General features: G+C 41.8%; 1 protein-coding gene and 1 pseudogene across 1 annotated transcript; one reads left to right on the forward strand and one right to left on the reverse strand.

The window, feature by feature from the left end:
* The first annotated feature begins 3,947 nt into the window (after window positions 1-3,947).
* On the forward strand, window positions 3,948-7,153 carry LOC146250801 (sterile alpha motif domain-containing protein 3-like). Its single transcript, XM_084680710.1, has 4 exons — window positions 3,948-5,534; window positions 5,717-5,872; window positions 6,091-6,183; window positions 6,372-7,153. The coding sequence occupies exons 1-4, from the start codon at window positions 4,512-4,514 to the stop codon at window positions 6,666-6,668; spliced, it is 1,569 nt and encodes a 522-aa protein (XP_084536836.1). The 5' UTR covers window positions 3,948-4,511; the 3' UTR covers window positions 6,669-7,153.
* A 13,974-nt stretch (window positions 7,154-21,127) lies between these two features.
* LOC146250802 (receptor tyrosine-protein kinase erbB-4-like) lies at window positions 21,128-34,514 on the reverse strand (annotated as a pseudogene).
* Between the last annotated feature and the right edge of the window lie 37,575 nt (window positions 34,515-72,089).

Raw genomic sequence — 72,089 nt, forward strand, 5'->3', positions numbered from 1 at the left:
TCCCCGCATAGTTGGAGTGTGTCAGATTTTATAGCCCCAAGATATGGGGGGGCATTTCGGCAGGTATAAAAAACAGTGTTGCCAAAATCCTACTCCCCTTCTAGCTTTTACATTTATGCCACTAGTGTCAAAAGCTTTTTATGGCACACTCTACAGGGCATGAGGAGCCACCAAAATAATTTTGGGGTGTGTCAAATATTATAATCCCAAGATATAAGGGGGGGAGGATTTTGGCAGGTATGAAAAACTGTGTTGCCAAAATCCTACTCCCCTTCTAACGTTTACATTTATGCCACTAGTATCAAAAGCTTTTTATGGCACACTCTACAGGGCATAAGGAGCCACCAAAATAATTTTGGGGTGTGTCAGATATTATACTCCCAAGATATGGGGGGGAAGGATTTCGGCAGGTAGGATGTTATCCACCATCATTCCTTTGCCCAAAAAGCCAAGACCAACAGGACATAATGACTACAGACCCGTCGCCCTTACCTCTGTGGTAATGAAGTATTTTGAGTGCCTGGTGCTGGCACACCTTAAATCCACCACAGACCCCCTCCTGGACCCCCTGCAGTTTGCCTACAGAGCCAACAGGTCTGTGGACGACGCAGGTAACATGGCCCTCCACTTCACCCTACAGCACCTGGACTCCCCAGCATCCTATGCCGGGATCCTGTTTGTGGACTTCAGCTCTGCCTTCAACACTATCATCCCCACCCTGCTTCAGGACAAGCTCTCCCAGCTGAACGTGCCTGATTTCACCCACAGGTGGATCACAGACTTCCTGTCTGACAGGAAGCAGTGTGTTAAACTGGGAGCACACGTCTCTGACTCCCGGTCCATCAGCACCAGATCTCCTCAGGGCTGCATCCTTTCTCCTCTGCTCTTCTCCCTGTACGCCAACAGCAGTAAAATATTGTAGCCTATTTACACAAGGTGACTCAAAGGCAATATTTATTTAACCCTATTGCAAACCTGTAGGCTGAGCTGAAGATGAGTGTACAAGAGAGTAGGACCCTGGCGTATCTGGAGAGATTCGGTAAAGAGGATTGCTCTCTGATTCCTGACAAACCCTATTTGACTGTAAATCATGTAATATTAGTTTTTTCTATTCACTATCAACACCGTCCTATTCTCAGAGACTTTGTTTTAAGTCTTTGTGTTATTTAAAGATTCTCTCTAATCTGCAGATTGATAATAATCTGCAGATTGATAATAGGCATCTTATAAAACCCACAACTCACCTTAATTTTGTAACTCTGTTTGTGAAATGACAAACATTTTCTCCATTAAGAAGTTAACAGTTTACCCTGTAGCAGAACAGCAATCAGATGTTTTTCAATCCGCAGACATTATCCTACGTAATCAGTTGTGAAACCTTGCATTTGCACTACAATGCATTTCACAATGGATTTTAGAAACAGTATAATAAAACTGATTTCCCTGAAATATTCAAATAGAGCTGTGTTTATCTATGTTTAATACAACTAAATGCCCCATTATTTTCACCTTGTATGCATTGCAGTAGGCTACTGTGTATGAGTTCTCTTTACATCACACGCTACCTCACCAATTTAACAATCCTAAAAACCAACTGCTACTTGAATCAACTATTTAATGAGGCAGCAATTCAGTATTTCTTTTTAACTTACTGGGGGAGTAGGATTTTGACAACACTGTTCATCATACCTGCCAAAATCCCCCCCCCCCCCCTTATCTTGGGACTATAAGATCTGAAACCCCCCAAATTATTTTGGTGGCTCCTCATGCCCTATAGAATGTGCCATAAAAAGGTTTTGATACTAGTTGTAAAAATGTAAACGTTAGAAGGGGAGTAGGATTTTGGCAAAACAGTTTTTCATACCTACCGAAATCCTCCCCCCCCCCCCCATATCTTGGGGCTATAAAATCTGACACACTCCAACTATGCGGGGATGTGGACAATCTGGATGGCGACACTAACTGGGTAATAGCTTGTCAACTGGTATTGAATACAATACTTTTTTCACTACTAGACACATTTATGATAGGGCTGTGAAATTATTAAAAAATTGTATCAAATTAATCACAGGTTTCTGTGGATTAATCATGATTAATTACATATTACCGATTTTCCGAATTTTTGTCATTAGTGTGCGTCTTTGATTTTGCGGTACCTTGATGCTCGAGTCACCCGTTGCCAGGGACATGCACAGGAATTTTGAAGGGCAGTTGCTCTGGCCTGAAAAAAGCCTCCCCCCCCCAAAAAAAGAAAAAAATAGCCTGCCTGCTAATGATAATAATTTGTGTAATGCATTACTTCCATCATTTATTCTTCTTGTTAAAACAAAATTTTATAAACTAACCATCAGCAGACATGTAGCTTGGTTTTCCTACCCAAAAATTAGCATGTGATAACTGGCTGGTTGTCTGGTAGGCAAGATAGCCATCTGATTATTTAGGCTAAACGAGGCAAACTGAGCCTGGAATTATGAAGATTTTAATTGATTTCATAAAACTTGATGATGATTGTTCGTTTTTTATACATTTCTAAAACTTAAAACTCACCTTTTCTGACAACGTCAAAGCAGTTTTTATTGACACAGAATAAAACAACCGGGGTGCCAATCCAGAGAGTCATGCATCGGGTGATACAACACCGGCCCATAAGTGAAGCGGCCACCGGGAACTCTCCCGATTACCCACCCCGGGCCTGCATGACACTACAGCTTTACATTCCCGTAGTTATCACTGACATTCTTTAGTTTAGGGAAGAGCCGGACCCACTGGAGCTTAGGTGTCCCACATTAGGGCAATCTACCCTAGACCTATAACAGCAAGTACAACGTAATCAATAATCAGAAGTGAATAGTTCTTCTAAAAGTGATTCGTACAAATGAATACAAAGGATGCTCGCTTTTACCAGACAGTGACATAACAGCAACATAATTCACATATTGCCCTCATTCCGATAATAGGACAGTGTAGCACAACATCGACATCAACATCGTTTTTTAAGTGCAGCTCCAAAGTACGTCTATTTCCTTGAGAAAATCATTCGGACTTTACGAGTAGTTCCTGTTTTGGAAAAATCATAAAGGGCACTGTATTTTCTGTGATTGCCGATAACCTTGGTGCCCACTCAGTCGGGGGGTTTGTTGAAAGTTTCAGTGGGTCATACAATTGCAGATTTTGTGTCGGACAGCGGTCCCAGTTTCAGGAACTTGAAGTCAGGACAGGAGCATTCCTTGGTAGAACAAAACAGCAACACCAGTTGGACGTTGAAGCAGCATTGGCTAGTAATACCCATTGCCATGGAGATAAAAGGCATTGTGCAATTACTCAGAGGTTAAAGCATTTTCATGTGACAACAGGTTACCCACCGGATGTATTGCATGATTTACTTGAGGGTATTGTACCTGTAGAATTGGCATTGTGTTTAGATATCTTGATCAAAAAAAAATATTTCTCTCTTGAAGAGCTCAATAGTATCATCAAGAAGTTCCCATATAAGTGGAAAGACAGGACAAATTGTCCGATACGTATACCACCAACCTTTTCCTCTCGTAAGACGATTGGTGGTAATGCACATGTAAATTGGTGCTTACTGAGGTTGCTTCCACTTATGATTGGCTCTAAAGTACAGGAAGAGGAACAGACATGGCAGTTGTTGATGACACTCAAAGATGTTGTTGAGTTGGTTATGTCACCTACCCACACAGATGAAAGCATTGGTCACCTAGATAGCCTTATTGCTGATCATCGACGTAGATTTAGCAGTGTTTTTCCACAAAGAAAATTGATTCCAAAACACCATTTTGTAGAGCATTACCCGCAGCTCATTAAACCATTCGGCCCATTAGTGTCCTTATGGACGATGAGGTTCGAAGCCAAACACCGCTTCTTTAAGAAGATAGTGAGACAGACTAGCTGTTTCCGTAACATTTTAAAGTCTATGGCAAAAAAACACCAGTCCATGATCGCATACCATCTCCATGGTTCAAATGTCAATAAATCTGCTGTCTCTGTATCAAAGATGTCAAGGGTTCCATTAGAGATTGTAAATGAGAACATACAAGAATTTCTATCACAGAAATTTCCTGAAGAGACAGTTGTTCATTTGACAAACAAGGTAGAATCTCAGGGCATCAGTTACAGTGTTGGCATGATGTTGGTCTATGGCAACACTGGTGGGTTACCAGACTTTGCTGAAATACTACAAATCATGATAGTTTGTAACAGTGTCGTGTTTATAGTGAAAATGCAAAGTACATGGTACACTGAGCATTTTAGATGTTTCAAGGTGGAGTCCACAAGCATTGTGAAATTAATTCATCAATCACAACTCACTGACATGTACCCACTAGCTACATATACAATCAAAGGCTGTCGAATGGTTTCTTTGAAACACTACATCTGCTTGTCAAACTAGGTAAAGTTTCACTATAAACAAAAACATTTATGAATACTGCAATCATATGCTCTAACCATGTCTGTTTTTCCGCTTGCAGTTTTGCTTTCCCAAGGCTGTGATGTCTAGTCCCAGTCAACTACGTGTCATTATTGAAGAGCCTGAAATTCACAAATTAATCCTACCAGATGGAATTCCTAGTACCTTAGACGAACTTTTGGCAGCTGCGAAGCATAATTTTGATCTTGAAGGGAGTTTTGCAGTAATGCATATGGACAAAGATTTTGATAACCAATTCTTAACTTTAACATCTACAGATGTGGTCAACGACAAAGACACTATAAAACTAGTGAAAACAGATCCTTCTATTATTCTCACATTGAGTCCCATCAATGAGCCTGCTGCTTCTTCTTCTCCAGTGCCACTTTCTTTCCAGGATGACAGTTCCTCAGTTAGTTCATCTGATACCATGATGTTACCACTGTCCCCAGACTACAGATCAGAACCATGGCCAACTACTTTTGTGATACCCACTTTTTCATATAATGTCGAAATCCCCCTTCAAGCAGGAAATAAGGCTTATGGAAGTGATGGCTCACTCCTTCAAAATCCAAGCATGAACTCTGACGTACTTGAGAAACTTGCTGAAACTATATTCCAGTACACTGCCTATCCCACTGGACGTCAAATACAGGCAGTTGTAGAAGCCCTGTTGGCAAAGCATCCATGCCTAAGGGAGCCTGGAACCTCATTTTCAGGCATGTACGGGTGGCAGCAGCGTCTTAAATACAAGATGGCAAATTTCCGTTCTAAACTGCGAAGGCGTGAAGTACATTGTCCTGAACTTGACATCAACTCATTGAAAAGGAAATCTCCTGGGGAGAAAAATCCAGCCAAAAACTGTAAGAGACCAAAGAGAGCAGAGGTAAACTACCTTCCTCCACATCCAAGTGGAGAAACTAGCAACACTCTGGAGATGGAGAGACTGCAGCTTCTTAATGAGGTAAAGAAGAAAAACAACACTAAGGTGATTGCAGAAAAAATGGCCAAAACATTCTCCTATCGAAGGCTTGAGGTTGTGAGTGGTAGTCCAGCCGCCGATGACTTCCAAGAGAGATGGCCAGCTTTGTTTTGTGATGCAGAGGTAGGTGAACATACAAACCCCTTTATTTACCCCTTTTAAAATCAAACTTGAAACACTTTTCAATGTTAAGATTGGAAGCCAAATTAGTGTTCCTCTTTAAGTGCAGAATTTCCTCGTCCTCTTGCATGAGACTGTTTGGCCTGATTCCTGATGTTGTACTTGTGAATCTTTTATCCATTCAGATCAAAGAGGAATTCAGGAGAATTACTACAATTTCCCTGGAGCAGAGATTCATGCACAAACTGGATCACTACACACCAAAACTTATTTCCCTGATGAAGGCCAAGGGAGGTGTCGTGGGGACCAAGCTGAGGCCGTTCCTGGACAAACTGAGTCAGGTGTGCTTGTTCACTTTTTTAGCAGGGAAGACTCACACATACACAAGCACTTTGCTGAATGCGTACGCATAGCACAAATCCTCACTATAGATTTAATGCCCCTATATGCTCTATCCACACATGGCTCTTACTCTGTGAGCTTAAATCTCTGCTTGTGTTCTAACTCCAAAAACCTACATCCTGTGATTCAGACTAACACAACATGAATCCATTCACAGCACCAAAGCATTGACATGAAACGTGAAGCTGTTATCCGCAGCCTTATACTGTACCTTGCCAAGAAAGAAGAGAACATTTTTGAAGATTGCCAAGTAAAGCCTGATTTTCTAAATATATATTTTATGACATGGTTTGAAATTGGAATGTTTTTTCATTTTAATTGCAAGGTTACCCTAAAGTAAAAGATGTAAGCCAATTAAAGGAATCAAGATATTCCGCTCTGCTCAATGTAAAATACTCTTAACAGAATTGTCTGAATTTTTTGTGTGAATGTATGCAGGAGGACAGCCGCAGTGATGCCACTCAACACATCCTGAAGATCCTGGTGGTTCATGGTGCGGATGGAGAGGATCCAGTGGATGTGTCCATCCTTCTTGAAGGGAAGGAGATGTTGCCAGGATGTGCAAGTTCTGTTAAAGCTTGCGCGCTTCTCATGGGGCTGATTTATGCCCTCAACCTGGCATACCCCCCAACACTGCGTTACACATTTGAAGTGTTTCAAAAACTTTTCTTCGAACTGGATGGGATCAAGCTGTCCCCGAAAATACAAGCTTTCAAATGTAAAGTGCTGTCTTAAAATGCTACTACCGTGGCAGGTGCTGTCAATCTTGTTAGAGCTTATGATAGTTTAGTTCACATTTTATACTCTACCAAAGTTAAGAATTAACAGTTTGAAATCCAATATGTCACTTACACACAGACATGATTAAGAAAAAAAAATTATCTACTTTTCTTTTTTTCTTTTACCATGCACTGTCATGAGACACTTTATTTTTTATAAACACATGCAGCTTTAGAGTTCATCAGGACATGTGTTGGCTTTTTGATGAGGTAACAATCTGTTGAACCACTCCTTACTGTTTGGATGCATTCACAAAGCCTGTTGGGAGAATTCATTACTTGCATTTTCTTTAGTCATGTAAGCCTTACAGTTGTTAAAATGGTCATGCTACACCTGAGTGTTTCACAGACTTCTGATTTAAGAGTTTTGGCTTGTACCTTGTGAATTGATAGAGCAGTGATTTGGTCATATTTATAAAAAATAAATTTGGACAAAATAAACTGATTGTATTTATTGTGTGTGATTTGTGATGCAAGTATATTGGATGCATAGAGGTAATGATAACATTAATTTGGTAATATTTATCAAAAGATAATTTGATGAAAATGTCCTTGTCAATAATATAACTTTATTACTGACTTATTTACAAATGAAAATATAATAACATCCACTTAATTATTTCATAACAGTAAATATTACTGTCATAAGATTGACTTATTTCGTTGAGCACAGCAGATTTCCTGTCAGAATTTTTTTATTGACTTTACTTAATTGGTTTAAATAAATATAAATCATGCAATAAATATAATTAAGTAAGATTTACTGTATCCTTGTAGGATGTAGACTTGGCACTCTCTTTCCAGGCTGTCACATTCTGCACTGTCTTCCGGTCCAAGGGGTGCTTGTGACAACGCGTCAGCTGGCACCAGCTGTTTTCCTGGCACATGAATGATCTTGTACGTGAATCTCATCATTCTCAATCTGAATCTGAGAATACGTGGAGGTAAATCATCCAGCGGACGGGTGCCTAGCAATGAGATGAGAGGCTTGTGGTCTGTACGTACGGTAAAGTCTGATCCCAGGAGGTAGGCACTCAGTTGCTCACACGCCCAGGTCAGAGCAAGGGCCTCTTTCTCAATTTGTGCATATCGAGTTTCAGTGAGAGTAAGACTTCTGGATATGTACACCACTGGTCTGAACTCTCCATCTGACTGTCTCTGCATTAACACTCCTCCCAGGCCATAAGACGATGCATCGGCTGAGACAAGTGTTTCTCGCTTTGAACTGTATTGAGCTAGGACAGTTGGTGAACTCAGCTCTTCCTTAACTGCTTCAAAAGCAGTCTTTTGTTGGATGTCCCACGGCCACGTGCAGTCATTCTTAAGTAAGTCTCTCAGGGGTTTTGTGAGAGTGGGCAGATGAGGTGAAAACTTGCCGACATAATTCACCATACCCATGAAGCGCCTCACGCTTTCAACATTTTGTAGTTCGGGCATGTTCAGAATTGTTTTAATTTTGTCTGGATCAGCCTCTATCCCCTGAGCATTGATTTTATGTCCCAGGAATTTCACTTGCTTCACCCCAAACTCACATTTTTCATTTAGGGTCATACCCGCGCTCTCAAACTTCCTGAGTACCTCACCCAGCCTGTCGTCATGTTCAGCTTCATCCTTGCCGAACACTAATACGTCATCGGCATGGCACAGTGTTCCTGGTGTGCCTGCAACGATCTGGGAGATTCTCAGCTGGAAATGTTCCGGAGCTGAAGAGATTCCGAATGGGAGTCTCCTGAAACAATACCTCCCAAAAGGAGTGATGAATGTTGTTAAGGCCTCAGAGTCTATGTGCAAGGGTATTTGCCAAAACCCTGAAGTGGCATCCAGTTTTGAGAAAACTACGGCTCCCTCAACCGTTGCTAGAGTTTCATCCACAGCTGGCAGTATGTGTCTCTCGCGACGCACACTTTCATTGAATCTTGTTAGATCTACACAGATCCTGATGTTTCCGTTAGGCTTCGGGACAACCACTATCCCTGCACACCACTCGGTCGGCTCTTGGATTTCTCGGATGACGCCCATAGTTTCCATTCTCTGGAGCTCTGATTTCACTTTATCCATGAGGGGTAATGCTACACGTCTAGGAGCTGATAGGGCATATGGCATTGCACCTTCTGCTAACTCAATCTTATAGCTACCTTGTAGCTTCCCTAAGCCTAAGAAAACCTTCGGGAACATTGCCTTATATTTGTTTCCCATGGCTTGGACTGCTGCCACCTGCTGCAGCAGCGGTAGACTCTGAATAGCAGGGAGACCTAGCAGTGGCATCACTAGATCCTGGACTACAAAAATTTCTTGCTCTGTTGTCTGTTTGCCCTTTTTAAGACACGCATTGAAGGTGCCCAGTACCGTCAATGGTTGGTTATTGGGGCCACATATCAGTCGTTGTGCTTTTTGCAGTTCACCATCTCTGGCTCTGGAGTACACAGATTCTGGTATGGCGGTGACTGCTGCTCCTGTATCTATCTTGAAATTAACAAGTCCTCCATTCATTTGAATGTCCTGTTTCCATAAGTCTTGTTTCTGACACTGAATCTTTCCCATGAACGCACCTTATGCCGTTTTCTGACGTCTTCAATAGCCTCCACTCGTTGCCCTGATCGACACACCACCGCAAAATGGCCTTTCCTATTGCATCTTCTACAGTCTGCCTCTCTAGCTGGACATTGTTTCCATGAGTGCTGAGGACTTTTCCCGCATCTTTTACAATTTTCTGTGTGATATTTCTGTGTTGGCGCCGCCATCTGAAATTTCCCTGGTTTTCATGTAGATATTGCATCCACATTTGCTTCCTTAATTTCAGTCCTATCTTATCATTTCTTCCAGCAGAACGCCATATTGACAGTGCTCCGCGAGCTTGTGAACATCTGTGATAAAGCTTTCCACTGTTTCACCTGGCTGTTGATATCTGCTATAAAATTTGGCTCTCTCATAAATGACATTGTGTTTGCCAATGAAATACTCACTCAGGGCTCTGCACACATCTTCATATTTCTTTCTCTGAGCTTCACTTAATGTCAGCGTGTACAAAACGTTGTCACTCTTCTCCCCCATAATGTAAAGTAGCGAGTTGACTTGGTACTCCTCAGTCTTTTCTGCTAGTCCTGAAGCTATCCTAAATCGCTCGAAGCGCCGTAGCCATTGCGTCCAACTGTTTGGCTCATCAAAATTGAAGCTTGCCAGGGGCGGTATCGAAAATATTTGGTCCATTCTGACCTAGACTCTGACGTTATCCCTCCTTTTCTTATCTAGGACAAGTCAACAAGCTAACAGCTAGCTAGCTCTCTTGCTTAGTGGCGTGCTAAATGCAGGCAATTCCGAACATCTTCTTGACATTTCCATTTGCACTTTCGTGTTACTTACATTCTTATCACCATCTTCTGACACCATGTACAATTGTATGATCTTAACTAGCTGTGTTATACCCATAGGTTATACCAGACAGTAACGACGACGTGTATTCTTCATTAGCACATGTCACTTTATTAACCATCTCCCGCCTCGTACATCATTCCTTACTCAAAGGTCAAGCGCCCCCTATTGGCCTGACGTTCCACTACAATAGCGTCTTCTTAAATTGTTTCGTTTCATTCGTTTGTGTTAAGATTTTATTTCATGTTCATTGGTCCCTGCCTTGTTGCTTCAGACTGCGTTCTGCCGATTCGAGTTTGCATAGGTTAATCGTGAAGGTGGGGCTCTGGTGGGGCTAGCCCCTCTCTCACAATGCAATGTACATTGGACGTGGGAAAGTATTAATACGCATGCTCAGAATATATTGTAATGTAAAGTAGATCACACAAATTTGATGCTAGTGGGGATGAGAGCCAGTTGCCCCACCACAGCGTCATTTCGTATTTCAGACCTGATTGGCTATCTGTCTTTCTGGCGCCAACATTAGTCGGCAAAAAGGAGAGTGCGGTGGGGCTAGCTCCTCTCTCACAATGCAATGTACATTGGAGGTGGGAAAGTATTAATACGCATTATCACAATGTAATGTAATGTGGATCACACACATTTTATGCCAAGTGGGGCTGAGAGCCGGTTGCCCCAATACAGCGTAATTTTGTATTTCAGCCCTGATTGGCTGCTTGTCGCCAACATTAGTCGGCAAGAAGAGCGAGGAGATGTAGCTAGATTGTCTTAGCTAGCTTGTTAGCTTCACAAACGCCAGATAACTTGAGAAAATGAATAAAGTGTTTTTCATACTTGAGCACCGGTTATATACCCTATATTTGGAGGAGAAAGTTGAAGTAAAGCAGCTTAAGTGGTGCCCATCAGCCATGATATTGTCATCGCTCAAACTGCTGGTAAAAGTAACCGCAGGTTGAACGTGGAGTGGTTTTTGAAGAAAAAGAAAAACGGTTAGTCTAATTGGCATGCAAAAGAAGGCACCTTTCTCTCCAAGTGAGCTCTCAGCCTTGGTGAGTGAAAGCATATTTTATCATCCTGCCTTTGTGGTGCTGGTCCGTGCATTGGTCATATTATGGGGCTGGATCGATAGATAAAAATGGTGACGTGTCAGTGTGTCCATGCTTATCTGGTTGTTGTCATAGAATGGATCTGTATCCCTAAAAAGTTGTATTTCTGCTTTGTTGTGGCCTTCCTGTTGTGTTGAGCTCATTGCTGTTTGCGCATGGCCCTGTAGGCACATTGGTTCTGAGCTTGGTTGCATTCCTAATTTAGGTTTGTAAATATGACAGTGGTAATTTTACATGTGTGTGAGAGACAAGGAGAGCAATTACACAAGAAGGTCTCTCTCTCCAGTTTGTACAGTTTGTAGTTTCTACAACACGCCCAGGTAGAAGCAAGCCGCTCTGTCGTTAAAAGTGTTGTGTGGAGCCACGCTGTTTGTTGACGTGTTAAATAAACACATCAGTAGCAAGAGGGACTTTTGTAGCTTACTGGTATCCTATATTTTGAAATGTTTTTTGCCCCACCAAGTTTTTACATATAAAAACGCCACTGTTGGCATGGACTCACTAATTTTTACAGATGCACTATAGAGAGCATTCTGACTGGTTGCATCACAGTGTGGTATGGGAGCTGCACATATATTGAGCTAGAAAGCTGATAAAAGTGTCTGAATTTGAATATGAAAGATCAGAAATATTTGTATGTTGAATTTTATCAAACTGAAATATTTTGCTGTTGACTATATCATATTTGAACTAGAGAGGGTACAATTTCTGGGGAAATTGTAGGGTGTGCTTGCTTGCTTCAGTTGCAGGTGGGTCTGTTTTCCCTTCTAGTGATATTTTCAAGCATTTAGCCTACTCATATTGCATAATTCATTAAGAACATCCTTTGAAACAAGGAACCCCCTTTGAAACAAGCTACTGTAACAACGTTGTCACTGGCAGTATTTCAGATGGAATTGGGATTCAAATAGTACCGTCTGCTAACTGAAAATAAGCCCCCCAAAACGTAAATCAGTTCGATATTAATTTAGGGGGACATGGCTAATTCAAAAGCAGTTCGCTAGAGGCAAGATAGCTGCCGTTGCTATCCACACTCCAAACTGATTGTTTGAAAGCGCAGGAAATTAGAATGTTTCTTTTGTAAGGAATAATGTATAGTAGACCCGACAGCGCTTTTAATTTGCCCCGAAGGGGCTTAATTCCCCGATAATGACCGACGTTCTATACATTATCCTGCTTATTACACGGCTACTTGCCAACAAAAATTACTTAACACAGTGTGTCTTTTTACAATGTATTTGTTATCATTTGTATTGTTGATCAGCAGAGAAATAGTTCGCCTATAAGACGTTGAACTTCATAGACTTTGAACATTATTTAGGCTTCAAATCAGCTGACGTCGCTAAGCAACAGAGTACGCTGGGGTTGAAAAGTTACCGGACTACTTGCGGAGTGCTACGAAAGACGTGAATCCGAGGCAAAAAGTCCACTTCCCTTGACAGCGGTCAAATATGCATAGCAATGGTCAAATATGAGAAAATTGTTCACAGCAGAACGTTGGGAAGCCCCATTCAAGTGAATGGAGCATTCTACAGCATTAAGAACAGCCGTGTAAAAGAAATAATTAAGTTTAGCCATAGCTGTGACATTAAGGACAGTACTGTAGCCTACTACTACACACTGCCAGTTGGCGAGCCGAGTCTGTGACTCTGAGGCTAACGTCAAAACAAGACGCGGTCTCACTCAAATTCGTGTTAAAGTTTTTTCAAAAATATGCTGACCCGCTGGCTGTCTTTGCAATTGCCATATCTTTAAAACACGTCTGTCCATTTGGATGTAGAATTGACCCTGGTACGAAATTAAGAAAATACTCACCACACGCAGATCGACAACACTTGTCGACGATTATTGCTGCCGCAAAATTTGAGCACTCGCTCAAATTTCAAAGACTTTCACGACCTAAATCAAATCTGAGATTGCAGTTCCACTCGAAATTGCTTTCTCTACAAAGCCAAATGGTTGTGATTTTTTGGGGGGATTTTTTTTCCACTCGTAATCCAAGCTCCAATTTGCGAGCTAGAAAGTCTCTATCACGTTGTATACATGCGTCGTTGCTAACGTGTGTTGACGTGGTGACGTAGATAGCACAGATTACCCTTCGTCGACAAAAGGCACTTTGTCGCCACAAAAATGTTGTAACCTCCTAAACTGTGTAACGGAACTTAAATCCCAATACAAGCAACGCAATCGAGACCAAGACAAACATTTTGATACAGCCGTTGTCAGTGTAGTCCAAATATTGACTGAGCCTTAGGGGGCAAAAATAAAAAATATATAAATATAGTATATATGTGAGCTAACAATGGTTTGTGCACGCCGAAGGCAAGCACACCCCAATACAAACTGAATTATTTTGATCCAGAAACACACATTTCTGAAATTCAGATTGCGGGAATTCAGATGATTGATGTTCAGATTGCTAAAATTCAGACTGCGGAAATTCAGATTTTGTCTGAACAAGGCCAAAGGTGAAACAGCTTGCTTTCACAGGGAAAAGTAGACGATTTCAGAACAACCAAACTTTACCCCAGAACAAAAAAGTTGTTGCTCGCAGCTCCCAGCCCTACAGGACACCTACCCCACACGATGACTCAGGAAAGCAGGCAGGATCCTAACAGACTGTTACCACCCATCCTTCAGTCTCTTTATCCCGTTGCCTTCTGGTAGGCGCTACCGTAGCATTCGGTCTCAAACTAGCAGACTGGCAAATAGTTTCTATCCAAGGGTCATCAGGCTTCTGAATGGACACTGATATGGACATTGATACATTTCTCACTGGTCACTTTACACGGATACATTTCTCACTAGTCACTTTACACACTGTCACTTTCAGTTCATTATTGCACTCTTACCCCACTTGTCTTAGGTTAGTGTAGGTCTTGTCTTAGGTAGGTTAAGTCTATAAGGTTAGTATAGGTCATTATGTGTATTAGAGGTCTTGTATATTGTATATTGCATTAGGGCTGCAACTAACGATTATTTTAATAATCGATTAATCTATCGGTTCTTTTTTCGATTAATCGATGAATCGGATAAAAAAAATAAACAACTAGAGAGGGTACAATTTCTGGGGAAATTGTAGGGTGTGCTTGGTTGCAGGGGTCCGTATTTAAATTACATTTTACAACTGATATTTCTGTATATTTTATATATAAATGCATATCCTACTTATTTATAAAGATTACATATATTTAAAAGCATATTTTTTTCTGCTCATTTACAACTCAAAATACTAAGAGTGAATAGTAGAATGAAATAGTTGTCTTCTCATTTCCCCTGCAAGAGGGAATGGTGATCAGCAACCTCATAGTTGAATCAAAACTAATACATTTGGCAGACCGGTGTATAAATTGACCTAATCTTTATGACTTAAACGTCATTGTAAGTTTTTCCCTTCTCGTGATATTTTCAGGCATTTAGCCTACTCATATGGTATTTATTCATTAATAAATAAAAACTTTTGAAGCTTATTTTAACAACAACGTTACCAGAAGTAGCTATCTCAGATGGAATCGTGATTCAAATAGTACTAGGCTAACTGACAATATGCCCCCAAAAACGTAAATAAGATGGACATTTATTTAGGGGAAAATCACTCATTAATAAACATGTCAGTGGTAGCGATCATTGTCAGTAACAAGGCAAAATGCGATATAGCCCTGCTGTGTGGAGAAGGTGCCCCGGTAACTAGACTTTCTTGGTAGCGATTGCGTTGGTTGGTCAGTGACTGTGGCTAGCAAGTTAGCCACCGTTAGCTTCACTTTTCACCACAAAAACTTAATTTCTACTTAAACCGCGGAATGTAAATCCCAATACAAGCAACTCAATCGCTACCAAGACGAAACATTTGACACCTAGGTTATCTATGTAGTCCAAATATTAACAAACATTTAGGGGGGCAAAAAGAATAATAATATCTTGAAAAGGCTGTTCCTGCGAAACATCAGTGAGAATGCTGAAAACCTGAATGGGGATAGCTGACCATGCTAAAAAAGCTGAAAATTGTAAAAAGAAATTGTAAAAAAAAAAAAAAAGTATAGGGGCTGGAGCTGGACGAAGGCATAAAACTACAGAAAAGAGAAGAAAAATGCTAAACAAAGTGAAAAAAAAATCAGAAAGAAGAGAAACAATGCATAAAATGTGAACATTTAGCAAAAAAATATTTGCTGGAGTTTCAAAAGGCCTGAAATGTATGTTTGAAAGGACCTGCAGCAAGATGAAGGCAGAAAAGTACAGAAAAAGAGGGAGAAAAATGCAAAAGTACTGGTAGTTGGAAGATACTGCTGTGAAAGGTATTTTTGAAAGGACCTGGAGCAAGATGAAGGCAGAAAACAGAAGTAAAGAAGAAGAAAAATGCAAAACAAAAAGGGGAACATTTCAGAAAGATGAGCTGCTGAAAATGTGAAAATTGAGCAGAAGGTAAGAGGACAACACTGGAATGACTGGAACTTGCCGGAAAAACGTAGCAACTGCTGGTCATTGGCAACAGACTGGCAACATTTCTACCCTAGAATCTCAAAACGGAGGAGAAACTAATCAGGAGAAACTAATCATGCGTGCCTGCACACCCAGTCCTGTTCAGACACTTTAAGATTACATCAAAATAATTATTCATAGTGCAGGGATGCCGATGTTGTCGTTGTCCCTGGTGAGTTTTTTATACGTAAATAACAAGATCATGCTACATCTAACCAGCGGATCATTTCTTGCAAGTGTCGTAAATGATTTTTGCAAGTTCCCGTGTATAGTGAAAATAAATCAGAGTGTCGAAGTGAAGAAAATCCTAAGTCCGTACAAGTCAAAAATAAACTAAGTCCAAACGATGAAAATTATTCTAAGTGTTGACCCGTCAAAAATCAGGCTAAGTCCCAACATTGAAAATTATTCTAAGTCCAAACCAGTCAAAAATCAGGCTAAGTCCAAACAGATGCACTGAAACTCAGAGTATTGATGCAAAAGTTTATTCCAACACAGGGTAAAAAAGGTATCCTAGTGAGTAAGCTCCCAAGAGCAGACTGGCAAGTTCTCTCCAAACATCCTCTTATATACTGTATTTTCTGCCTATTATTTGTGTCATTTTTTGCTATTGGTACAATACTGTTGGTCACAGATACATTATGCATCCTCACATTATTGGTACCTTTCTGTTGATGACCATTTCTACGCTTTGTCACCCAATTGGCCCCTATACTAGGGTTTCTGATTACAGAAGCTGGGTCACGTTGGCATCTCTGTCCTTACATAAATCTGACCATGTCCAGGCTCGTGTTGGGTGCACACACATCTTAGGCTGTTTTCTAGTTGGTATGGGATGCTCGTGCTTTATAAACATAGGAAACCCCTAGACACAGACCTAGGCCTGACCTGGGTGACAGCTTCAGACTTGGTTGGTAGTTTTCCTGCAGCTTGGCCATATGTGTACGTTCTAATTTACGGCTAGGCCTCTGCATTTCCATGGAGTGGTACTTCCCTACCCTCCTTTGCTAAAACCAACGTTTCACACTTCTATTTGGTTTTACTCAGTCACAGCTTAGCATCAAATTTCCCATAATACAACTTAGAGTATAATATAAGGAATAACTGAGACATTCACTTTTCAATCGGATAGTTCCATAAATGTAACCCATCTCCATCATTTTCAGCAGGGTGACGTAATTTTCTTCATCACAAGTGTGTCAAAGTGGTATGTATTAACACCGTAGGCTTGAATAATAACAGAAGGCGGGAACCCAGAGAGAGGATGCAATGGAAGATTTAATACATAAGTAGATCTACTACTTCAAATTGAAAACGGAGAAGATATTTAGAGTAAAGACAAGTTACTTTACATGTGTTCAATATCGTCACTTCAAAGTAAAAACTTTCCAGTTACGAAGTGTTTGTTCGTAGGATTAACGCCAGCTGCAGCAAACACTTACCCCAGCCCTGGTTTGGCTGTTCGTGACGGTCAGCTATGACAGTCGAGCCTCGATGTTTGCAGATTTCTGTAAAACTTGCTAAAATAAAAACAATCTAGCTAGATTATGTACACTGTAAACTCAATGTAGGCTACATACCTTGTTTGGCCAATTGGGTCGATTGTTATCGATTTTAATCGATTAATTGTTGCAGCCCTATATTGCATACTACTTTGTATATTTAGGAGGTTTACTATTATTGTATTTTTATTCTATTTTAGCTTATCAAAGATGTAATATATGTTCTTAGTGCTAATATGTTATGTTAAGCCAGGTTGCATGCGTTGTCCCAAGAATAGCAGTGCCCAGTCTGACCTTGTGTTGTTCTACGCACCTGACAATAAAAACTTGAAAGTGATGTGAACGAGCCTAAAAGTCTAGGAAAGTTGAAGCTACTTTTAGCGAGGTACCTACGAACATGTCTTAATCTGCTAGACAAGTGGGTTCCCCTTTGTTCTTTAGGTAAGCAGACTCATGAGCCCTACTTACCCGTCATGGAGCCGACCAGCTAGATAGTTATTTAGCACTAGCGTTGCTACCTGCATGAACCTACAGCTGGCCGCTGTGCTCTGTTTTGCTCCTAGATTCATACCTAGCCCCGGTAAATAGTAGAGCTAGCTAACTACTAGACTTCTGCTGTGAGGGAATCGCAGGAGATAACCAGTTGAAGGGCATACAAAAATACAGGGTGTTGATATTCACAGCCTGGAAACATACCCATCTGCAACCGACGCAAGCATGCCCCACAATTTACCCCACAATTTCCCCAGAAATTGTACCCTCTCTAGTATTATTTATTAATCAATAATACTGTACAATTATTCTTTTCCCAACGTTAAGGATCCCTAAATATTTGGACTACACAAACAACGGTGTAAAAATGTTAGTCTTGGTCCCGATTGCGTTTCTTCTATTGGGATTTACATTCCATTGCACTTGTCAAAGGATCCTCAAGGATCCTCAAGGCTCCTTTGTTTGAATGCACCTTGGAGAAATAATGAATAGAAATGCTTAGTAGATAATATGTGTATTTGCATAGGATGTGTTAGAACTTGCTTCCATTTGTGTATTGAGGAATGGATTAGCAAAAGCTTGCAAATGTTTTAGAACTCTTTTCCATTTTGTTATGAATTAGCAACTGCTTGCTGATGTGCATCTAAGATAAGATGTGTTAAACCGTCTTGCGGAAAGTTTCAGATAGGAGGCCTCTGTATGACAGCTAAACACTGTTTGCGTATGACTTCTTAGAAATTGCCTGCATAGGATGTGGTTAGAGAAATTTCATAGAGGAAGCCACACTTTACCTTTTAGAGAGTGCAGGTTACTTGGAAACATGCACGATACCTGGATACGTGCATCATAGCACAGTCAAAAGTTACATTTGTCATCAGTTTTGAAGCATATAAAATGATTTGTATGTCTATGTGAAAGACAGAACACGAGACTTCAGAGACAAGAGCAAGAGAAGAGAGCACTTTGAGTGCTGCCCCATCTGGGGCAGCGGGCTCACAGAAGAAGTTAGTCCAATAGACAGAATATAGCTCTCGAAGTCTTACTCTGTTAACAGTTTTAGTAAATTATTTTCATATAGCCTGACAACAATAAATAAAAAAAAAATGTAAAAGACAAGTCGTTCTCCGTCCTCCCTTGTGCGCCCCTCACCGGACCCGGGAAATTTGCAAAGCGCCACACACCTGGAACCGTGGTGAGTCCCCGGGAAGTGTTCAGATGTTCAGGTTCACTCTCTCAAAAAACAATAGGTGCGGTGTTGTGTCCTAGAGACAACGAGTGGAATAAGAGCGAGAAGAGAGCTCTTGATCGTTTTGTCTGTAAGGAACTGTTAACTGGGAGAGAAATATAACAAAGGAATAATTGATCGACAAAGAGTGATGTTTGCCAGGGAAGGCCAAAAACATTTGCTGTAATAATGATCTCTTGATGTTGTATTCAAAACCCAGCGCAACACCGTGGTTGGTTGGGTGCAGGGATTCTCGAAAGGGAGCTTCTGACCAACTCAGAACCAAACGTGCGTTCTCCGCGCACGCAGCCTATGCAAATTCGAGAGACCCCGAGCGCGTAGGGTCACGTGCGAGATAGGTGAGGGCGTCGGAAGGGCGCCGTGCATGCATGCTCGCAGTGAGCCCGGCCTCGTTCGTTTCGACACACTGTTTAGGCTGAAATATTTTTTTTGTGGCAAAAAGTGCCTTGTGTGGTGTTGTGGACTCAAATATGCTCTTTCCTATGGTCCAAGGTCAGTTGATGTGGACAAGAAGTATTTCTGTAGGTCGTAGTCGATTATAACAAAGGTCTTACTTTATTGTGCCAGGATTGGAATACATTCACTAGGCAGTCTCAGCTCCAGAGACAAACCCAAAATCTTACATGGCAGAGAGGGATATTTATATGAAACATGCACGTCATACAAATATTTCATTGGCAATCGGCCTGGAACCCTGATACACAGATAGGCCTATCCCTCAATACATGTTGACTCATTTCATAAAGGGCAACCTCCACCCCCCTCCTAACGGCTGCTTCCCCGTGTCAATCTGACCAGTGGAAGTATCAGAGGGAACAGAGCAATCTGCTGATTGCTTAATTGGACCCTAGAACAGGCCCATAGAAGGATATGCCCTGAGGCTTTTGGCAAGCCTAATAGGCCAGCCCTTAGCCTGCTCTGTTGTTAAATACTGAAATAAGACATACTGTTCTAGGCTGACTTGTTTCCTGTATACAGGGTTTGCATAAAACTACTACAGTACAGTGGCACAAGGGAACTAAGTGCTAGCCTAACGTCACAACGTCAGCACACATAAGCAAAATTATTTTCGCCTCCGTCGAAAACTAATCTCTGCCATCTTCCTCCAGCATCAGAATCCAGTACATCCAGTACTCCGAACAAAGAAAGATTTAAGTAAGATAGATTGTTGGGATCAACTTTATTCACTTCATTACATTTATGGCATGCTAGTCTATTGAAAATTTAAGTTAACTGGTGATTTTCGTTGTTTGTATTCTTCCCCTGCTAGCATAATTGCATGCCTGTTGATTCGATAGCGATTGCTGCCCTTGCTCACGTTTGTATTTCAGGTGCATTATTATGCTGAACTAGTTTTAAATAATAGTGGGTATTGTTTTTTTTTGCTAAAGAATGCTTAGCTTATCAAGATCAAATGAAGCCAACAGTGTACGCTTTCGAGTACCTTGATCAATAGGCTAGGCTACTGACCATTTACAATAAGTTGTTATGTCAATTATTAATTGGCAGCATATTTCTGCCATTTCGAACATACTTTAAGTAGCTTGACTGTATTGCTTTACGGAAAATAGGACAAAAATATATGCAATACATTTTACATTTGTTATTAGACTATTACATTACTCTACTCCAAAATATAGGGTTAGAACTTTATTTCGGCTGGGGGGGGGGGGGGGGGCGGACAGTTCCTAGGGGAAACACTGACATGTATATTGGAAATAAACTCATCGTAAACAATAGCCTATAATATGGTAGAATATAATCTTACCAAATAATGACATATGAGAACACAATTTAACATTGCATCATACCCCTTTCGTAGAACTTCATCCAAATCATTTATTGTTCATCAACAGCCAGGGAAATATACACTTCAAGTGTATGCGTCCATTAGTAAACATGCTTTATGATAAATCCAATAAATGTATTTAAAAACAATGACGTTGTGTCCTTAGTCAAGGCACTTCACCCTACTTTCCTCGGGGGAATGTTCCTGTACTCACTGTAAGTCGCTCTGGATAAGAGCGTCTGCTAAATGTAAATAATAATAATAAATGTAAATTAACAAAGGTGATCAGATAAGAAGGTCAGCTGCCAGTCAAATCAAGCGTAAACATTGATAATTGATCTTTAGGCAGGTCATATCATGATACTTTGACAGTCTTCCTGCTGAGAATTTGATTTGTATAGTATGTTTTACATATTTTAATAAAATTGTTGTCATAATAATCATAATCATAATAAACTGTAAAAGTAATGACGAAAGCTTTCATTCACATTCCTTCAACACAGTGGCAAAAAGGGCCAACAGTACTGTGGATAAAAGCTAGTAACTAACAGAACTTTTATGTCCCTGTCTGCCTCATTAGTTGCGCAAAGCATCTGGTTTGAGGAACAGTCTGCTGTTCCAGTAGTCTGGGTTGTCAAATGATGTGTTGCCTGTGGGATCTCCTACTACTGTGCACACCTTGATGTATCCCCCCAGCCCCCCGCACCTGCTGCTACACACCTCCTCCCTGCCTTCCCTTCCCTTCCTTGTGATGTTCTGATACTCTGCCTCTCCCCCTCCGCAGGAGGCCCCACCACAGCCATCCATCTCCTTGTACTCCTCCTCCCCTCTTGTTCCAGCTGCAAACACATCTGGCCTGGGCCTGGCCGCAGCGACCAGGCTATCTTTCAGTCTGGGCTGCGGATTAGTGTATTGGTATTCCTCCTCATCTTCCTCTCCTTCCTCTTTCTCCCCCTCTGCCTGAGTCCCTCTTATTCTTTCTCTCTTCTCTGCATCCAAAGTGTTCTGTTCAGCTACTGCGCTCTCCCTTCTCAACCAGATCGGCCTGTCTCCAGAGTCTGATCTACGGATGTCCATGTATTCGTACTCTACGCACTCCTGCTGCTTCAGGTTTCCTAGGGCTTCAGCACCATCAGGCACCGTTCCATTCAAAGCCTTTTTCTCCTCTTCAGAAAGGTCTCTTATTTGTGCCTCAGGGCACTGCACTTCCCTCTGGTCCCTTGTGACCTTGAAGGTAGTGGTGGACTTCACTGGAGAGTGAACATTAACTATGTTATCCCCTAATGGCAAGAGTAAAGTATTATGGGTCGAGAAGGGTAAAGGTGAGACTTTCTTCCAAAGCACTGTCGTTGGACCTTCCCATCTGGAGGGAGGGCATTTGTGGGGAGCAGGGCAAAGAAGCAGGTTTGTTCATGTGCTCATAGTCCTGGACCGGGTCTGCAGTCGCCAGCGGAGATTGTAGCAACCGTCTGGAATCTCTTGAGCCTCTCCCACCTAGGTGGCTTACTCTGTAGACTTTGTGGGACAGAAACAAATCTACAGTTGAGAGAATAGAGGACGCTTTTAACCCAGTACCTGCATATAGGCAAAACAGAAATTCGATATGTCACAAAGGTTTTGCATTTACAGGTATGAGGTAGCACATAGCAGTCCTCCTCTTCGCCCAGTTCTGAGGTCTCAGAGGCTGCAGACATGCTCATGTGTCCTCTGGCAAACGTGTTTGTATTGCTGTTCTGCTCTGTAACACCCAAATAACCCACAACACCCCTAGCCCCGTGCAGACTGCTAGTTGGCAACGGGCCTTCCGTCAGCTCCATGTCCAGACCACACCCCCTGCCCTCTGACCACTCAGACAGTGTTCTCCCAGAGTTGATATGAGAGCGCTGGGACCACAGCTGAAAGTCACAAATGAGTGAGTAGAAAAAATGGATGGTTTCCCCCAAAGACAACCAAATACCAATCAGCAAGTGTAAAATTATAATTTGACTCGTGATTTGAAATATGTACTATGGCAAAGTCTAAACATTTTCGTCAAAACCCAGTCGTAATAATGTTTCATGTGAAAAGACCCAATTGGAGATGAAGGTTCCTCTGCTCCTCTGATTTTGTGTGTGTATTCGTGTGTGTGTGCTTGAGTGTTTGGTTGTTTTTAACCTGGTGTGGATTGTCTCCTGAGCTAGGTGTCATTGGCAGATACCCAACTGGTCCAGCCTGGGAGATGCCACTCTAAAAGAAAGAGAGAAGTATGTGAGAAGTGAGAAAAAATCGAGATAAAGAAGGAGATACAGACCATGTGGTTATATACCCTTTATTGACTGTGTGTCTGGGATCTATATTTCTATGTCAAAGTCATTCTAATGGCTTTACCCTGTAGGAGTTTATTCTTAGATGAGACAGGCTTCTAGATGGAGACAGTTGAAGGGGAGGCATGGCCAGACTGCGTTTCACCACCTCCTGATCCTCCAAAACCGCTTCCAGAAGAACCAACTCAGATTCCCTTTGGTTGTTCTCTTCTGACCATGCCTCTGCTCCTTCTGACTGTGAAAGGCCAGGGGGGTATTCCAGGTAGCGGGTTTAATGAAAACTTTGAGTTGTTTAACCCTGAAAAGAGGCATACTCCGAGTTCCACGTTCCAGAAAGAGAGGTAACGAAACCTTTTGGTAAGTTTCCATGGTAACTTACTCCGTGAAACTAACCTGCTCGCTAGCAGGTTTTCCATTCCAAACTCTGCGTTTCTACCGATCCTCTCCCACTTTATGAGCCTGAAAGCTTTGGCAGACACGGCATATCATTTCCTGGTTCAGCCGAGCGATCTCGAACAAAATGTAATTTGCTTAGTTTTACGCTGGGAGATGATTTTAAGATTGCGATTTGATGTACTTTAATTCCCTTATGAATACCTAATTTAACGTTACTGTTTCCCGTCACAATCCCGTCACAATTTATTTTAACAACATTCTCAGCCCTTGGGCCTTCGTCGCTAGTGTTACATGCTGTGGACATGCACTCAGAATTGACCAAATGCTTTCGGGCACCGAAATAAATACAAATACTTGAAACTGATTTGGTCTTCTTCATTGCCTACAAATAGAAATCACAATAAGTAGCCCAGCCTATTTCCATCGGCAATTGTTCCTACAATTTACATGATTCACATGATTCCTACAATTTACATGATGTACCATCCTGAAACTTCAGCAAATCTATTTCAACATTGTAGGGGGTAAATATTGGCCAAACAACCGAAAGTAATTTCCCTATGGTTTGAAGGAAGATGGGAAACTGAACAGTGTATTTAGCATTAATCAAATAATGCCAATACCAATGGAATTACAGTTATTTGACTATTTTGATTTGAGTTAAATCAGAGCAAGAATGGTCAAATTAAGGTTGAATAATTTTTATCATATTGCAAATGAAAGATATCAATGAAGGTTAACTCTTATGCCTACTCTACCATGATTATTGTAAACCAGAGATAGAAAGCAAAAGGTGAGGAAGAAGGAGTAGGACAAGCTAGAGCTGAGGAGAACATCTTGATCAATAATCCACAGAACAATGCTTCACAATTCCTTAAGAACAACTACAATCACCCCAGAATCTTGACCCTTACTTATCAACATGACTAGCGATGCTACAGTAAGTTACACAATGAGATGTGAGAGCCATCAAGTTGAGACTCCATCCAGTAGCTCCATATTTTACCATATGAGAGGTGGGGGTAGGTTGATAGCCTAACAAGATCAGCCTTTATTCTTCTGCCCTAAGTACACCATCTCTTGGTCAAATTAGAAATTCAGAAAATTTAACTATTAATATTCATATAGGTTATTGTTCCTACAAAATAGCAAAATATGCATTACCTGTTCGTAGTATGTTTTTATATGTAGACTAATATAACATTGAACATGCTGTTTTATTAAGTCCACCACTTTTTCTCCTGTAATATTAACGGACAGTGGGGTTAAATGTTCAATGTATGGACTGGCCATTGCATTCAAATAGTAAATGCATTGACCAGGCAGTCGGCAGCAATTGTTTCCAACGCCAATTGTAGCTAAAGGCTACGCTGCTACAGCCGTGTTGCTTTTTTCCGGAATATGTGCTCAGATAGACCATGAACTCAAAATAAAACGTATATCTAAAGTGTGGTAAAGTATGACAACGTTTTTTGTCGTTGGTTGCCATGGTGAATCCTAGTATCGGAGCTCCATAGATGTTGACTTTTGGTAGTATTCATGAACACGCTAAACTCAGAGTTGCCGTACTCCGAGTTGAGTTAACAAATTCATAACAGCTTTTCTGGAACCAAATTTTCGGAGTTTCCCATGTTAAAGTAAATCAACTCAGAGTTCAGGGTTAATCTCAGAGTTTGTTAAACCCGCTACCTGGAATACCCCCCTGGAGTGTTATTGCCCATTTATAAATAACTTTGTTATAGACACATGTTTATACATTTATATTTCTGTCTGTGTCCGTATAGTTGTATGCTGTACATTATCTTACCATCTGTTTCTCCCCTCTCACTCTCATTGCTACAGTCAGGTGTCCGTCTGTGATTGGCTATCTACTACACCCATCACAAGATGGGTCAGATCAGATGTTCCTCCCCCTTCATTTAACCCTCACCTTTCCTCTGTTCTGTAGTCATTATTGGTTTCTGTGTAGTCGACTTGGTTCTGGGATTGTGTCATACGTTTCTGTCTGTTTTTGTGTTTGTAGTGAGTTTAGTTTTTAGATGGTGGTTAAAGTGTTGTCATCCTGTCATAATTTTGGTGAACGTGAACTTAACGTACTGTATTACTGTGAACTCAATTCGTACTGTATTACTGTGAATTCAAAATCTTGAATTATGAACTATGAACTGAACCTGTTTGTGGTTCAGTTCATACTGAACTAGTTCATGTAGAAAGTGAACTTTCCCAACTGGTTACATTTTCAGTTTGGTGCCTTTTTTGTTTGTTTTTGTTGTACTTTGCACAGGGGCTTTGGAGTAGGTCAGCTGTCCATGGACCTACATGCCATCAAGTAGCTTTTCTTCTGTTTAAAACACTAGGTAAGGAACGGGTGCTACCCCATGTGTTAAGTGTAAGTCTGTTTCTCAGTTCGGTAGTTAGGACACTCTTCTATTCATTACTTTCCATTGGCAACATTCCATTGTTCTCCTGTGACATTTGTTTACTATGCCACAGGAGGAGTACTAGGAAAATTTAAGTTTTTGTATATAACCATTAGGGCTGGGCAGTATGACGGTATATACAGTGCGACGGTAGAAATGTGTCTACCGGGAGAGATTTGGCTTTACCGTTTCAACCGTGGTATACTTTTATTTTTCGTTTTTTAATGTATTTTTTATCAGTTTAAATTATGTATTTCTTATTAAGCATATATGCCATAACCCCCCAACCCCCTACTCACATGAGATATATTAATATAACAAATTTATACTCTTATTTTTAAAACAAATTCACACAGTAGTTGCATGTTGCTGTTGCCCTGCAGCAGAGAAGACGATAACTGCAGCAGGTAGGTTGGGCAAAAAGGGCTTGCATCCAAAGTCTTTACAAATGTGTGATATTTTTGTATTACACGTGTCAATTAAATGTCTGGTTGTTGTATTGTATATAAGCCATCATATAAGTTGCATTATTGCAATATTTAGAATTGTAGTTTAACTTTTATTTGATTTGCTATTTTTGTTTGACCTTGAAGCACATTTGCGTTGTTCTGACGGAATTTTTGATGTGGAGTGTATTTTGTCTAAGCGGACCACATTCATGCCAATGCTAATTAATGATATATTTGATGACCCATTCTGCAGGTAACCAATTCGATTTGTTGTTCAAGTTTTATGTCTCGTGCTGTAAAATTATTGTTGTAAAATGACACTGGTGGCGTTGCTAGCATTCTTGATCTAGGATGACTAGTGAAAGGTAACTACTTACTAACTGAGAGTGAGGTCATGCCGGGAAATATCAAACTGAGGCTTTAACGTATCGTCCAAGCTTTAAGGAGGCTGATACGCCAAAACCGAAGTTAGATATGGATAGTAAAACTCAAGTGAGGCAGTTGTTTTTGTTTTGTAATAAATAGTGTGGAGTACGGTATGGTTATTTTGTACCATTTCTTAATTGAATTTACAGAACAATTACTATACCGTGATATATACCGTAACAGTAATATAAAATTTATAGAAGATTTTGGCCATATCGCCCACCCCTAATAACCATCATGTCACTTGTTGCATACTGCCAAACACTCCTTGTTAGGCCTCTCTTTGTCCCTACAATTAGAGGATCATAACAAACTTCAATTCAAATTAACCTTTTTTTTACCTTAGCGAGGCGGGTCTCTTGCCATGCGAGTAAAATCATTGGCAAGTTCTTGGAAAGTAGGTTGGATATTCTCATCAATCATCCAACCTGCCAAAAGAGAAAACGATGACCAAAGGTTTGAATGAGGTGTTTCCTGCTGACTGACTCAGTTAATCCCACCATATAGTCATATCTGGGCATGCTTAAGTGTGTATGGATACGTGTTTGAGTGACCTTAACTATGGATGTATATGAATGTATGTGAGCCTGTATATGAGTCTTTTTAAGGGTGTACATGTGTGTGTGACTCACACTTGACCATGACCATATAAACATCTATGGTGCAGATATGTGGTTGGGACAGACGTTCGCCCTTCTCCAACAGACCAGGCACCTCATGAGGCTGCATGGACGCATAAGGCTCTGCCCCGTTTGACATCATCTCCCACACAGTCACACCTGTGTTGGGTGGAGGTCAATGGCTTAGTGTTGTTTTAATGCCAAACAAACCAAATAATTTCCAAGTAAGTCATTTACCAACCCTTTGTCTATTGTCTCATCAAATAAGCTTTAAAGCAGTGGTTCTCAAACAGTTTTGGGTTCAATACCACTTTTTCCTGATTTGTGAATTCAAGTACCTTCTATACCGTATTTATTGTGTAAAATATTTACACCAGTATTTTCATGATTTACTGTCTTGTTTATTTTTCACATTGGAAAATGCGTACCCTACCCCCATTTGGAAAACACTGCTTTAGAGAACATCAGTAAAAATGTTATCTCAGCAGAACCGAAACACAACCAGTCAAAATAATGGAATGTGTCACCATAACTCCAGATATCACTTTGATGGTAATATCTCCGGAACAAGATACTTTCCAGAGCCATCCATTTTAATGGAGTCTGAAGATTATAAAATAAAATGTATTCAAACATTATTTTGGTCAAGACTGGATTATACCAAGATTACTTATCTGCATAAACCAGCCATAGATGAGTCATCATCATCACCTTGACATCACTATAGACACATTTCTTGTCGTCAGGGTAGAGGAGGTTGGCAACACCGTAGTCGGAGATCTGGACGATGTAGTCACTCTTCAGGAGGACATTCCTGGCAGCCAGGTTTCTGTGAACAATGCAGTGTTCCTCCAGGTAGAACATGCCCTGGGACGCAGAAAAGCATTCATAATTTATTTTATTGAGAGACAAACACATCTGACAGAATGCTTGTCACAAACACTTCAGAAATACATATTAGATACAAGAATCACTGTTTTCGTGATTCCGACAAGTTGAGTGCAACCAAAGCTCAAAAACATAAAACACCTCACATCTAATATAAAAAATATAAAAAATGTGGCATGTCAGAGTAACTAGATATTCAACCTGAACTACTGACTAGCCTTTTTAGTGAAGAATCTAAACTAGCATTATTTTTAATGTTCTTAGACTGGGCATAACATGTACATAGTTTCCCCTTTCCTCTTACCTAACATGCTTAAATAATACAAACATTTATTATTCTCCACCTACAACTATTCTCTGCTTCAGTGTATGCACACGCTCACCTTGGCAATCTGCACACACCAGTTGAGGAGGCGCTGGGGGTCCAGGCTTTCCTTATGTTGCCTTATGTGCTCAAGTAAGGACCCCTGGGGACTGAGCTGGGTAACCAGCTGCAGACAGGCACCAGGACAGATACCTAGGAGACGCACAATGTAGGGGTGGTCCAGACTGCCCATTGACAGCATGTGCTGCACAGCACACAGAGAAGGGAGACAGAGAGTGGTAATTTATACGATAACTTGACAAACGCTTTAGACATTTCAAAATGAGTTTTTATATATACAAACATTACTGGGTGAGTGCGCATTCAGAGGGCAAAACTGCTTTGGTACCCGGTCCGAAAACCATTGCAATCAACTTTCCCCAAATTTTTCATTGTTTGTAAATTCTTGTTGACTCAAATTAAATGTAATTTCAGAATTGGATCTGGTTTTCTATCATTTGCATAATAATATAACATTATGTAAAATATTTGCTAATAATAGTAATTAAGTCTGAATGAAATTTCCCCACAAAGTTATTCTAAAAAAAATTCTGCAAAAAAGGAGCTAGCTGAATCACTAACACATATGACTTGTTGACATGTGCTGTGAATTTTGCTCAGCTTGCCCAGCTTGTTTGATTGTTAGCCTGTATCCTCTCAACAATATCAAAAGCATGGTAACGTTAGTGCCCTATGCCCCAAGTCAAAGTAAAGACATTTACAACAGGGCTAGTTTACTACCTGCCACATTTGAAAACAACTTGACGGCTATTGTAAACATACAAGTCATGAGACGTGTGAAGGCTATTTACAGTAGGTCTGAACAGTGAGGCAATGGCTGGCCAAATTACAATTGAAGCCCAGATAGCTCAAACTGCTCCATTTTGTTACATCAATAAATTGGTTCTCAGTAATTGTGAGAAATTACCAGATTCATGCATTATTTCAGACCACAAATTATTTTGATATCCAGGTGTCTACAGGTATAAACAAGTTAAATCTAAGACTTTTTAAGACCTTTTAATACCACTTCTAAATTAAATTTAAGACCAAACTTAGAATAGAAATACAAATCAAAAGTGGAAATATACAGTAATCTTTCCAAATAAACACACTTATGTCTGTTCAAAATGAATAGTATAGTAAAATGACAATCGGTTGAGTTTAAGAACATTGACCAAATGTGTGTAGTTGCTCAAAGGTCAGATGGTATTGTTGGCTCTGGATTTCCTATTGTAACATCCAGAGTTGTAGCATTGACATTGTTGCTAGCGGTGGAAATGTTGGAGCAGAAACTAGCAATTTTACAGATTACCCCCAGAATATGAGTCTGAAACCGCTCCGTTGGGCTGTGAAAAACCCTCGAAAAAAATGCCTCTTTGCTCAATTGGATTGACCTACAACCAATCAGAGCAACGTAATATGTTGTTTGTTGAAAACAAATTCAACCCAAGCGCTCTTTGGTGACGTGGTTGATTACGTTGCTGTTGATCATCTGTCCATCATCGTATAAAGCCCGCCCTGACAATTTGATTGGTCCAAACAGCTCCTTTTTGGGCGGGGCTAAGTTGGGCTGGCAGCCAGGCTATATATGCACTGTGTTGTCTATGGTTGGGTCACATCGTAGCCTACTGCGCAGTTTTTGATTACGTAAAGCATCGGCAATACAGATAATACAGCAAAGGTTGATAACCACTCAACTTACAAACATGGGGAAATGAAAGTTAAATTACAAATGGATTGAAAAGAGTATTCTTGGTTATAAATAGGTCATAACTCATGAGAATGGATCTATATAAAGACTCGACAAGCAAAAACACTCTTGGGGGTAAATTGTTAGCGGTGGAAATGTTGGAGCAGAAACTAGCAATTTTACAGATTGCTGGCCGGCCTTTACGTAGTCTTTGTGTTTTTTGTTCTGCACGTGCAATTCCATCGCTCTGATCCCATTGTCTCAAGTTTGAAATTCTTCTGACACGCAGTTTGCTTCATAAGCATTTCCAGGCACCAAGAATGCTATCTCTCCACTTTGAAAGAGTGAATTTACCCCCAAGAGTGTTTTTGCTTGTCGAGTCTTTATATAGATTTTTTAGGCATTTTTTTCGAGGGTTTTTCACAGCCCAACGGAGCGGTTTCAGACTCATATTCTGACTAGAATTATGAGTATGACAACGTCAGGCTAGCGCATATAGCCCACAAAAAAAATATTCAACCTGGCAGAACAGATTGCCTGCATTTTCGCAGTGACATGACACAACAAAAATTTAAAACCCATCCAATCTGAATTTAAGACAATTTAATACTTTTTAAGGCCTTATTTTTAAGAAATTTGATTTAAGACTTTTAAAGACTTCTTAAGGACCCGCAGCCACCCTGGATATATGTCCAAGTGGCCGCCTGGACTGGTAATCTGGCATACCGGGCAAATGCCCTGGTAGGCCGTCGCACTTGGGGCCATGATTTTTTTATGTACTTAAAATTGGCCAACGACCGGCCCATAAAGCAGGGACAATGGCCCATTGGTTCATTTTCCATACTGAGACTGGGCTGGCCCAATCACATCTCTTAACAGTAGGGGTGGGAATCTTTTGGTACCTCACAACTTGATTCAAAGCGATTCACGCTTTTTAATAAAATTGATTCTATATATATATTATTTATTTTCGATTCAATATATGCTTACATTTAAATCAAGTTTGCTGTTTAGTGTTATTTGTTTCTATTTGACTGTGATAGGCAGTTAAGTGTTGAAAAAAGAAAATAATAAATAATAAATAATAAATAAACAATTTTTGAAATTTGTGAATTGAAATGAATTGCTAGAAGATTCACAAATTGTGATTCATATTTGAATTGATTTTTTCCCCCACCCCTACTTACAGGCTCCTCCCCCTCTGTTTCTTGTGTCAGATGCAGTGGCTCAAAGTCCGACCAATTGTGCTGGACCGGTCTGAGCAAAAAATGCCAGTGCCATTTTTTGTCCAAGTCCAGCCCTGGTGGCCACCAATCATGTGATTTAATTATATAAACACCTGTATCATAGGGAAGCCCAGTGTTTATATAAAGGAACATCTGCATGCATACAACACATTATTCTATGTATGTACTTTGTGGTCATGTGCAAGACCTTAGGTTTTATGACATGGGATCATTGCTTGATTTTGGGAGTTGATAGTTTTTCAGAGTTGGGAGTTCTTGGGAGTTTTGCATTTTTAGGGAAGTTGTCCTACCTAGCCAAAGACAAGGCCTAAAGATTAAACTTTATGATGCTTTGATTATTGTGCATAGGGAACTTAGGTTCCATCCTGAATCAGAACCCCAATCCACCCTGCTAATGGCCTGGATAATCTTCTGTTCTTAGCAAAGGCATGTCATTGCCATCCATCTTTTTAGTGGTTGGTGCAATTCACTGCCAACGGCATTTCTAGCAGCTTGGCGGTTTCTACACCGTAGTTGTAACGCTTTGCACATTTGTGACATCAGAATAGTGTTGTCCTAATTAAAATGTTTATGGTATTTCAAACATTAAATCTGACATCATTACTCTGAACTTTTTGTTGTATGCGTGTGCGTTTGTGTCTGTATGCATGCATGCTTTTGGGCAGATGAAGTATCATAGTGGTTCCTCTCACATCAGTGATATCATGGAAGGTCTGTCTGCCAGTGTGATCCTGAATGGTCTTGATAGCAACAGGAATCTTCACTGAATCTCCTTCCGGGATCCACAAGCCCTGAATACATATCATTAGTTTAGATTCAAGTTTGCACTGTTGTGCATACATTTCATATGAGAGTACAAAACAAGTACTGAACAAAAACAGTATGAAAACAGAATGATCCCAGACATAAATACGTAGTGAGAGGAAATTGTGAGCGGATTCAGACCTTGTGTACACTGCCAAACACCCCAGATCCCAGAGCTTTGACCTTCCTTAATTCTGGGGCCCTCAAGATGCGAGCATGGACCATAGCCCCCTTCTCTCCTGGACCAAATGGCTCAAAACTCTATTGACACGCACACATTATGTACACACACACACATAAACACACACCTCATGAAGTAAACCTAAATTTACTCATTAACATTCTGTAAAAAATATATCCTTTGCTTTTGTGGTCGACCAGGCTCCATCCAACCACAACCTGGTCAGATGGAGCTAGTCATCTTACTACCCCTCTCTCACCTCTCCATTCTCGAAGTACCTCCTCATAACTCGTTTGTGGTGGATGGCCTGGCCTCGATGATACAGCAAACCCAGCATGAACAGAGCCAGGCAGACAATTAGACCTGCCGGGACTCCAAGCGTTATCCCAGTTATCTGATGACTGGGGTAGGGAGTGGGGGGGGGGGGGTTATATTGAGACTGGGGTGAGCATGTGTGTGTGTAAGTTTGTGTGTTTGTCTTTTGTGGTATTGCAGTGCCGTTTTTAAATCCACCAGTAGGGGAAGACAGTCACCTATTCATTTGTCTAGCTGCTTCTGAACAATCCTTCAGACCTGGGCCTGAACACCTGTGACAAGAGGTGCAGAGTCAAAACAAGGGACCAGTATGAAATGCTATGGCACACACACGCATACATACACACACACACACACACTCACCCCTGTGTACAGTTGGGTTGGCAGGGTTCACAGCTGCCCTCCTTGTTGGGGTATTTGAAGAGGAGACCCCTATCTCCATCGATCACACCACGGGGGCAGGTTGGCACGCAGTAAGGTCCGTCCTTCGCACTGGCACAGCCCACACACTCATTCGCTTCCTTGGAAAGAGAAACAAAGACAGAGTGAGAAATTGAGAGAGGAGGAGAAGGAAAATATGAATACATAAATCTCGAACAGCAAATAACCCAAAATACAAAATCCCTTATGTAGTTTCCGCCTTACAGCACACTGCAAAAATGCCCTAAGATATTTGTTTTGAGCTGACTTATGCTTAAAACAAGGACATATTTCTGCCAGTGTAGTAAGCAAATGTCACCTTATAAAATAAGAATTTCCCAAAAATGTCAAAAAAGTCACAACGTTTATGCAGTGTAGTTGTACAGTGACATGACAGAAAAGGCATGTTGGGGGAGGCTGACACATCAATACATTTCTCAAGAGCCCAAACAAAATGTAGAATAAGATTAGCGATACACTGATAAAACGCAGGATGTAAAGATTTAGTGTCCACACAGCGAATCAAGATGAAAAACGGGATTAAAACACTGAAGTATAAAAAACATGCAAGCAAGATGACTAGCTCCATCTGACCAGGTTGTGGTTGGATGGAGCCTGGTCGACCACAATAGAATGTTCAAATTACAATAGATCAGGGTAGGGTTAGGGTTTGTTCCCAATAAACCAAATGTGGGACAGAGAATATGTTTGTGTGGACAATGTGGGACACATTACTAATGCTGAGAGGTAGTTTAAAGTTGTCTATCTAACCTAAAAATAAATATTTATGTTCTGCCCCTTAGCTCATGACATCTATGCTTTGCCCTCTGGTTGATTCAGTAGCACACTGACTATGCAAATTATAGGACTTAATCAATTTATTTTATTTTAATGCAACTTAAGAAAAGCAATTAGACAGTAAACATTTAGATGAAAGAACTTTCTTATGCATTTATAGTGTTTATATACACTTTGTCAATCCCTCTATTAAACTTAACCAAAAACAAGTTACATCGTATTTCCTTCCCCCACCCCTGTGTAAAACTGAAAAAGAACTGTGAAACCTTCATACTAGGAGACAACACAATGCACTTCACAATGTTTGTTGTAGCTGCATTTCCTTTTCTTTGTGGTAATACATTTCCATGATGTAATCTGCATAGTTTGTGACTTTTTGGTAACTTGCAATTTTTCCCTTTGGGGCATAGTGCATGCAGCAAAGACTATGACAGGTCCACCTGCAATTGACACGTGTGGAAACTTAAACTGATATTAAACATAGCCCTCTACAGCCATCGGATAAAAGCCAGATTTTAGAAATGTCAATGTTATACCAAATATGGGCCACATCGGACAACAGGGGGTGTCACAGGCCACGCCCAAAAGTCAGATTTTCAAAGTGATGGCATTTCCACCTAGTGTTGTTTTTGGCGGCCTGTTTTAATTTGAGTTTTAGCCTAGTCTTTGAGTCAAGCTGTCATTTTAGTTTTTATTAGTCTTAGTCATGTTCATACTCTTTTTAGTCTAGTCAAGTTGACTAAAGGTCTGAGCATTTTAGTCCTATTTTAGTCAGATTTATCCATGACTATTTTCGTCTAGTTTTAGTTGACGAAAACTGATGACATTTTCATCTAGTTTTAGTCGACGAAAACTGATGACTTTCAGTCTAGTTTAAGTCAATGAAAATTGTATTTTTGTCTCTTTTTAATCAAAACAGAAGTAGTCTAAGCAGTAGTCTCAAGAAGCATGTAAATGCCAAAACTATTTGTTTATTGCAGGCCTATTAGTCTAGAATAAGGTATTCAAAGTCATGTTGTTGATGCCAAATTCAGTTCACTGTGGATTCTATGTGAATGACAACTAGCTACAGTATTTGGCTGACAAGGGATGCTTAGTACACATGCAGTCAGTCAGGTAGGAAGAACCCACTTTAGACTCTCTCATACAAACAAATACACAAGCACACACACACAGTAGCTACACACACTAGTCACACATGGTAACCCACTTTACACACTCTCACAAACACACACGCTACTCACACACGTTTGTCTCAGACTCTCAGTCGGTTTCAGCTCCAGTGGCTAACGTCTAAAGCTAACGTTAAAATGAGACACATTAAGCACAGCCTCATGAGTTAGCTAATAATAATAATAACACGACTAAACGAGACAAAATAACGTTTTAACATTTTGTCTCGTTTTTATTTTGTAAACTACATTTCGTCTCGTTTTTATTCGTCAACGATATTGCATTATACATTTAATTATAGTCATCGTCACACGGCATTTACGTTGCGTCTAGTCTCGTTTTCGTCACTTGAGAAAGGTTCGTTGATGACGATATTTAGTCATAATTTTCGTTGACGAAAGCAACACTATTGCACTATACTATGTGCATGTCTCATTTTTTATGAGGAACATAAAAGCCTCAAGGACCCATAAGGTCCGCCATGATGGATTTTCCTGTACAGTGATAATTTTGAAAAACATTAAAAATTCCGCTTCTCTTGAACCAAAGGTCTTATTGACTTGAAATTTTGTACAGATATGTATCATTGACGTATTTAAAAATGTTACTTAAGGCAATTGAATAAAGTACAAAATGTCAGAAAGGGGTGTATTTATGTAAATGTCCACATTGCCTCAATATGTTTGTGTCACTAAATCAAATGAATTTTTGAAGGATGGTTCAAACCTAATAGGCTTTAAGGTGACATGCCTCTGAAGTACCATGCAAAGTTTCACCTTGATATGTCAAAATAGCTCAAAATTTCCTGTACCCGATTTTTTCCAATTTGGCCCAATTATACAACAGCTCACTCATTACTCCCAGATGGCTAGTGGCCCATGTGCGCCCTTAGGTGGCGCTATAAAACACGCCCAAGGTCTACGTTATTTCCCCAGCGCCCCATTACTCCAAAATGCCTGATTGGTATACATGCCTTATTTCTCATGGGGAACAAAAAAGCCTCAAGGACCCATATTGTCAGACTTATGAATTTTCTTGTACTGTCCAAATTTGGTACAACCTTCAAAACCCTTCTCCTCATGAACCATTGATCCAATTGACTTGAAATTTGTTCCAGATGTGTAGAATACATGTTTTTATAAAGGGTCAAATTGAATAAGAAATGCTATACAAAATGGCTGAAAGAAGTGTATTTATGTAAATGTCCACATTGCCTCAATATCTTTGTGTTAATATCAAATATAATTTTGACTGTTTTTTAAACCTAGTAGGGTTCAAGATGACATCACTCTGAAGTACCATAAACTATTTCACCTTGGTATGTCAATATATGATTGAATTCAAGTGAAATGCTCCACAGCATGCACACTCCAAATTCTGAGACTCATCCTGCCCCTTGACACTAGGGTGACCACCTGTTCCGCTTTGCGTTGCACAGCATTTTCACCCCTTGTCCCGCACGTTGCATATTGAAAATGCTGTGCGATAAAGCACAAAGAGGGACAGGTGGTCAACCTACTTGACACACGCGCAAGCTTGGCGAGTCGCACACACATCCTTTCTGGAAATGGTGGCTGACCAAGCCCCTACCCTTGGTCTTTAGCTCCTGTTTCATTTCGCTTCCAATCGCAGCTCGCCGTTACGAATATAAATAATTTTTCGGCGCCATTGTTGTTTTCAACTGGAATTGCCTGATAGCCGTGTTGGAGGCAGCCACGTTCGGTAAGATTGGGTTTGTGAAAGTACACTACTCTTGAATCATAGTGAAGGTTTGAGCACTTTGAGAACTTTAGATTGTGAGTTTGAAGTGACGGAAAACGGAACTCGAAAAGTAGCTAGCTTTTTCCCTCTGTGTAATTACTGAATCATGTAGCATCTCGGCGAATTCATCAAAAAGGTAGAGGAGGGCAGCTTTAAGGAGAACAAGCGATTCCCCACAGACCTGTCGGCTCAGAATTTTGATTTGGCTTGTGAGAGTCTTTGTAATAAGCCGATGCGCCAGGGAGACCGCATAGTAGTGATGGGAAGTTCGGATCATTTTACTGATTCGGTTCTTGAATCTCGTTCAGTAAAATAAACTAATATTTTTTTGTTCATTTCAATGGGGGGGGGGGGGGGTCCACTGCATCCACTGCAAACACGTATCATATTCTCATGTATGTTTGTGCATGACATGTGCACCAGTAGATACTATTTCAAAATAAATTCCTGCATTACAATAATGTATCATGGCAGTTTGTATGCTTTGGTCATTTATTATCACACTAGCATTTAATTATCACGGCAAACAATTACACTACACTAAACTGTAAGTGTAAATGTAAAGTGAAAATAACAAAACCAGTCAGTATGATGACTTGAGCGAATATCATTCACGTCCTACTAAAACAGCGGCCACGCGAAAAGGAATGAGGAAACTGTTTCCTCTACTAAAAAATACAATGCGGGTCACGTGAAAAAAGGATCCAAAGACTCGTAGAAAGACCGAGTGGGGAAATGAACAAATCGTTCATTTCCTCTAGCTACAGAGCCTATGCAGGTCACATGAAAAATGATCCAAAGACTCGTAGAAAGACCGAGTCGGGAAATCAACAAATTGTTAGTTTCCTCTAGCTACAGAGCCTATGCAGGTCATGTGAAAAATGATCCAAAGACTCGTAGAAAGACCGAGTAGGGAAATGAACGAATCACTCGTTGAGAGGACTCGTTACTCCCAAGTCCTTGTGCACCAACGACACATCACTAGTGACATGCCTCTGGGTTCAAAACCAGTCAGAGGCATTGTTTTTATTTTTATTCTGACAAAATGGTTCTTAGTCTTCCAAAGCATCCTCCGGTTGTAAAACATGGCAATGCGTGTTTATTTGAGCCCATCACAACACTCCAATCATCTGCTTAACGAGACTGTGTAAACCACTGCAAAACAAGCCAGGTTCACCACAGTAGCTAGCTACTTGTAGTCTACGCATGGTAAAGATAACGCTAATGGTTATCTATAATGACGTTATTTGATTGTTCAGGTGGATCCCTTGTCTGTTGCACAAATTCATTTCAGTAACCTGAGCCATGACACATTCTCACTGATGCTAGGCATGATTTGAAATTCCCTTCCATGGGAAGTTATGGCACTCCAAACAACCTTTTTTTTAAACTAAAATTAAGATATTCTTTACAGCAGCAACCCGGTCATCCCGTTGTCCCATTTTCATAGGAAATGTACAAGCAGTTTCAACTTTGGCAGAATGTAACAACTCTTACCACAGGAGAAACAGCCTACTTGTTTATACAGTTACTGAACATGACACTATTCAACACTGAGAATAACTCAATGGGCTGGGATGGTGACCTGTTAAGTGTAAGTTTGTAGGTTCGAACCCAGTTATAATATTTTGGTCTGTCATGATTTTGATTATCTGCTTCGTTTAACATTTTTATGTCCCATGTATAAATAAGACTAAATCACAGCTGTTTGAACTTTAACAAAATCTGACAATGCTTGCCATTAGAGAAATGTCTTATTTTCTGATACAAAAACTAAACAACTGATTTCCAATTCTGTGAATGGCTAAGTAGGATGAGACGCAGTGCTGATGTGCGAAGGGTGGTGGGTTCTAATCCTGTCAAAAGTATATATTTCTTTTTATTCTGACAGAAAGTTTCAAGTCTTCTAGTTAATCCCAGTGTAACTATCTATTGTGTCAATTTTACAATATTTTGCCATTTTGAAGGAGGAATCCGCCATTGCTGCTTGCAGCTATATTTACAACTGATATTTCAGTATAATTTATACAAAAATGCACATTTATTATTTATAAAGATTAAATAGATTTAAAAGCTTATTTTTTTGCAGCTCATTTACAACTCAAAATTCAAAGAGTGAAGTGTAGAATGAAATAGTTGTCTTCTCATTTCCCCTGCAAGAGGGAATGTGATCAGCAGCCTCATAGTTGAGTCAAAACAAATACATTTGGCAGACCGGTGTAAAAATTGACCTAATCTCTATGACTTAAACGTCCTTTTGAGTTTTTCACTTCTCATGATATTTAAGCATTTAGCCTACTCCTCCCCCGAAAAAACGTAAACAAGCTTGACATTTATTTAGTGGAAAATCACTCATTCATAAAAAGTTCACTGGTAGCGATCATTGTCAGTAACAACGCAAAATGTGATGTATCCCTGTGTGGAGAAGCTGTCCCGGTAAATTGTACTACTACAGTACAATACTAGACTACTGCTGTGTTTGTCTTGGTAGCGATTGCATTGGTTGAATTCGATTCAAAGTTCCGTTGTACGGTTTAGGCTGAAATTAATTATTTTCATGACAGATTGACAAAGTTTAGGCTGTGGCAATGAAGTTCAGGTTAGTAGTCAGATAGTTCCACCTATTGAAAGACTTTTGATTCAAGGGCAGTCCCAAACATGTTCTGTCACTTTGACTACCTAAACAGCTGTGGAGATTTTGTTAGCTACTGTAATAGTGTCTCGCGTAGGCTACAGCAGTGTTTTTCAAAGTCTGGGTCGCGACCCACGGGTGGGGGGGGATGAAAATTGGGTCGGCATATATGTTTTCATAATTATTTTGTCATAGGTTTTTGTAAATGACTTCACAACCATTTTCTATTAGTGCTTTGTTTCCTGTTTATTTCCCGTTACTATCGATAAAAGGTTTATTGAAAGGTAATTGAAGCACATCATGTAAGAGTCACTAATGTTAATGTATTTGTATCTGCAGCTCATATGGTGTGTTCGCAAAACAAGGTTTGAATAAAAGGAATTGTCAACCATTAGTTACAGAGACCATCTTTTCAACGGTAATAACTGCTACAGCCACTAGGGGCGTTATACTAAACTGAGCGCTATGTGTAGGTCAAGCCAGAGCTTGACCAGCAGGCTCTGGTCAAGCCTACGTCAGACAAAATAACCGCTGTACGTTGAGAACGTGTTGATCTGAGTAGCATGTGCCACTGCCGCTATAGAAGATTTGATAGATTTAGGCCTATAGCTATAGATTTTTTTTGCCATTTATTTCCAACTTTTCAATTTACTTTAGTTTGACATGGCTAGTTAAAACATCAGCATGGATCGTTTTGTTGTCAGAAAAAGAGGTCTAGAATCAGAACCACTTGTTGCTAGCACTGCTGCTAGGCAAGCTCCCGCCAGCTAGACTAGCCATCCCGATCGTATTGTACCAGCTGATGCCAAACACCTTGAGAAAAACTCCTGTGAGAGTAATGCCAGATTATCAAGAGATGAACCAGCTGAAAAGAAAATCATTGACAAGAGGATACAAAGGCTATTTTTTGAAATATGGGTTTGTTAATTGCTCCAATGCCAACCAGGATGCAAGGCATGTGTGTGTGTGTTATGTGGGGAGAAACTTGCAAACGAGAGTCTGAGGCCATCCAAATTAAAAATACATTTAGATACTCGTCACAGCAAGCTGGCAGGAAAGCCACTTGACTTCTTTCAAAGGAAAGCAGAAGAAATGAAGTCTTCTGCTAAGGTTCTTCATAAAAACCTAACATTGTATGAGAAAGCACAGTTAGCCTCTTGTATGGTTTTGAGAAAATGCCCCACACTGTTGCGGAGAAATTAATCCTGCCTTCAGCTATAGACATGGTAAGCGCAATGATAGACGAAAAGACAGCAAATACATTAAAATCGATCCCCCTCAGTGACAACACTGTTTCTAGAAGAATTACTGATGTGTCAGACAACCTTGAAGAGCAACTTATATCTATATTAAAAACAGCGGGCGATTTCTCCATCCAATTGAATGAAAGTACCGATGTTTCAGACAACGCAACGTTGCTTGTTTATGTGAGATACGCCTGGGGAAATGAGTTTTTGGAGGATATGTTGTGCTGCTTGACTCTCCCTACTACTACCACAGGTGAACAAATATTTGCTCAACTGAATGACTGTCGTTAGCAAGTGCGGGCTTGACTGGACTAATTGTAAGGGAATAACGAGTGATGGAGCCGCGAACATGATGGGGGAAAAACAGCGGAGTTGTGAAACAAATCCAGGAGGCAGCTGGGCAAGAAACCATATGGAATCACTGCTTCATCCACAGAGAGGCATTAGCAGCAAAAGGAATGCCTCCAGAACTTGACAGTACATTAAAAGAAGTGGTGAAAGTTGTAAACTTTATTAAAAGTAGCGCACTCAACAACCGGCTTTTTGATGCAATGTGTTCGGGCATGGGAGCGGAACACACACACTTACTGTTCTATACAGATGTACGCTGGCTGTCTAAAGGTAGAGTGCTTACCTGAGTGTATGAACTCAGGAATAAAATACACGCTTTCCTCCTTGAGAAGCGATCTCCTCTTGCAGATTTGTTTACTGATGAGTGGATTTTTACCTTATCATAACTTGCAGATATATTTTCGTCACTAAATGAACTGAATTTGCCCTTCCCACAATGCCCTACGCGAGCGTCAACGCCTGGTTTCGTTGAAAATGAATTGGAAGACAACACCCCGCTCTGCCCGCCCCGCTGCAGTGTGAACGCAACGTTGTCACTGGCAGTTTTTCAGATGGAATTGCGATTCAAATAGTACCGTCTGCTAACTGAAAAGAAAGTCCCCCAAAACGTAAATAAGTTCAATATTAATTTAGGGGGACATGGCTAATTCAAAAGCAGTTTGCTCAAGGCAAGCTTGCTGCCATTGCTATCCACACTCCACTGATTGTTTGAAAGCGCAGGAAATTAGAACGTTTCTTTTGTAAGGGATAATTAAGCAATAAGCCCCAAGAGGCCGTGATTTACGCTGATTTTAGAACAGGTAAGGGGAGTTGTTAGGCACGACGCGAAGCGGAGTTTTCGCCAGTTTTGTTTCACCATGAAGGGGCTTATTTCCCCGATAATGACCGGCGTTCTATACATTATCCCGCATATTACACGGCTACTTGCCAACAAAAATAACTTAACACAGTGTGTCTTTTTACAATGTATTTGTTACCATTCGTATTGTTGATCAGCAGAGAAATAATTCGCCAAAGACGTTGAACTTCATAGACTTTGAGCATTATTTATGCTTCAAATCAGCTGACGTCGCTAAGCAACAGAGTACGCTGGGGTTGAAAAGTTACCGGACTACTTGCGGAGTGCTGCGAAAGACGTGAATCCGAGGCAAAAAGTCCACTTCCCTTGACAGCGGTCAAATATGTATAGCAACGGTCAAATATGAGAAAATTGTTCACCGCAGAACGTTGGGAAGCCCCATTCAAGTGAATGGAGCATTCTACAGCATTAAGAACAGCCGTGTAAGACATAATAAAGTTTAGCTGTGGCATTGAAGACAGTACTGTAGCCTACTACACTGCCAGTGGGCGAGCCGAGTCTGTGACTCTGTGGCCAACGTCAAAACAATACGCAGTCTTACTCAAATTCCAAGTTTTACACAAATAACAAACTATGCTGACCCGCTGGCTGTCGCAATCGCCATATCTTTAAAACACGGCTGTCCATTTAGATGTAGAATTGACCCTGGTACGAAATTAAGAAAATACTCGCCAGACGCAGATCGACAGTTGACTGAGTGTCAACACTTGACACGGTTGTTGCTTCCGCAATCGTCAATGGAGGCTGACAGGCTCTCACGTAGAAAACAAATCAACGTTTTTACAGCAACCAAAATTTAAATCTCACCACCTGGCTGTTTTCACAATAGTCATATCGTCATAACATTTCCCTCTTTCTGTTTTTTCGTGTAAAATTTAACTATAAAATTAGCTAAAAAAAATACTACCATGACGTTTTCTAGCATGGCTGCCGCCTAAAAGACTAGGCGGTCTCAAGGGCGACCTGAACTCGCTCAAATTTCAAAGACTGTCACAACCTAAATAAAAAAATCATTTTTTATTTTTTTCGAATTTGAAGGTAAGAGGACAACACTGGAATGACTGGAACTTGCTGGAAAAACATAGCAACCGCTGGTCATTGGCAACAGACTGGCAACATTTCTAACCTAGAATCTCAAGATGGAGGAGAAACTAATCATGCGTGCCGGCACACCCAGTCCTGTTCAGACACTTAATTTAAGATTACATCAAAATAATAATTCATAGTGCAAGGTTGCTGATGTTGTCGTTGTCCCTGGTGAGTTTTTTTTATAGGAAATAACAAGATCATGCTACATCTAACCAGCGGATCATTTCTTGCAAGTGTGTCAAAGTGGTATGTATGAACACCGTAGGCTTGAATAATAACCGAAGGCGTGAAGCTAGAGAGAGGATGCAATGGAAGATTTCCTACATAAGCATGTCTTGGACACTCGGGTGAGGAGAGGGGCGGAGCTGTCAACTGATCACCACCTGGTGGTGAGTTGGCTCCGATGGTGGGGGAGGACGCCGGTCAGGCCTGGCAGGCCCAAACGTAATGTGAGGGTCTGCTGGGAACGGCTGGCGGAACCCTCTGTCAGAAGGAGCTTCAACTCCCACCTCCGGGAGAGCTTCGATCATGTCTCGGGGGGGGCCGGGGACATTGAGTCCGAATGGGCCATGTTCCGGGCCTCCATTGTTGAAGCGGCTGACCGGAGCTGCGGCCGCAAGGCGGTCGGTGCATGTCGCGGCGGTAACCCTCGGACCCGGTGGCGGACTCCGGAGGTGAGGGATGCCGTCAAGCTGAAGAAGGAGGCCTATCGGGCTTTATTGGCTGGTAGGACTCCTGAGGCAGCTGATGTGTACCGGCAGGCCAAGCGGGACGCGGCTCTGGCGGTCGCGGAGGCAAAAACCCGGGCATGGGAGGAGTTCGGCGAGGCCATGGAGAATGACTTCCGAACAGCTTCAAAAAGGTTCTGGACCACCATCTGGCGACTCAGGAGGGGGAAGCAGTGCTCTGTCAACACTGTATACGGTGGGGACGGTGCGCTGCTGACTTCGACGGGAGACGTCCTGGATCGGTGGAAGGAATACTTTGAAGACCTCCTTAATTCCACCAACACGCTTTCCGACGTGGAGGCAGAGTCTGGGGACATCGGGGGGGGCCCTTCTATCTCTGGGGCCGAGGTCGCCGAGGTGGTTGAAAAGCTCCGCGGTGGCAGGGCCCCTGGGGTGGACGAGGTCCGCCTGGAGTTCCTTAAGGCTCTGGATGTTGTAGGGCTGTCTTGGTTGACACGACTCTGCAACATCGCGTGGACATCGGGGACAGTGCCTCTGGACTGGCAGACCGGGGTGGTGGTTCCCCTCTTTAAAAAGGGGGACCGGAGGGTGTGCTCCAACTTTAGGGGGATCACACTCCTCAGCCTCCCTGGGAAAGTCTATTCAGGGGTCCTGGAGAGGAGGGTCCGCCGGATTGTCGAACCTCGGATTCAGGAGGAGCAATGTGGTTTTCGTCCTGGCCGTGGAACAGTGGACCAGCTCTATACCCTCCGCGGAGTCCTGGAGGGTACATGGGAGTTCCCCCAACCAGTCTACACATGTTTTGTGGATTTGGAAAAGGCGTTCGACCGTGTCCCTCGGGGGCTCATGTGGGGGGTGCTCCGAGAGTACGGGGTACCGGATTCCCTGATCGGGGCTGTCCGGTCCCTGTACGACCGGTGCCAGAGTTTGGTCCGCATTGCCGGTAGTAAGTCGAACTTGTTTCCGGTGAGGGTTGGACTCCGCCAGGGCTGCCCTATGTCACCGATTCTGTTCATTACCTATATGGACAGGATTTCTAGGCGCAGCCAGGGTGTTGAGGGGGTCCGGTTTGGTGACCTCAGGATCGGGTCGCTGCTTTTTGCAGATGATGTGGTCCTGTTGGCTTCATCGGGCCGTGACCTTCAGCTCTCACTGGAGCGGTTCGCAACCGAATGTGAAGCGGCTGGGATGCGAATCAGCACCTCCAAATCTGAGGCCATGGTTATCGACCGGAAAAGGGTGGAGTGCCATCTCCGGGTCGGGGAGGAGATCCTGAACCAAGTGGAGGAGTTCAAGTATCTCGGGGTCTTGTTCACGAGTGAGGGAAGAATGGAGCGCGAGGTCGACAGGCGGATCGGTGCGGCGTCCGCAGTGATGCGGGCTCTGCATCGGTCCGTCGTGGTGAAGAAGGAGCTGAGTCGAAAGGCGAAGCTCTCTATTTACCAGTCGATCTACGATCCTACCCTCACCTATGGTCACGAACTATGGGTAGTGACCGAAAGAACGAGATCGCGAATACAAGCGGCCGAAATGAGCTTTCTCCGCAGGGTGTCCGGGCTCTCCCTTAGAGATAGGGTGAGAAGCTCGGTCATCCGGGAGGGGCTCAGAGTAGAACCGCTGCTCCTCCGCGTCGAGAGGAGCCAGCTGAGGTGGCTCGGGCATCTGATTAGGATGCCTCCTGGACGCCTCCCTGGTGAGGTGTTCCGGGCACGTCCCACTGGGAAGAGGCCCCGGGGAAGACCCAGGACACGCTGGAGGGACTATGTCACTCGGCTGGCCTGGGAACGCCTCGGGGTCCCCCAGGAAGAGGTGGTGGAAGTGGCCGGGGAGAGGGAAGCCTGGGCCTCCCTGCTTAGGTCGTTGCCCCCGCGACCCGATCCCCGGACAAGCGGTAGATGACGACGACGAGGACGAGTATGTCTACTACTTCAAATTGAAAACGGAGAAGATATTTAGAGTAAAGACAAGTTACTTTACATCTGTGTTCAATATCTTCAATTAAAAGTATACACTTTCCAGTTGCGAAGCGTTTGTTTGTAGGATTAACTCCAGCTGCAGCAAACACTTAGCGTTAGCGTTACTGTACACCAGCCCTGGTTTGGCTGTTCGTTACGGTCAGCTATGACAGTCGCGCCTCAATTTTTGCAGATTTCTCTAAAACTTGCTAAAATAAAAACGATCTAGCTAAATTATGGACACTTTAAGCTCAATGTACATACCTTGTTTGGCCAATTTGGTCAATTGTGGAAAAAAAGTTGAACCGTTATTAGCTTAGTTATGGAGAGCCATCACGCTAGCTCAATTATGAGAAATGTAGCTAGAATCCACACCTCAAACAAGTTAACCTAGACGCAAAACTGTACGTCCAATCCAAAAAATACGGCTATTTTCCGAGACCCAAGACTGCCGAAACCATTGATATCCTTTATGTGTCTGTGCAGTCAGAAATACAACTCTTTTGGCAGTTTCCAAAACGTCACCCAAATCTGCTTTCATGGTGCGTGTCTGTTTGGTTGCCACGGTGATGGCGCAGCTGTGATCGCTAACAAGCTGGGCAGAGAAAATCACAAATTTAGCTGGAAAGCTTAAGTTCTTGCAAACATTACAAGTATTAAACCTCTGTTTGCCATTTATGGCCTGTCGGCCTCATTGACACCAGCGTATGCAACTCGTTTTTGAGTGAAAGAAGCATAATATATGGATTATTTTGAATATGTACGCTTGGATGTTGGTCCGGTTTATCTCCTTCCAGTTGTCTTTGTAAACACATCTACCCTCCAAGTTAGTCATGTTTATGACTATGGTTTCAATGGACTCTGTCAGGAACAGTTTGAAGCAGTATTTTATGTCACCAACCCGGGAGATGGTATATCTGGTTGGCCCTGGGGTCATCCTGATGACATTTTTCAGTCGACAGTCGACTTCTCCACTCAAGTGCTGATGAAGAACAAACCACAAACTCCCATTCTTGGACAGGAATGTCACAACAACCTTAGCAGGGCCTTCTTCCTCATCACTAGATTCAACATCGGTTTTCACTTTGTCTGGATCATATTCTGTGTGTGTATGTATGTGTGTGCATATGTGTACTCAAACACATGTGCATGTTGGGTCTGGGAGGTTAAGTGTGTCTATCTGTTGTAGGACTGGGCAGTATGACGGTATATACCGTGCAACGGTAGAAATGTGTCTACCGGGAGAGATTTGGTTATACCGTTTCAACCGCGGTATACTCTTTATTTTTGCATTACACGTGTCAATTAAATGTCTGGTTGTTGTATTGTATATAAGCCATCATAGAAATCGCATTCTTGTGATATTTAGAATTGTAGTTCAGCTTTTATTTGATTTGCTATTTTCATTTGACCTTGAAGCACATTTGCGTTGGTCTGACGGAATTTTCGATGTGGAGTGTATTTTGTCTAAGCGGACCACATTCATACTGTCATTCATTCATTCTCGTACTGTAAAATTATTTTTGTAAAATTACACTAGTGGCGTTGCTGGCATTCTTGGTCTAGGATGACTAGTGAAGGCTAACTACTTACTAACTGAGAGTAAGGTCAAGCCGGGAAATATCAAACTGAGGCTTTAACGTATCGACCGAGCTTTAACGAGGTTGATACGCCGAAACCCAAGTAAATGGATAGTAAAACTCAGACTGATCGCTTTCGCTCATATTGAAATGTTCGTCGGAGGGCATTACGGTTCCGTATTGAGCTGTGAGTAGGTCACCACGCGGATGGCATGACTGCGCATCAGCCAATCGTAACGCTCGTACTCGTAAATGTTTTGAGTCTTTTGTTTTTAACTAAGTGTTGTCTCATGTGAGGCAGTTGTTTTTGTTTGTAATAAATAATCGAGTGCGATGATGAAGTACGGTATGGGTATTTTGTACCATTTCTTAATTGAATTTACAGAACAATTACTATACCGTGATGTATACCGTAACCGTGATATAAATTACTCATACCGTGATAGAAGACGGGAACACCAAAGGTGTACAAAAGTTAAATAAAACACCCACATTTTTATGAAATTCAGAAATATATTTTTTGGCTGTTTAGATACCCTGGTGGACAAAGCCAAAGGAACCTTTGGCCAGAATAAATTAACTACATTTTTTCAGGGAGAAAACTAGTAAATCAGTCACTTTTGACTGGAACACAACAGGAGGGTTAAAGGCTGAATGGTGTCTCTAGCTGAAAGTATGCTGAAGTAGTTAAGTTTGAAAGAGGAGGAAGCTTTTTAATGATTTGAAAGGATTTACCATTACTTTCAATGGGAGAATAATTTGCACAAAAACCTTAATTCTTTAAAAAGTATAAAAGTGAGAAATACCACAAGTCATTGCCATCATCTCCTGAAAGAGCTGAACGTTTTGATATAAAAATTGTAGGAATCTGTGAAAGGAAAGTATGCAGGACTAGTTAAGGCCAAAAAACGGGCCAAAAAACAGCGGAAGAACTGAGAAGTTGAAAAGCAAACAGGAAAACAGCATTTTCACAATAATAATATGTGAGATAACAATGGTTTGCATGCCGAAGGCAAGCACACCCCAATAATGTCACCAACAAATTGTTTACTTGTAATCTAATGTCATAATAAATCCTACAACAAAAAAAAATATTTGTGAGGAATGTTTATTGTAGCTATGATACAGGACATGGTTATTCTTTGCACAAAATAAAACCAATAGTATGGTAATATTAAATTTTACTTGTGAAAAGTAATCCCCAGAGCTCTGTTTGCGATTGTCCACCGATTTGAGCAGGAATATGCTGCACAGTGCTGGAATCTTGTATATTCTGATGCTAAGCAACTAGAAATGTTCCCTTTCTAAGATGGCGACCGCATTTCTTGCGCCCAGCAGCCAATGCGGCATCTACTCTTCATTATGTCTATGATGCTAATGCTTCAGTGAAATAGTAGACTACTCAGACACAGTGCTGCCAACTCCTCAGTAAGGAAAGTAGCTATTGGTTGTCCTAAAGTTGCTAAATGACGTCATCGCCTAATATGCATATTGGTAATGGCTGCTGTGAACAATAGTATCTAGGCTACCTGCAAAGCCAGGGGAGGGCTGCTGATGACGAAAAATACTATTAAGTGTCACAAAATTGCAACAAAATAGGCTATTTGAATGGTTTGAGAGGCAAGAAACAAGGAAAACTCGGGAATTTGATTATTAATATATGGATATATTTAAAATAGTTGCCAAATACTTTTAACGTCTTAAAGTTTGTCGTATAACTCAGCCTTACAATAGAGACATTATGCCCGTTTATCATCACCAATTAACGGTTTCAACCAGCCTTTAAACTCAGTTTTTGATTCCCACTCCTTTCTGTATTTTTGCATGTATAGTTTTGACTTCGACGACATAACTAGCTAGCAAGGGTTTTACGAGGAGGCGAGTAAGTGACTGAGGCTGTATGAGGTAAAATGTGGCGATCTTTTCAGTGTGACAGTGAAGAAACGTTTACATTTATGCTTATGTACAGTATTTATTTTGCTCTGTAAGCCAGGACGGGAACAACAGTGGCTTCAAATCAAATCAAATCAAATTTATTTGTATAGCCCTTTTTACACACAAGCATGTCACAGAGGGCTTCACATACGCCCATAGAACTGCCCCTCAACCAACCTAAACCCTCAAGGAAGACAAGGAAAAACTCCCAGAAAAACTCCCAACGGGAGAAAAAATGGAAGAAACCTTGGGAGGAGCAATTCAGAGAGGGATCCCCTCCTCCAGAGACGGTTGGCAAGAGAGAGGAGCAGAACACAAGCTAAACATAGTCATACAGTGTCAATGGGTTTTGAAACACCAAAAATCCATTGTTCGGCTTTATAGACGTTGGATGGGACCTGGAAACTCGCTGTTGGCCGTCATGGAGGCTGGTTTCCGGTTGACAACCTGGTCCAGCGTTGGTAGACCGACGACCAGGCAGGTCCTGACAGCTCAGACCCCCCACACCACAAAGGATGTGTGGGGGGGACAGAGAGGAGAACAGGGATTAGAGAATGCCAGGAGCAGCTAACAGTTTCAGTCATAATAGAATGAGATCCCCACCGGTCAAGTGTGGACTAGTGCAGCAATTTAACAAAGCTAAGAGGGTATGTGATGCAGCCCCACATGCTTGGCGCATGCGTGATTCATTTGCAGTCTGAATGCGGAGTGTGTGGGTCTACTGCTGTCTGCTGCGCAAGGCTATTGTGAGACTAGCCGCCTGTGAGTGCTTTGGGAAAGAGCTCACAGCAGCACCTGCTGATCGTTGAGGCGGTACTTAAATAATTTATAATACATTACAGTACGAGTCTAGAACTATAATCATTAGCTGTATCACGGGCACAGCACTATCCATAATTCCAATTATTAATATTTGTGACATCTTAATCACCGAATGCATCACGGGCACTAGTGAATATAGCAACGGGAACAATGCTCCTACGACTTTATAAAGAATGCATGTATTAAAGTTATGTATTGTGCTTATAAAATGTAAGTCTTATGAACTTAGAAGTGTGCTCAGGCTTAAACATTGTGTCTCACACAGGATGTGGGAAACAGGCTGTATTTTGTGTCGTTATCTCTCCATTTCAGAATCAACCTTAAAACCGGGCTGAGACAGCACCCGAACAGGTGGGACGCATAGGAAAGAACAACTTCCTACTGCACAGGAGAACAAGCTCAACCCTCTTCTTGTGTTTTTTGTTTTACTGCACTGTATAATATATTCTGGGGCAGGGGCAGATAGCCAGTTGGACTTGAACGTGAACCAACCCAAACTCTGTTGCGGGTAGGAAAACGTAGACAACCCCAGAGCTCTGTACTTGTTGATTTCCAACTGCTGCATTAAAGCTGATATTATCGGACCTCTGCGACTCCAGACCACTCTTTCTAGAACACAGATTTGTGTCGTTGAATACTATCATTACATATTGGAATAGACACAACAAATTGAAGTCCTTCAAATGGTGACCTGGACGCTGAAAAGAGGGAGTCCAGAGGGTTCCAGCCCGACCGACAGATCGGGAGAGAGACTCATACACGATACGGTATGAGGAGGCAGACGTAATCGTCAGGCACGCCTCAACATAAAAAAAGGTAAGCAGACACCTGTTAATTCAAAGTACTGCTATTCGGAACTGAGAACCAAATTTAGACAATTACTATGTTTCATCGTACCTAGTCAAACCAATAGTGGTGGGAAATCAACTATTGTATGTTACTAAGGGTTGAGAGACATTGAGGTGAAAGTCCTCAAAAAGGGTTAGAGTCCCATTGTATGTTACTAAGGGTTGAGAGGCCTTGAGGTGAAAGTCCTCAAAAAGGGTTAGAGTCCCATTGTATGTTACTAAGGGTTGAGAGGCCTTGAGGTGAAAGTCCTCAAAAAGGGTTACAGTCCCATTGTACAGTCCCTGACAAAAGTCTTGTCACTTATCCATTTTGTAGAAACAACTATTTATAACCTGACTTTTAATTAATCAATTGGTTTTAGAAATGGCTCATATGAAAGCTAAAACCCTCCCAAATAATGTTTAATATACTAAAATAAATTTGCTTCACTGAAGAAAGATTTATCATTTAAAGAACAAAGAAAGGTCAGATTTTGGCAAGACAAAAGTCTTGTCGCCTTGTCATATGATGCACCCAATGCTAGATTACAGCCTCACCTGTGATCAATAATTGATCAATCAATTAGTGGGTGTGTATAAAAAGAGCCCCAGCACAACAGACCTTCACATAAACTGCAACTTGACCTCTGACAACATGCCTAAGATTCACTCTGAGACCAAAGTGTTGATTATCAAGAGTCTGAAGACCAGATCCACTACTGAGGTGACTAACACCTTCAATGTGTCTCAGCGCCAAGTACAAAGAATGAGAAAAAGATTTGAAGAGACTGGAGATGTTTTTGACAAGCCTAGGTCCGGCAGACCCCGCAAGACAACTGCTCGGGAGGACCGTTTGTTGGCTCGAAAATCCAAGGCCAGCCCCCTTTTCACTGCAGCAGAGTTCCACCAGGCCTGGTCACCTCAAGTCCCTGTGTCAACCAGGACAGTTTGTAGAATTCTGTCTCGAAATGGCCTCCATGGTCGAATCAGTGCTCAGAAACCAGCACTAAACAAATGGCTTTCTTTGCTATTCCTGATGACTTCATCAATAAATTGTATGAATCATTGTCGAACCGCATGGATGCAGTCCTTCAAGCTCATGGAAGTCATACAAGATATTAAATATGGATCTCAAAGCACCACTACTTCATTCACTTATGTTATGCAACATATTTTTGTATTTGAAGTAAATTATTTCTTTAATTTTCACATTACTTTCTGTAGGCGACAAAACTTTTGTCTTGCCAATTTCTGACCTTTCTGTGTTCATTAAATGATCAATCTTTCTTCAGTGAAGCAAATTTATTTTAGTATATTAAACATAATTTGGGGGGGGTTTAGCTTTCATATGAGCCATTTCTAAAACCAATTGATTAATTAAAAGTCAGGTTATAAATAGTTGTTTCTACAAAATGGATAAGTGACAAGACTTTTGTCAGGGACTGTATGTTACTTAGGGTTGAGAGGCCTTGAGGTGAAACTCCTCAAAAAGGGTTGGAGTCCCTGAGGTTAAGTAGCCTCTAAAGGGTTAATCCCACCATGTTGTGTGTCTAAAGGGTAGGAGTCCCTGTACCCTTTTTGTGTGTCAAAAGTGTTAGTCCCTGTACCCTTTTTGTGTTCCAAAAGAGTGACAGATTTGAGTCCTGTCAAGGAGGGGTTAAAGTCCTCTTAACAAGTAATATTTGAGTGGAGTCAGATTGTGTCAAATAAAAATAGAGGTAGTGTGGTGTGTTTTTTTTTTGAGATGGAGAAAGTTGGGGGCTAAAAGAGTCCTGTTACTTGAGATCTTACAAAGGTGATCCCAGAGGCAGTGGCGTAACTATAGGGAGTGCAGCTGCACTAGGGCCCGTGGCGAAAGGGGGCCCGTCCTCGATCTCCAGTGAGAACCCTACCTGAAGAACTGACCGGGCCCCTCGCTCCGCGTAAATCACAGAAAGGTTAACATATGATCCAGACCGATCAATTCGCAAACATTTCTCAATTATGGTTATTCTCATCTGCCAATAAACATTTTAACAATAGTCAGTCTTAACAACAGCAAATAATTCATTTGGCCTAATTTGCCTTTTGCTGAATGAAACAAATCTCGTTTTTATTAAGTAATATTGTCTGGGTAATATATTTTCAATGATTCTTTAGCCCACTCAAACGTTGTTATCGTTTGCCATCCTGTTGTGTTGCATTGAGTTGCGTGTTGAGTAATTGCGGTAAGTAGGCTACCCCATCATGCCCTTCTTTCAAAAACACAAAAGTGGCAGTAGGAAGCGGCACGAACGCAAAGAGCAGGATTAAAGGGTGGCAAAGCTGGCAAAATTATCTTCATTTGGATTTGTGGCGAGGTGCTCAAGAGGACGCTACGTCTGACCCCCAGCCCAACAGCAATGAGTGAAACTCAGCCACCAGGGTAGGCTAACGTTTACTGTCTGGTATAGCCTATTGAATGCATTTAGACATGGCTATTAAACGTCATTAAATGCACGTATAGGCATAAGGCAGCAGCCAGGTTAGATATTGAAAACAATGTGCAGGAGGTTTTGGAAAATAGCTAAAGCTAGATAGGCTAAACGTTAAGCTAGCATATACAAAAATAAAATCAAACATTCACCAATCAATGTGTATTGTAAAAGCAGTGTTGGGAAAATTCACTTTCTACATGAACTAGTTCAGTTCATAGTTCATAATTCAAAATGTTGAACTAAGTTCAAAGCTCCAAATAATGAAGTAGGTTAGTTCAATTATTTTTTTCAATATGTGGCTGCCGTCTGCAATACCGCTCTCTGCCTCTACGCAATTCGGCGTTTTCACACTTGCCATGCATAGACAGTAGAAGAAAGAAAGCACACGCAGTGATTGACAGGTTGGGTAACCCTGGACACAAGACTGTTATTGGTGTTTTTAGCCTGGAAGTCTCTAGAAATCTGGCACCTTATTAAACAAAATTAAAGAGTGCTATTCACAGACACCAGAATGAGTGAGTCCACTGCACAGTATCGTTCATCACAGGCAGTAGCCTTATACAGTGGGCTACGTTTAGTTCACGTTCACCAAAATTATGAGCGAGTTCATGAACGTGTTCAGACCCAACACTGATAATAAGTACATTTCCATGCGCCTCTCTAAGATCAACACTCAATTTCGCCTGACAATAGGTCGGTTAAGGGGCCCGTTGGTGAGATCTGCTAGCCTGGCTGCCAGCCCAACTTCTTGGTCGGGAAGTTGGGTCTGGAGGGTCTCGTATTGGGAACAACTACATAAAACCAGGATCTGGACGGACCAATGAAATTGCCAGGGCGGGCTTTATACGATGATGGACAGATGATCAACAGTAACGTAATCGACAACGTCACGAAAGATCCCTTGGGTTGAATTCGTTTTCAGCAAACAACATATTAAGTCTATCCAAGTGTAGTGACAGCCCAACGGAGAGTTTTCAGACTCATATTTTGACTAGAATTATGAGTACGACAACGTCAGGCTAGAGATCTGCACTCGGGCCGCCAAGTCATTGTTATGCCGCTGCCCAGAGGGTATAGTTCAGCATAATTATGTGAGTATTAATGCTGAGAGATGTGTTTGTTGAAATTAATTTCAAGTTTGGTGGTTAACAAATGTGTGATCAACATTTGTTATAATTCCTCGTCAAACAGGGAGGTTTTTTTTTAACCTTTCTGACCAGAACTTGTATTTATAAGCAGAAAATTTGTGATGTGTGATGGTATTCTGTAAAAATGCAGACATTTAACCCCTGGTTTATAAATTGGTTCTACTACAATTGGAAGAGTTATACTATAGCAAAATTAAGAGAAGCTCTAAACTCTAACCAGCTGTGTTGGTCAAAGAATGGTTTGAGAAAATCTGTGAAAAATATGAGAAAGCAATTGGAAAGTTACATAAAAGATTGGTTTAGAGGATCATGGAAGGTTATGAAAAGAAACAAGAAGAGAGTTTATTTGAGAGTTATATGAGAGCCTGGCATACTGTTTGGGATAAACAGTTAGGCTGTGATAATGTTGTATTAATAAATAGTATTGGTGCATGAAGACGGTTATAACATTCAGTTCTAAAATAATAATTCGGGAAGACTCAACAGTTTGATGAATTGTGGTTATGATGGTTTGAGCTAATTGACTCGTTTTGAACTGCAGCAAAACGAGTTATGAAGTTCAACCTATCTGACCTTCATATCATATATATTATGAAAAGAGGTGTGATTTGGTACAATGGAGAATCTGAGACAATATAGGTCTTAAACTTAACTTTTAAAAGAAAGAAAATGTTTTTTGAAGTGAAAGAAACAAGACTGACAGTTAATTTTGTTTAAATAAGGAAACAAGAAACAAATTGTAAATTCTGGTAGGTTATGTAAATTCACAGGGGGAACTTATATTACTAAGGAATCTGTTTCATTATGTGCTGATTTGAGCCATGGGATGAATCATGTCTCAAACAGGAGGGATGGAGATAAGGAAAGTGTTTATAGCATATGGATTTAAAAACTAATCAAGAAAACTTTAAGATTTTCTTTGTGCAAACATGATATGCACCCTTGATTTAGTAATTACGAAGGGTCTTACAACTGTTATATCATCTATCTGTGACCTTGCTCTTTCTGACCACTTTTGTATTTACAGCACTGGTACCTTAAGATAAAAATAGTGCTGAATGTTTTATTAAGAAACACTATCTTAACTCTGCAGCAGCTGAGAATTTCTAAGTAATGATGAACATAACTAGTACCAAAACCCCAGATGCGCAGGGCCGGATTAAGACATTTTGAGGCCTGGGGCTAATTACCAGAATGAGGCCCCTATATCACCCCGACGCACATCATGACACGCACACAGACCCACGCCAGGTGCACTGACACATCAGTGCTTTAAAGTCCACAGAGCCACTCTATAAATATGATCAGTTTAAACATTTGACTCCCCATCACCATCATCCCATCAGTGATATTTAAAGGCCCGTTTTTGCTAATTCTCAAAGCAAACTTATCAATGAGTTCTTCAAAGTCCAATTGGCGCAGTATGTCATGTTCTATTGACTAGGGATTCACTGAATCGAGGATTTGGTTTCGGCCGAATATTGGGCTTTTTTACAGGAGACGGCCAAACCTTTGATTTTTTTCCCACCAAAACCGAACCCTACGCTTGCACTTAACGCGCTACGCTGGTTGAAATAGTGATGCCGCCGTTGTCGAATATTTAATATTGTGTTAACATTTTAAATGCGTTAAGAACACGTTAATCTCGAAGACGAGTTCGTTCAGAATCAGCAATGTAGCAGGTCGCGACTGACTGATTTCCTTCTCATACAGTCCAGTAGCGTCACAGTGCAATTCCCTGTTGAAGCCCAGCTTCAATAGTCTGCATTGAACAGTTTTTTTCAGTACTTCGAAACTATACGGTCATTGGATAAATGCTGCGATTATGTCCCGCCCACGGACGCTCAGCGTCTCTGGGGGTGAATGGAGGAGTGGGCTAGCCTGGGCGCTGGGCTTCTGCTTGATGATTGGAGGGTCTGTCGAAAGACTGCATCTCCTTTTGATTGACAGCCATTTAGTACTATAAAAAGTTGCCGAAGCTATTCAAGCTTAGTCCTATCGCAGATTTTGGCCCCACTCGCGTGCTTTCTTTGACCGGACATTTTCGCACATTATTTTTGTTTTCACTCTGAATGTTTCTGATGTTATGCGCGGTGCCGTTGACCCACTCGGCATCTGGCAACCTGAGGCCCCCCTGGTCGCGAGGCCCAGGGCTGCAGCCCCTAAAGCCCATTGCCTTAATCCGGCCCTGCAGATGTGGGACCATCGTGTGTTAATGATCTAGTAACTACTCTAAATACAAAATTAAGGACAGCACTTGACTCTGTATCACCATTGAAAAAAAAAAAAAAGGTTTTAGTCAAACGAAAAGCTCCATGGAGAAATGAGGAAATTATTAAACTTAAGAGATCCTGCAGAAGGTCTGAGCGTACATGGAGAAAGACCAAGCTACAGGTCCACCTTGATATCTTTAAGGATCTACTTTCAGTCTTTAATAAAGCAATACGAAATGCTAGGAAGGATCATTTCTCTAATTTGATATCTACAAATTCTAACAATTCCAGGCTACTTTTTTTCAACTATAGACAGCCTAATAAATCCTGAACCTAAAGTAGATGATAGTCTCTTTTCCACCTCCAAATGTGAGGAATTTGCAGCATTGTTCAGAGATAAGATAACGAACATTAGGAAAAATATTGCTCAAGAAATTCCATATGTCTTGTCTCTGATCCCCTTCCACCATGCTGTAACAATATGAGCTTTTTTGCACTGGCTGATATAGAAATGCTGAGCAAGGTAGTGTCACAACTGAAGCCATCTACATGCCCTCTTGATCCCATACCAACCACATTTTTTAAGACCATCTTTGACTCTGTGTCTAAGGACATTCCAGCCGTTATTAACTGTTCCCTGCTTACAGGTATTTTCCCATCTGAACTTAAAACGGCCCTGGTGAGACCCCTCCTGAAGAAAAAAATGTAGACTCTTCAGTTATAACATTATTTTATCTCCAACCTTCCCTTTTTAAGCAAAATCCTGGAAAAAGTTGTCTTTGTCGTCGTCATCTACCGCTTGTCCGGGGATCGGGTCGCGGGGGCAACGACCTAAGCAGCGAGGCCCAGGCTTCCCTCTCCCCGGCCACTTCCACCACCTCTTCCTGGGGGACCCCGAGGCGTTCCCAGGCCAGCCGAGTGACATAGTCCCTCCAGCGTGTCCTGGGTCTTCCCCGGGGCCTCTTCCCAGTGGGACGTGCCCGGAACACCTCACCAGGGAGGCGTCCAGGAGGCATCCTAATCAGATGCCCGAGCCACCTCAGCTGGCTCCTCTCGACGCGGAGGAGCAGCGGTTCTACTCTGAGCCCCTCCCGGATGACCGAGCTTCTCACCCTATCTCTAAGGGAGAGCCCGGACACCCTGCGGAGAAAGCTCATTTCGGTCGCTTGTATTCGCGATCTCGTTCTTTCGGTCACTACCCATAGTTCGTGACCATAGGTGAGGGTAGGATCGTAGATCGACTGGTAAATAGAGAGCTTCGCCTTTCGACTCAGCTCCTTCTTCACCACGACGGACCGATGCAGAGCCCGCATCACTGCGGACGCCGCACCGATCCGCCTGTCGACCTCGCGCTCCATTCTTCCCTCACTCGTGAACAAGACCCCGAGATACTTGAACTCCTCCACTTGGTTCAGGATCTCCTCCCCGACCCGGAGATGGCACTCCACCCTTTTCCGGTCGATAACCATGGCCTCAGATTTGGAGGTGCTGATTCGCATCCCAGCCGCTTCACATTCGGTTGCGAACCGCTCCAGTGAGAGCTGAAGGTCACGGCCCGATGAAGCCAACAGGACCACATCATCTGCAAAAAGCAGCGACCCGATCCTGAGGTCACCAAACCGGACCCCCTCAACACCCTGGCTGCGCCTAGAAATCCTGTCCATATAGGTAATGAACAGAATCGGTGACATAGGGCAGCCCTGGCGGAGTCCAACCCTCACCGGAAACAAGTTCGACTTACTACCGGCAATGCGGACCAAACTCTGGCACCGGTCGTACAGGGACCGGACAGCCCCGATCAGGGAATCCGGTACCCCGTACTCTCGGAGCACCCCCCACATGAGCCCCCGAGGGACACGGTCGAACGCCTTTTCCAAATCCACAAAACATGTGTAGACTGGTTGGGGGAACTCCCATGTACCCTCCAGGACTCCGCGGAGGGTATAGAGCTGGTCCACTGTTCCACGGCCAGGACGAAAACCACATTGCTCCTCCTGAATCCGAGGTTCGACAATCCGGCGGACCCTCCTCTCCAGGACCCCTGAATAGACTTTCCCAGGGAGGCTGAGGAGTGTGATCCCCCTAAAGTTGGAGCACACCCTCCGGTCCCCCTTTTTAAAGAGGGGAACCACCACCCCGGTCTGCCAGTCCAGAGGCACTGTCCCCGATGTCCACGCGATGTTGCAGAGTCGTGTCAACCAAGACAGCCCTACAACATCCAGAGCCTTAAGGAACTCCAGGCGGACCTCGTCCACCCCAGGGGCCCTGCCACCGCGGAGCTTTTCAACCACCTCGGCGACCTCGGCCCCAGAGATAGAAGGGCCCCCCCCGATGTCCCCAGACTCTGCCTCCACGTCGGAAAGCGTGTTGGTGGAATTAAGGAGGTCTTCAAAGTATTCCTTCCACCGATCCAGGACGTCCCCCGTCGAAGTCAGCAGCGCACCGTCCCCACCGTATACAGTGTTGACAGAGCACTGCTTCCCCCTCCTGAGTCGCCAGATGGTGGTCCAGAACCTTTTTGAAGCTGTTCGGAAGTCATTCTCCATGGCCTCGCCGAACTCCTCCCATGCCCGGGTTTTTGCTTCCGCGACCGCCAGAGCCGCGTCCCGCTTGGCCTGCCGGTACACATCAGCTGCCTCAGGAGTCCTACCAGCCAATAAAGCCCGATAGGCCTCCTTCTTCAGCTTGACGGCATCCCTCACCTCCGGAGTCCGCCACCGGGTCCGAGGGTTACCGCCGCGACATGCACCGACCGCCTTGCGGCCGCAGCTCCGGTCAGCCGCTTCAACAATGGAGGCCCGGAACATGGCCCATTCGGACTCAATGTCCCCGGCCCCCCCCGAGACATGATCGAAGCTCTCCCGGAGGTGGGAGTTGAAGCTCCTTCTGACAGAGGGTTCCGCCAGCCGTTCCCAGCAGACCCTCACATTACGTTTGGGCCTGCCAGGCCTGACCGGCGTCCTCCCCCACCATCGGAGCCAACTCACCACCAGGTGGTGATCAGTTGACAGCTCCGCCCCTCTCCTCACCCGAGTGTCCAAGACATGCGGCCTCAAGTCCGACGACACGACTACGAAGTCGATCATCAAACTGAGACCTCGGGTGTCCTGGTGCCAGGTGCACATATGGACACCCTTATGCTTGAACATGGTGTTCGTTATGGACAAGCCGTGTTTAGCACAGAAGTCCAACAACAGAACACCACTCGGGTTCAGATCGGGGGGGCCGTTCCTCCCAATCACGCCCCTCCAGGTCCCACTGTCATTGCCCACATGAGCATTGAAGTCCCCCAGGAGGACGAGGGAATCCCCGGGAGGAGCGCTTTCCAGCACCCCCTCCAGAGACTCCAAAAAGGGTGGTGCATAAGCACAAACGACAGTGAGGACCCGTCCCCCCACCCGAAGGCGGAGGGAGGCTACCCTCTCATCCACCGGGGTGAACCCCAATGTACAGGCACCGAACCGAGGGGAAACAAGTATTCCCACCCCAGCTCGACGCCCCTCACCAAGGGCAACTCCAGAGTGGAAGAGAGTCCAGCCCCTCTCAAGGAGACTGGTTCCGGAGCCCGTGCTGTGCGTCGAGGCGAGGCCGACTATATCTAGCCGGAAACTCTCTACCTCGCGCACCAGCTCAGGCTCCTTTCCCGCCAGCGAGGTGACGTTCCACGTCCCTAAAGCTAGCTTCTGCAGCCGAGGATCGGACCGCCAAGGCCCCCGCCTTCGGCCGCCGCCCGTCTCACACTGCACCCGACCCCCATGACCCCTCCTGCGGATGGTGAGCCCACTGGAAGAGGGTCCCACGTTGTCTCTTCGGGCTGTGCCCGACCGGGCCCCATGGGAAAAGGCCCGGCCACCAGGCGCTCGCCATCGAGCCCCACCCCCGGGCCTGGCTCCAGGGGGGGGCCCCGGTGACCCGCTTCCGGGCAGGGGCAACTGAGAACCATTGTTGTGTTTCTTCATGGTTGTTGTTTTTTGAGCCACGCTTTGTCTGGTCTTTCACCTGGAACCTGTTTGCCTTGGGAGACCCTACCAGGGGCATAAAGCCCCCGACAACATAGCTTCCAGGATCACTAGGACACGCAAACCCCTCCACCGCGGTAAGGTGGTGACTCATGGAGGGGCTTTAAACAGTCTTTTTTAAACAGTTAAATGATTTCCTAGATGTTAACTGTGCATTTGACACTTTCCAATCTGGCTTTCGTTCCAATCAAAGCACAGAAACGGCATTAGTCAAGGTTTAAATGATCTCAGGATTAATGCTGATTCCAAAAAACGATCTGTCCTGGCCCTTCTGGATCTGAGCGCAGCCTTTGATACTGTTGATCACAATATCCTTATGGATAGACTTGAAAATTGGGTTGGCCTAAACTGGTTTAGGACCTATCTGACAGAGAATACTTTGTCGCCCTCAGAGACCACAACTCAAAAAACAGTTGTATGACCTGTGGGGTCCCTCAAAGATCCATTCTAGGGCCTTTACTTTTCAGTCTATTGATGCTACTCCTTGGTAGTGTAATTAGGAGGCACAACATCGACTATCATAAATATGCAGATGACACCCAGCTTTATATTTCTGTAACACCCAATAGCTACAGCTCTATTGATTGATGGTAAATTGTCTTTCTGATATAAATGTATGGATGTCACAAAACTTTCTCCAGCTCAACCAAGATAAAACAGAGGCATTAGTCATTGGTGAAAAAAACAAGAGAGAAACTATCTGCACACTTAAAAACACTAGCACTTAACACCAAGCACCAAGCCAGAAACCTCAGCGTTATATTTGACTCAGATCTCAATTTTGAAACCCATATAAAAAATATAATTAAAATATCTTTTTATCACTTAAGAAACATTGCTTAGGTGCAACTGTTTCTAGCTCAGGCTGACACGGAAAGACTGATGCACGCATTTATCACGAGCAGGCTAGGCTACTGTAACTCGCTTTTGTCTGGTCTACCAAAAAAAAACATTAGTCAGCTACAAACTATACAGAATGCAGCAGCGCGAGTCCTTACTAAAACAAGACGGAGAGCGCACATCACACCAGTATTAACTTTACAGATGCTTTACTAACGTTTACAGATGCACTGTAGCGAGCATTCTGACTGGTATTACAGTGTGGTATGGGAGCTGCACAGACAGGGACCGCAAGGCCCTACGAAGTGTGGTCCGTTCTGCTGAGTTCATCATCGGCAGAAAGCTCCCAGCCCTACAGGACACCTACCACACACGTTGCCTAAGGAAAGCCGGCAGGATTCTAAGAGACTGTTCCCACCCATCCTTCAGTCTCTTTACCACGTTGCCTTCTGGCAGGAGTTACCGCAGCATCGGGTCGTGCACACGTAGACTGGACAACAGTTTCTACCCAAGGGCCATCAGGCTTCTGAATTGACACTGATATGGACATTGATTTACTGCACACTAGTCACTTATACACTGTCACTTTCAGCTACTGGCTGCACTATCAGTAACATTGCACTACTGTACCTCACTGTACCTCGCCACCAGGCTCCTGTATGGTTTCGGGGTGTCACAAAACCAAAAATTCATTAGTCGGTGCCGATACCAGTACAATAACACGATTTTTGATGCCAATTTCGATACCATGGTAAAAAAAAAGGATCTTCTAAGATTCCATGTACTTGAACTTGAAACATGAACTTATTTATAAAGATATTTGGAAAAATAGCAAAATGTCATAAGACATACAAAGCAACAGAGCATAGCACAACATAATAAAGTGCAATTAAGCCATTCACCTAACAAGATCAACATGAGTTTACCTTCTAACCAAGGTAGGCTATAGGCTAACGTTAAAACTACAGCATAGCTAACCTAAAGTACGTACATCATATAAGCCATTGTAACTCTAGTGCCCACCATCTCAAACATCGTGTAACGTTTATGACAGATTAAAAAACAGAGAGAGTGCATTCTTTGGATGTATTCAGAACTTTGCCCGACCACAACGAACATTGATTTATTTGGTATGATGCCAGTTGTTAGCATCGGTGCTGCGCCTCTTCTGGAACGGCTCACCTTGAATTCTTTAAACAAATTCGGATGACGATCTTTCAGTTGCTTAGCTAAATTGGATGTAATACCCCCCATGATCTGAAGAACACGGTAGCATCTTCTGCATAGTGGCATCTGCGGATTAATTATAACGCCACGGTCATCTGCCTTAAACGCAAAGTAGGCTATTTCCAACCACAACTTTTTGTGCCCATGTTGTAAACAAGTCGAGGTGGGGCGATCGCTGCAGCTGAAGTTGCAATCTTGGTTTTCTGAATGTAAACGTTGACTGCAACCATAGAGTTAATATAACTAGAAACAGCTACTTCTGTCTTCCAAAATGGCGTCCCCATTCATTTCTATGAAAAAGTGCTCAGTGGCGCAGTGAGGCAAGCGAGAGCTCCTAATGGACCGCGCCATCTTTCCAGACCGACTCGTCCGGTCTTGCGCAGAAGCTTGTTCCTAGCTCCAAAACTCTTTTTTTTTTTTTTTTTTTAGAAATAGACAAGTTTCATACAAAATAGGCTATGTTCAAACACTATTAACAATTCTCAAAAGGCAGACATAGTTGCAAATTACAATAATTAGCATCAATGAAACCTCAAATCAAGGTAAAGAAAGGAACGGAAAACAAAAACAAAAGAAACAAACATGTATATCAAAGTAAGTTGTTGCAAGGGGTACCTAGGAGTTATAGGTCACACATCTCATTGAAGAAATTAGCTACTCTAGAAGCTTTTTTCATTTGAGATGGTACAAAGCGAGGAAGCAAAAGCCCTAAGGTCATTAACAAAATGAGGACAGGATGGAGGGGTCTTTAAAAATCTGCACTTATTAATGAAATATTTGGCAAATAGAAATAGGTTATTGACCATGTATTGTTGTGAACAATCTTTTTACATTACACCAAACTTAACTTGTTTGTATTCAAGGGGGTTCACAGTTGTAATACTGTACAGCTGTGACCAAAACAACTTTGAAGAATCCCAATAAAAGAAAATATGCTCCGTAGTTTCAATGTGAAGTCCACAAAATTGACACGAGTTATCACCAATATTAAACTTTGTATTAAGGAATTCTTTAGATGGGTTTATGTCATTTATCATTTTAAAATGAAGTTCTTTCACTTTAGGGAGACTGGGAAAGTTAAGATAACTCATTCTCAGTTCCTTCACTTCCTCCGGGTAAAAATCTTTGAAAACATAATAACGTTTAACTTTGTTTGGATGAAGCCTATCAATGAATATATTTCTTATATATTTATTATTGCATTTATGATCTCTAATAGAAAATTCACCCAGACAAGGAGATGGGAGCGAGAATGTTACAGATTGATGTGAAAGAATCCCTTTTACCAACGAAACTATGGGTTTTGGTATGGCTTTTACAACCGTATAAAACTCTCTAGGATGACATACAAACCCATGTTTAAAAAAAAAAAATTGTAGTTAAGAACATTACCATAGATGTCCACCATGTCCAGTAGGGAAACATTTTTATATCAAACCCAGTTTTCATAGAATAAAGATTTGTTGTGGTGAAGAACAAAACGATTGTTCGAAGTTTTGTGTGGACTAAAATTGTGAGAAAATGCTAATTTCCAACACAAGAGAGCTTGTTGATGGAAAGCAGACAGTTTAAGAGGTAATTTGGATAACTCAAAGTCACATCTAATCAAAAAATCCAAGCCACCTATTTTCCCAAATATTGAAGAAGAGACCGTAAACCATAAACTGTCTGTATTACAAAGAACCGATTTTAACCATTTAGTTTTTAAAACACTATTCATTATTTCTAAGTCAATAACATTCAACCCTCCGTTTTCGTAATTGTGAACTAAATCATTTTTATTTATATAGTGATTCTTATTTTTCCAAATAAAGTTAAATAATGCATTGTTACAGTCTTTTAGTAAGTGGAGTGGGAACGCTAGCGAGGAGGCTGGATAAACAAATCTAGAGAGCAGTTCCATTTTAGTTAACAAAACTCTTCCAAAAATTGAGATATCTCTTTGTAGCCAGTTATTGAGAATATGTTTTGCCTTTGAAAGATTTTTAACAAATTTTCTTGAACGCTTTGATTGCTGTCTCTAGAAATTGTTACCCCCAAGTATTTTACAGATGTTTTAACCGGTATGTTACATAAAGAGTCCAATTCGCTACTATGAAATGCAAATAATTCACATTTATTTAAATTTAAGTATAAGCCAGATGCTTTGGAAAATAGATCAATTAGTTGGATGGCTTTATCAACTTGATATTGGTCCTTTAAAAAGATCACTGTATCATCAGCTAACTGGCTAATACCAATGTGTTATCCAAACACATTTAGTTTATCAAAATTGCTGTGTACAATCTACCAAATTAGCAAGCATTTCTGCTGCTAATATAAACAGAATAAGGGAAATGGGACATCCTTGTCTTATTCCCCGTGAAATGTTGAATCTTTGGGTTGTTCCAAATGAAAGTGAAATAGAGCTATTGATGTCTTTATATAGCATTTTTATAAAATAAATAAATTTACTGCCAAAACCAAATTTTTCGAGGGAGTTAATTATGAAATTGTGCTCAATCGTGTCGAAAGCTTTTCTAAAATCTAGAAAAAGAATATAACCGTCATCCTCAATCCAGTCTTGATAATCTAAAATATCCAGGATTAATCTGATGTTGTTATGTATTGACCTGCCTTTTATGAAACCAGATTGTGATTCACGCACTATTTGATGTAGGTTTTTCTTGAGTCTGTTGGAAAAAATATGAGCTAGAATTTTATAATCACAGTTGAGTAGCGTGATGGGACGAAGGTTATCTATATGTCGTGTATCTTTACCTGGTTTGGGAATAAGAATAATTAAACCTTGTTTCATAGTCGAAGACAATGTAGTATTTTGAATACATTCGACAAAGGCTTGAAACAAAAGTTTTCTCAAATCCAGCCTAAATAACTTATAAAATTCAGACGTAAGGCCATCAGGGCCTGGAGATTTCCCCGAAGATAAATGTTCTATCACTTTATCTAGTTCCTCTATTCTAATTTCAGCCTCGCATAAATCTCTAAATTCCTGGTCTAACCGTGGTAAGCTAGCGTGTATATATATCAAAGAAAGTCTTACAGGCAGATGCCGAGAATGATGAGTTATACAAGGAGCTGTAGAATTGTGATATTTCTGAGGAAATGATTTTAGGGCATGTTTTTATAACCCCATTTACATAGAGAGAGGTTATGGCATTTCTCTCTTGCCGCCTTTTTTCAAGTCTATAAAATAATAATTATTTTTTTTCACCCTTTTCTATCCACTTTGCTCTGGACCTCACATATGCTCCTTTAGCTTTTTAAATATATATTTGGTCAATTTTGGACTGCAAGGCTAGAATATGCAATTTAATTTCATTGTCCATTTCACTTTTATTACATAGAGAGCTTAATTCTCTTGTTATTTCTAGCTCCACTTGTGTTCTGGCTTTACTTAAATTTTTACTAAATTGTATAAAAAATTCTCTAATCTTGTGTTTTAAATATTCCCATTTACTTAGAGATGAAATAAGGTCTTTATGCGATGCTACCTCATTAATTATCAATTTGATTTGCGAGCAAAAGGTTTTGTGTTTTAGTAAATCAGCATTGAATTACCAATAACCCTTGTTACGCGATTCTCTTTTACCCGGGTAGAAAGATATAGATAGAAGATACAACAGTGATCTGTCGAAGGTGCTGCGGAAATTGAGGTATCTTTAATTAAGTCGGTTAGGCTATCTGATGTTAACCAAAAATCAATTCTCGATTTGGAAGTACCATTAACTTTAAACCAGGAAAATTGTTTAAGATTTGGGTTCCCTGCTCTCCAAGCGTCCGCTATATTATTATTTAAACAAAAATTGAGAAGGTTAAGATTTGGATGATAGGTATCAAATTTGGGCGGAAAGCGATCTAATGCTTCATCCATAACCATGTTGAAATCTCCTCCTATAATTATATTATCAGTAGGGTACATAAGCTTCAAGTCAAACAGTGCATTAAAAATTTCAGAGAGTAGGTTGTTATTTGGGGGAACACGATTGTAACCATACACATTAAACAAGATAAACAAAATATCGTCAATGTTTATAACAACTGAAATCCAGTGGCCATGTGAATCTGTCAGTACCTTTATGATCTTGCCTGGCAGGTTGTTAAATAGAATTGCCCCTCTTGCAGAGTTCGTAGAAGCATGGCTGAAGATTATTCTGTCCCCCCATTGACTCGCCCAGAACTTCGCGTCATCAGGGCTGGAATGAGTTTCTTGCCAGAAAGTACGGTGTGAGTTTTTGCTTTTGCAGAAGAGAAAGAAAGCTTTCCTTTTGATAGAGTTACGGAGGCCCCTTGCGTTTAAAGAAGTACACGAAAAATACGATTTCACTGAGAACATTTAACAGAAAGAAACAAATAATAAATAAAAATATAGCTGCAAGCAGCAATGTGGTGGCCAAGCAGTCAAATGACCCCTAAAACACTTTCGAAATCCTCAGAACAGGGTTTCGAGTGCATGCAGCAAGTTTGGTGTGAATCCATCAAAGATTTGCTGAGATACGACCTAACTTCCTGTTGGCTGGCTTAATGGCACATTTTGACTGCCTGTACCGGGCAAACGGTTCTGAAAATCAAAAAATCATGTGAAACCCTTTGTGAGGCTTGGTCTGAAGATACTCTCTGCCAAATTTGGTGAAGATTGGACAACATGTGTAGGAGGAGTTAAGAAAAAACGTTTTTCAATGAATTCAAAATGGCGGCCGGATCAATTCGGCTATTATCAAAAGTTATCATGTATCACATAGGGGATGTCCCAACATATCATGAGACAAAGGAATCACTTAATAAAAGCAAACAAATCAACAGTTATTGGCCAAAACACATTTTTGCTTCCTGCAGCCACGCCCAGTGATCACATGACACCAAATTAATTGGACAGCCTCAGAAGAGGGTTCCGAGTCATCATATTAAGTTTGGTGTTGATTTCTCAAAGATTAGCTGAGATATGACCCAACTTCCTGTTTGGTTGCTTTGTTGCCGATTTTGATTGGCTGTACCGGACAAACGGTTTTGAAAATCGAATATCCTTTGATAACTTCTGTGAGGATTGGTCTGATGATAATGTGTGCCAATTCTGGGGAAGATTTGAAAAAAATAAAAGTAGTTGAAGCGAAAAAACGTGTTTCCTTAAAATTCAAAATGGTGGAAAATCTATATAACCGGAAATTGGCGTCATAGGGTGTGTTGAACTCGTCTCGATCCAGGGAATCCAATGGTACCTCATTTTTGAAAATCGGTCATACGGTTCAAAAGTTACGTGTGTAAACACAAGTCCAACTTTGACCAGTTGGTGGCGCTAGAGTGCTCCAATGAGAGACATGAAACTTGGTGAATATAAAGAGGGGACTGTGCTTAATAAGTGTGCCAAATTTCACAACTTTTTACCATACGGTTCTAGGGGCTGCCATAGACTCCAATGACAGAAGAAGTGTAATAATAATAAATATAGCTGCAGGCAGCAATGGCGGGTTCCTCCTTAACATTGCAAACCATTACCAAATTGACATGACACAGACATGTATTTCACACATGTACACAATATTCCAAGACAATTGGATCAGTGGCTGATTTTAAGTCATTTTCAAAAATTCTTCACAAATTGTCACTGTAGAGAAATGTCCATGCTGCCGACATTGTGGGTTCTTGATACTCTTTTGTTCCCCATGAGCAATATGAGGCATGCGTACCAACTTTTAGACATTTTGGACAAACGGGGTTAAAATGCTGTTGTCGCCGTTGTCATCTACCGCTTGTCCGGGGGTCGGGTCGCTGGGGCAGCAACCTAAGCAGGCCCCGACTTCCCTCTCCCCGGCCACTTCCACCAGCTCCCCCTGGGGGAGCCCCGAGGCGTTCCCAGGCCAGCCAAGAGACAGTCCCTCCAGCGTGTCCTGGGTCTTCCCCGGGGCCCCTTCCCAGTGGGACGTGCCCAAAACACCTCACCAGGGAGGCGTCCAGGAGGCATCCTGATCAGATGCCCGAGCCACCTCAGCTGGCTCCTCTCGACGCAGAGGAGCAGCGGTTCTCCTCTGAGCCCCTCCCGGATGACCGAGCTTCTTACCCTATCTCTAAGGGAAAGCCCGGACACCCTGCGGAGAAAGCTCATTTCGGCCGCTTGTATTCGGTCACCGCCCATAGTTCGTGACCATTGGTGAGGGTAGGAACGTAGATCGACTGGTAAATAGCGAGCTTTGCCTTTCGACTCAGCTCCTTCTTCACCACGACGGACCGATGCAGAGCCCGCATCACTGCGAACGCCGCACCGATCCGCCTGTCGATCTTGCGCTGCATTCTTCCCTCGTGAACAAGACCCAGAGATACTTGAAGTCCTCGGCTTGGGTCAATGTGCCTTTCATCAACCCCAAGTTTGCGTGCTACAGGTCTGTTGCTGCTTGTGAGTGCTTTCTGCACAGCTTTCTGTTTGAAAGCTAAAATATAAGAATGTTTTGGCATGCTAATTCAGATTTCTACAAAAAGGAGAGACACGCGCAGCTTCAATTTTACACTCAGCGTTTGTTTGACCTCCTTGTCTAGTTGTTTGTCTGCAGCGTTTAATCAAAGAAATATGGTATATGACAGCAATATTTTGTATGTAACTGGCCTTTTTAACATCACAAGTGGCCGCAGCTTTGCCCCTTATGGTCTAGGACTTCCCCTAGCTGCATTGCAAATCAAGAATAGAGCTTTTCATTTGGCCCAGTGGCAGACTGTCTGAGGTTGTCAAATGTCACCACTCATGGAATGCTTCTTGTCCAATAAAATAGACTTACTTGAATGGAACTAATTGTTGTGCACACATTTATATTCCAGTTATAAACAAACATCAACCATATTGTACATGGACAAAGTTGCTTCCTAATTGCATTCACTCTTATTTCATAGTTTTTGTGATGTCAAAGTAGAATAACTACATATGTGTCTTACATAAACATACACACTCAATTTTAAATCAATTGTAGTCAGTGTAGTTAAATGTGGTAATATGTCCATATCATTGTTGTGTTGGAAATGTATGTGAATGCTGGGTGGTTGACTATTTCTTATTGTATGATCTGTTTGAGATGTAAGCAAGGTAAATATTCCGTGAGGTCTTAAGATAGATAGCAGTTTTAGAATAAACAAATACTTTATTAGCAATGAACAAAATTTACAAGTTAAAGGCAAATGAATAAGTAACATGAATATAAGTAAAAGAACGTATGTCGAGCACACTCATGCTGTTTGAGGTTGTCAAATATCACCAGACATGGACTTCTGCCTAAATTGACATGCACCAACTCAGAGCAATGAGTTTCAACAACCATCAGCACAGTTATTCAATTTGTTGACTCTACTCTTAATGCAAGACTATGTTAAAGTTATTGTCTGACATTCTTTGTCGGCAACTGTTTATGGAGGAACCATCCCTCAACAAATTGCTTTGGTCATGCTTTCTTAAAAGTCTAGTCCTTAATTTAGATGTGCCAAAGAAGATGATAACATGACCAAGCTGTGTTTGGTTGATTCAACTGTATAGTTCTGAAGAAGAAGAAGACCTTCTGTTTCTTTTAACAGTAGAATTAGCTGTGGCCAAACTAATCACAGAATGCCTACTAGTCTAAAATGTCTACTAGACTAAGGAGTGAAGGTGGGAGCTTGGTACTGTTGGGGCCATGTACTGTTATGGTTTTTGAGTCAAACAACTTGCTAAATGATTAAATGTCAAATCCAACTTTAAATGTATAAAAGAGAGAATTAAACCTAGAGGTTTAAAAGGCTACATTTGTTTAAACAAACTACAGACAGGATTTGGGGTAAAAGCTCTAGAAATTAGCCAAGCATACATATTTTAAATATTCACAATTAATCTACTTTTCATCTTACATTAAACTATTTTTCAGATTTGTGGGGGTGCCGTTATAGGTTCGAGAGGCTTTTTTGCTCCTCATGAGAAATAAGGCATATGTAATGAATTTCAGAATTTTGGGACAAATGGGATGCAAATGGCATCACTTTGAAAATTGACAATTGGGGGGGTGGCCGTACGCCCACCTATGGATAATGGTGGGTCATTGTGGTGTGGTAGTTACTCATGGCCTATACCATCAATGTTTCAGGATTTTGAGAACTTTTTACCTTTGCATACAAAATCGGAAATGCAATACCATCAAGATCCACAAGGCCTTTGCTAGAAACTAAGGAATGAGTGGGGGCTTGGTCAGCCCACACTCTGGAGATGTTGCGTGTGCGTCTTGTCAAGCCCGCGCGTGTGTCAAGGGAAGGCTGAGTGTGTGTGAGGATTTGGAGCACGCGCGGGCAGGAAGAGGGGAGAGAGGATTTAGCCAAAAATCACTGAAATTAGCCAAGCATGTATATTTAAAATATTCACTAAAAATCTACTTTTCATCTTACAACCAACTTTTTTTCAGATTTGAAGACTAAACATTCTCAAGAGTCTTCACAAGAACTAGTGATAGTATCAGAGTATCCGTTTTAGACAGGTGGATGTGTAAAGCATTATTTTAGCGTTAGCGATAAATTCGATTTGCTTTACATCAGTCATTTTTTAAGATATTAAGTCAATTTTTCACATGGGAACATGTTGTAGTGTCTTCCACCGATATACAAAGTTTGGGGTTGATATCTTAAAGATTTGCTGAGATTTGACCCAACTTCCTGTTTGGTTCCTTTGTTGATGATTTGGATTGGCTGTACCGGACAAACGGTTTTGAAAATCAAAAATCCTATTGATAACTTTTGTGAGGCTCAGTCTGGAGATCCTCTCTGGCAACTTTGAAGAAAATTTTAACCAAAAATGTAGGAGGAGTAGCGAAAAAACGTGTTTCCTCAATCTTTATTGTACAGAAAAATCCAATATGGCGGCCGTTATAGGTTCTAGAGGCTTTTTTGTTCCTCATGAGTAATAAGGCATATGTAATAAATTTCAGCATTTTGGGACTTATGGCCTGCAAATGGCATCACTTAAAAAATTGACATTTTGGGGCGTGGCCTGTAGCGCCACCTATTGTCTCACATGGCCCATGTTTGGTATGGTAGTTACTAATGGTCTGCAGTTTCAACATGCCAAATTTCACAACTTTTTACCATTGTGCTCTAGGGGCTGCCATTGACTCCCATGGGTAAAACATAATAATAAATATAACTGCAAGCAGTAATGGCGGATTCCTCCAAACACTGCGAACCATTGAAAAATGTTTATTTTTGACAAATTGTAACTGTATAGAAAAATGTATGCTGCAGAATTACCAATGGCATA

This window comes from Hypomesus nipponensis, chromosome 18 (assembly GCF_054491055.1).
Source record: "Hypomesus nipponensis isolate SF chromosome 18, ASM5449105v1, whole genome shotgun sequence".
Classification (NCBI taxonomy): Eukaryota; Metazoa; Chordata; class Actinopteri; order Osmeriformes; family Osmeridae; genus Hypomesus; species Hypomesus nipponensis.

Bases quoted from the DNA above. Each gene is read 5' to 3' on its own strand.
- LOC146250801 (XM_084680710.1), top strand. From the start codon at position 4,512: ATGTCTAGTCCCAGTCAACTACGTGTCATTATTGAAGAGCCTGAAATT. The intron at 5,873-6,090 runs GTGTGCTTGTTC...ATCCATTCACAG, and splicing joins TCCTGGACAAACTGAGTCAG to CACCAAAGCATTGACATGAA. The intron at 6,184-6,371 runs GTAAAGCCTGAT...GAATGTATGCAG, and splicing joins ACATTTTTGAAGATTGCCAA to GAGGACAGCCGCAGTGATGC.